This window comes from Macrosteles quadrilineatus, unplaced genomic scaffold, assembly GCF_028750875.1.
Source record: "Macrosteles quadrilineatus isolate MER2022 unplaced genomic scaffold, UCM_ALF_1.0 Scaffold_4__1_contigs__length_99947679, whole genome shotgun sequence".
NCBI classification, from domain to species: domain Eukaryota; kingdom Metazoa; phylum Arthropoda; class Insecta; order Hemiptera; family Cicadellidae; genus Macrosteles; species Macrosteles quadrilineatus.
The window spans coordinates 88,965,663-89,037,751 of NW_026542597.1; the positions used below are offsets into that span (position 1 = coordinate 88,965,663).

Genomic DNA, 72,089 nt, shown 5'->3' on the forward strand with positions numbered 1-72,089 from the left:
GATTCAATAGCAGGATTTTTATGTTATGGAGAAATATACCATGTAATCTTTCAATGTCAAATTCAATTACCTCTATACAATTCTAATTTCTATAATTTTATTAATAAGACAGTTAAGTAGTCTTCGAGCCGTTTCGCTTAGACATCGACAACGTACTGTGCTCGACGACTACACTAGCGCTACTAGCATGTGTCACTCTAACTAAGGCTCGCAACAGTTCGTCTAGTCACCACTAGGTGTCTCTGCTCCTAAATCTATAGAAGTGTGTTTATTAATCAATAATATCAAACTATCAAGGAATAAAAAACCAATTTAGCTGTAGTTAAAGGAAAGTATAATTTATGAATGATAAACGAATGGAAGGTTTCGTGATTCAAAGCCGTGGTTGTTTACTATGAGAAGTCTGTATCCGTTGACACTCGCAGGGATTTTTGAGTTGGTAGAACATGACTAGCTCCTAAAATCACAGGTAGAAGGCTTATGAAGGGGGTCTATGAAAGTAAAGCTGATGTGTAAAAACTGTTTACCATCAAATTACATTGTTTGAAAAGCTGAGAGTCGTGTCTCTTACCTGAGACCGATAATTGGCTTATTAAAACAGCATTAGAACTACACTACTGTGAGTTCAGCAGTTTTCGGTATGTGCTTAAAATCTGTGAAACATATTTTCAACTATGACTCTCCACTCAATATTCCTGTTAGGCTACTAGGCCTATACTATGTTAATTAACAGAACGATTTACAAAATTACAAAAGGTATTTTATTGAAACAAAATAAACAGTCAGGTAACGAAATTTAAAAGGCTAAGTTACCGTAAAAGGACTGACAATGGAATGTGGGCTTAAGTTAAATTAAGTATAAGATTAATTTGAAATTTAGGATTATTAGGTTCAAATGGACATTAGTATAATTTCAATGGGCTCATCTCAGGTTAGGATGTCGTGCTGACTTGAATGCAAAGAATAAATTAATTAAATAATGTCCAAATAGTTAAAGTGTTTCACTTACAACATTCCAACAATGAAAATCAAATTTTGAGGTTGTCCAAAAGGTGAAGTCCAAAATGAATTTACTATGTTTAATGAGTTTAAAATAAAAATGAAGACTTAATTTTGGAAATAATGTTGAAACTGAGTCCTCTTTAGGTTAACTGTAATAAATTCAATATCAACTGGATTTTCTTAATGAGATTAAAAGTAAAAGTTAATTCAATTTGAATTATATCTTGGCTTCTTATTACAATTTTAATAGTGGCTTTCTTCTCTCTTCAGATTCACTTTACATATACAGTATCAATGATTACATTGGTATGTAGTTAAACACATGGTCTGACCACTGCTTACTTTAATTCCTTAAAGAGTAATTTTGAAATTATGTCATAGGAAATTTTGATATATTGCCTCTTACATATTATGTGATAAATAAAAAAGTTGTGGGTTTTTTTTATAGAATGCTATGAACTGGATATTATTAATGATTAATTTCATGGTGGGGCGTCGTCCTGTAATCCAGCTACTAGGAGGTCATGAATTGTGGATATTTATAGACATCTACTGTGGATGCGATACTTCCTGGTGTGGATTAACGTCCGCAATACGACTATCAGCAGTACTATCTTGATAATTAGACCAAGCTGTATATACCAAGGCAAAAATGTGGTTCGGATTCCACTATAAACTGTAGGTCCCTAGCTGTATGGGCTATTAATTAACAGCTGTGTCTAAGAGAGTATAATGTGGAGTATAACCTGTTTTACTTTAAACATGATGTCTACTTGCAGTATTCATAGTCAATGCTAAATCTAGTTCACATAAATTAGGTATCTCCATGGTTTGATGATACACTTTATCACATATATTGGGTTTTTATTTGTGACTAGCTGTAACCCGCGGGCTTTGTCCCGTTTAACTTCTTAATTTTCAAGATGATCTCGTTTGCATGGCTCAATCACGTCCTGGTTGAAGTTAGTTCGCTACGCTCACTCACCTTTAGGTTGGAGCTCGTTCGCTGCGCTCACTTTCCTTCAGGTTAGCTCGTTCGCTACGCTCACTTGCCTTCAGGTTAGCTCGTTCGCTACGCTTACTCGCCTCCAGGTTGAAGTTTGTTCGCTACGCTCACTCACCTTTTGGTTGCACATTAGCTGTTGTCATAAATGTAAAAGAAATAATACAGTAGTGCTAGTGTTGCACCCTGTTGGTAATCCTTGTAACTTTAATGCTATTGAACATCACAGAACAGAACCAACTTGTTTAATTGAAACAGCTGTTAAGATTCAATAATTCCATTTCTCATAAGGTTAACATGGGAAACTCCAGAGCCACTGGGGCGGAGCCCGAAAGGATTTTTGAAATAAGAATATGCCTATATGTTAATCGGGAATGTGAGCTATCATCATGCCAAATTTCAGCCCAATCCGACCAGTATTTTTCGAGTTTACTTTTCCCATACATACAGCAACCACCTCTTTTTTATAATAGTATAGATATAGATAACCAAAGTCATTGGTACGTCTGGGTCAAGTAAATGGAATGGCCAATGAAGTGGTGAAGGAAGTAGTCAAGGCGAGCCGTCCGGAGTGTAGAAACCCTTTGTGACAGTTAGATTAATGTATCTTCAATAATAACATTCTATGGGAAGTAAGGGAATCAGGTCCACGACGTAGGTAGTGGTGAAGGAAGTAGTCAAGGCTAGCAGTCCGGATTGTGGGAACCCTTTGTGGCAGTTAGATTAATGTAGCTGCAATACTAAAATGCTATGGGAAGGGAGGAAAACATCTCCACGACGTAGGAAGAAGGGAAGGATTTGGTAAATGTGAGAAGTTCTGAGTGTGGGAACAGTTTGTGGTAGTTAGATTAATGTACATTTAAAGTTGTACATATCAGCCTACACAAGATAAAAACATTTAAATAGGTGGATTCCACTAATTACCAGATTAAAAACCATACACGTTTTTATAAAGGCCATAAAAATTAAATTTTGTTTCTAAAAGTGTTGGCGGATGTGTAACTATTTTATATAACAGATGTACAGATAAAAATGTGCGTATTTCGTGTCCTTTCCCCGTTGCAAAGCACGGGTACAACAGATCCATTATTTGTTTAGTTCAAAATTAATGGTAATAATACTTATAAAATAATGTTACAGTCCTTTTAACATAAATGTAATTAATAAACGATGGATTAATTGTGTTTTACTATGGTACCTGTATTTCATAACTAAATATTTAGAGCTCAACTATTCAATTGGAGGATGTTTATGTTATGGAGAAAATATACCAAGTAATCTTTAAATGTCAAATTCAATTACCAGTATAAAATTAAAATTTCTTTAATTTTATTAATAAGTCAGTTCAGTAGTCTACGAGCCGTTTCGCGTAAACATCGACAACGTACTGTGCTCGACGACTACGCTAGCGCTACTAACATGTGTCACTCTAACTAAAGCGCCCAACAGTTCGTCTAGTCACCACTAGGTGTCTCTGCTCCTAAATCTAGAGAGGTGTATTTATTAATCATTAATATAAAACTATCAAGCAATAAAAAACAAATTTAGATTTAGTTAAAGGAAAGTATCATTTATCAATGATAAACTTATGGAAGGTTTCGCGATTCAAAACCGGGTTTGTTTACTATGAGTCGTATGTATCCGTTGATACTCGCAGTGATTTTTGGGTAGCTACATGACTACACCTCTTTTTGTCACGGTGAAAGATTATATTCAAGGTGTATTTGTCAAAAATATTGTTTAAAAAGCCGAGAGTCGTGTCTCTTTACTTGAGGCCGATGATTGGCTTATAAATTATAATCAATTAACTTTTAATCCCTCGCTGACCCTGATTAAATCATACGTAACCAGTCATTCCATAAGACGAGACCTTGCCGTCAGACCGTCACCGCCCACCTTCGTCTGTCTAGAAACGGGACAGCGGAATTGAAATCCGAACTGAACATCTGATCGCGGGTTTCTGTCATCACCGAGCCTGTTTTAAATTACGCGGGAACAAAGTACAGTAGCCGTTTAATGTTAAATATAAGTCAAAATATGTTAATTGAAAATTATTTCTAGAATAATTATAAAAAATTACAAAAAACTATATAAGTCCAAATAAAGATGAATTACATAAAAATCCTGACTCTTATTAATTGTTGTTTACACTGTTTAAATAACAAAAGTATAGAAAGAAAAAATTTAATTCCATGTCGTTCTAAATTATAGCTTACAGGTAGGCCTATTTTCAGCTGTGAACATTTTAAAACTAGTAACATACCTCGTGTTAAAATTCCTGGGGCCCATATCATAATAAACTACAAGTTACAAGTTACAACTTGTAACTTGTAATTTCCATAAGATTTGCATTGAGCGATCAGCTGATTTACTAATAATATTAGTTTGTAATTTATTATGAAATGGGCCTCTGGTCTTCAAAATAAATTTTTCTTAAAATGTAACAATTTAACACATATATTGATACACACTCACACACACAAATAATATTTACATTTATTTACAACATATTTTCTTCATCTTGGAAACTGTAACAACAAAATGAACACAAAAAATTGGCTATTTTAAATGAGAAATATCTTATTGTGAATTTTCTATAGGCCTACTTGTTTATTTTGTTTGTTTGTCAGTGTCACAAGTTACTCAGCATGGGTCTACGTTTATGTTTGTAGGTACCAGTAACTCTGTGAAAATATCTGGGATGTCAGTGTGTGTGTTCAAGTTCAAAAACTTTTATTTCAGTAAAAGATTTCACTAGCATACCACTGGGCCGAGTGAATACAAGTACAGCACTTGTGAGTAAATACTTGCGAGTATTCGTCGTTCAAGTAATCTCTTGTGAATAAAAGCGACTCTTTACTTGCAAGTAAATACTTCCTAAATGAGATGGTATACTCACTGATCTATCGAAGATGAGGGTATACTTGCAAGTATGTACTCCATTTTAAATTAAACATTATACAGTACAAGTATATATATATATATATATTAAATAAATAAATATAGATAAATATATATATTGTTGAAGGTCTAAGGCCTTCATTTAAACATGTAAAATGTGAAGGTTTTGCATTATTGAGACTTGCGGATGGATTTTCATTAACAAATAGCTTGAACATAACGAAGGAATACCACAAAGATTCCATCTTCAATTACCCAAGCATTATTTTGCGGAAATTACTAGAGTCACACATAATTTAAATAAGTGTATTACACTATACTGAATGTGTTACATGCATTTATCAACAAGTAAATTTAAACAAGCATGGGTTATTGATAACTAGTTGAAAAACAAGTATTTACTCTTTAGGCAAGTATTTGCTGGTGGTTATTCACACCAAATTTATAGGTTTATGAGGGTATATACTTCCTTGGAAAGGCTTTTTAGAAGTACAAGTAAATACTCATGCTTATTCACTTCTGTTCAAGTAAATACTCAAATTATGAAAATTCAAGGCAAGTAAAAAAATGTGAAGAACAAGAACTTTAACTTAGAAAATAAGAATGTGTCAGCTGTTACAATTTCATTTAATTTATAATTGATGGTTGATAGGGTAAATGCTACAGTTATTGGCACCTTAACGGTAAGCTTCGGAGAAATCTACCACAGCTCCTTTGCAATACCGTTTTTAATATCTACGTTTTTTAATCATGTAGCAGAATGTACTGAGAATACTGGGATCTATAAAGAAAATATATATATCATTACTTAAGTTTATTAAAAAATGAAAATGTAAAAAAATACAAAAACCATAGTTATTGGCACCATCAGCCATAGCTATTGTCACATCTTGGCACAGTTATTGGCACCCATAAAAAAGTCTACAAATATTACATTTTAAGCGTCCTAAGGTGGTCTTTGTTGTCTTACGTGATGTATGCCTAATCATATTATAGTATATAGAAGTAAAAATTAAAATTATACAGTAAGTAAAATTAAAATCCTTAAAATTGTTCATGGTAGGCCTAGTTTTAGTTCTTTGGCAACACCTTTACCGAATTTAATACTGTCTTTATACATATTAATTGGTATTGGTTCGTCGTAATCAATGCCATCAAAATATTTCCTGTGAAATATTTCATTACAACGTTCACATTTTACCTTTTGTAGGCATATTTTTTTATTCTCTTTGTTACGTATTTGATCCTGATTGGGGCTTTTTGACGGAATTTTAATGGTTGTAAACATAATATGATGGATCGGTTTTTGGTTGACCCTTTTTTTAATATGGTAAAAATTAGTTATGTGAAGCTTTGTATCTTTATATATATAAATTAAGTATATTGGCCTAAATAAATTTTTTTAATAGCATATACTCGTGTAACCATGTTACGATAACTTAGAGACTTCCATGACAGTAAATGCTGTTACTGACAGTGTCACCTGTTACCAGTGACTACAGTCATTGGCATGCCAATAACCACAATAATTACCAGTGCCAATCGGCATTAGTGTACTTACCACAGTAATTGGCACGCCAGTTACCACAGTTATTGGCAGTGCCAAGGTAGTGCCAATAACTAAATCACTACATATTTTAGACACAGTTGTTGGCACCCTCATATATTAGGTAATTTTAAGTATATGGGTAAATGGGTGGCGGGAATAGACAAATCAGTCCTTCCTAATACTAATGAAATATTGAAAACGTAATTTTTAACGTTCAGTTTTAATAGGAAACAATAAACAGGTATTTAAGTCCTTGTCAGATTCTTAAGGAAATGTGAAGAATCAATACAAATTGGCTAAGCATTTGAAAAAAAATTTCTGTGCATGTTAGCATGGCCTCTGAAATAACCAAACACACACTGAAGTACAGAGAACTCATGTGGGCATCTCAGCAACTAATTACCTAATGATTACAAATTATTAAATATATTTTTTTTGCAAAGTTTTGCTTACAATCTGTTTTAAATTAAACGATAAGTAAATATGATGACATTTATATAAATTAAATTAAAATTGGGGGAAAAATTATTAAAATGTATTATCTATACTAATATATAAAAATGAGATGGTGTGTGTTTGTGTGTCTGTCTGCTACTCAATAACGCAAAAACTACTGAACCGACTGGGCTCAAATTGCACACACATGAAGCTACAGTTCCGAGGATACATATAGAACTATTCCCGCTTCGATATTGTCCTAGGGCTCTGCCCAGTGGGCTTTCAAAAATTTGAGGTGAGAGATTTAAAAGTAAATATTGATTGATGGTATCCATGGTAACAAAGAACAAACCTACAAAGTTTAAAAATACAAACAAGCAGAACTAATTAACTGTCAAATGAGTTTTGATTTCACAATTCCACTCCACACAGCTGGTTCAAACATATTAAATACTGCACGAATATTAAAACAGAGAGGGTAAGGATTACAAATTTGAAATAATGATGTCACTAGCCCGAATGTAAACATTATTTAACATTACTTAAATGGAGCTGTCAAACCATATGTTAATATAATTTCATCAGTTACACCATTTGTTTATGTTTATGATCTATTATACTGAGTCTGTTCTAATATTTGTGAAATGCTGTAATAATATTTTACAGGCAATAATTCGTTGTAAAAGAAATCATTCATGGATATAGGAAATAATTAAGATTCTATAATCATTGCCAAGCCATTATCCTGAGTTTTATGAGGTTTATTTTTATTTTTGTGTAAACAGCAATATAATCCCCCTGCCGCAGCAGATTTATAGACTTAGTGAATTTCCATTTACCTGATTATAATTTCGATAAAATATGTTAAAAAATTACCCTATTCTTCATATTTATTTCAATTTTCCTATTTGTTTCTATTTTTCGGTTTGTAACTGTTGTGATAGTTTTTTTGTTTACAGTGCAAACCATTTAACACGTTCTTTTATTCTACCTTAAAATCTAACATTGGTTTTGTATCGTAGGTAGCCAAAATAAGTACTCACAGTATGAGTACTTATTTTTTACATATACTTGTCCCCCTCAATGAATTCGTGTATTTCACGAAGGTGTCGAGACAAAACCCACCGATTAACAAAACTCTTATCACAAAACTGGGCACTGCCATACATTCATTGTTGACAAGACAAGCCAAAACGATTAAGTACACCACGCGACCACGCGACAGACAGCATTGAATTTGACGTTTAAGTTCGGCACTGCTCGGTAAGATTCGGAAGCGTTTGGCAAAGCGCAGTAGTGGGGGAAGCGTTGTTCCGATTTCAAATTCTGCTGTCCCGTTTCTAGACAGACGAAAAAAGGGCGGTGACGGTCTGACGGCAAGGTCTCCTTTCCATAAGATTCAACCTGCCTAAAATCGATTAGCGTCTGTTTATAAGGCTACGGCCACACGGGCGTTTTTTCACGCAAGAGCGCAGCGTGAAAACAAGCGAGAAATATGAGCAGCATTAAATGTAATGAGGTATGCCACACGCAGTGTTTTTTCACGCAGATGCGGCGAGTCTGCAAAATCACCCGCCGCGGGCCCGCAGAAGAATGGACTGGGGTGCATTTTTGAAGCTTGTTTTCACGCTCCGTCGCTGGCCACATAACACGGGCGGGAGCAACACGCAGCTTTGATCGAGTCGTCCTAGCAGGTTAAAATAAAGATAAATGTATCAAACTTTTTCAGGATAGCGTAAAATATTTTTATTCTAGCCAATTACACAGTAGGCCTACACGTTTTATCTTAAACATAGACCTTACTGGATTACTTAATAATTTGTTACTGAAAGGAAAGGAATTTAGTTGGACTAAAAAGTGCAAAGATGTATTTATGTAGCAGAATATTCAAAGATCTGATAAAATCTTGTAATAAAAAAAATATGTTATATTTACATTTTTTATATTAAATGTAAATAATTAAATGAAAGGTTAACAAAATAAAATAGTTTTGGTGTTGTTTTCGTACCAAAGTTAATATACCATTCGTATTTCTTGTTAAAGTCAGAAACAAGGTTACTTTTCCGGCCATGATGAAGATACCTATACAACATAATTACGTGAATTCGTCAATCAATTGTGTATAAGGCAACAATTCTTTTTCATCAATTACAATTTGGAGTCTTTGTTAAAAAAAGGTTTTTCAACAACTTTAGAAACCACGGGAAGAAGAGATATATTCCGATACGAGATCGGATGCTTGATTTAAAGGTTTACCAGGTTTTGGAATAACGACAATTTGTGAAACCTTCCACCATAGACTAACCAACACATGTAACAACATGTAGTAACATGTGTAGTAACAACTAACAACTAAACAACTAAGGGAGTATGTTTGATCTATGCTTCCACTGTATTGGGAAGTATTCAAGAAGGCGTAAAACTGCATTGAAAGGTAGGTACTGTAAGGAAAACTATTGCATTTTAAATAAACAACCAATTTTGGCGTTTTGACACTTTAACATTTGCAAAGGCAGATGACAACTACGTCCACGACACTGTCACAGACAGTGCAGATTATCTGAAGTAATCTTGGAAAGCTGGAATATAGGAAACAAACCACCACTATGACGTCACGGAGCGTCCCGTGAGCCTTGCAGGAACTCGACCCAACAACCAACCCCACATCCAAGTTTCATCAAACAAATTATACAAAACAGAACAACCCAACAAACCAGCCAGCCAGATCAAACTACTTAAATTAAAAAATCTGTTGGTTTGGTTGGGTGGAAGTGGAAACTAAAGAAACTGTCAAGTCAAGAAAAATAGGAAGGTGATGGCATAGAGAGGAGATTGAGATTGCCAATCAAATTAAATTTAACCCAAGAGTTAGAGTTTGATAGCTGGATGTCCCAAAGAACAATTGGCAAATTGAGTGTAAACATGTTTTTTAGTAGGTGCTAAGATGTACACATTTAGAAGAGGTTATCAGTGCATTTCTTTACAATTATAAATAATCTTGAGTGAGTATACCATAACTTAGATAGGTTAAAGATATGCCCAGGCAAACCCTAAATCAATATTTTAAGATAGGCCTAGACTCTTAAATTCAAAGCTAGTCCCCTCAAAGTACCCTAGGCTACTTAATGAATCTGGTTAGGCCTAGGTGGCTCGGCCTTAAAACTCCAATTCCAGTTCATTAAGCCATTAACTTAGGCTAGAGTCGGCCAAGCCCATGATCAGTTATTATAACCTCGATAGTGAATAAGTTTTACGGGTACAGTTTCTTAACTGGGCTATGCTAATATCGATTGAAACTATCGAATTGAAAATATTGATTAATAACTTAATCGATATTTTTAAATATATTTATCATCGGGCACAGTTTCTTAACTGGGCTATGCTAATATCGATTGAAACTATCGAATTGAAAATATTGATTAATAACTTAGTCGATATTTTTAAATATATTTATCATCGGGCACAGTTCCTTAACTGGGCTATGCTAATATTGATTGAAACTATCTATTCGATTAGTAAACCTTCAAGCGATTTTTTCACCATCAGCAAGTTTGGTTGGTTAGGTTAGATTATGATAGTTTAATTTTATAATAGAAATATTTAAAAATATCGTTTATTATTAAATAGACAATACGGCTACAACAACCCTAATACATCATTCAACTACACGACTTCTCGTAGAAGCAGGGGGCGACCACCGAACGCTCGATACATTAACGCCCGATCAAGACCGAGAGGTAGAAGAGGTCGAGGACGAGGGGTTACCGACACAACCACCGGACAGGATGACATACACGAAATTCGATAGTTTCATTCGATATTAGCATAGCCCAGTTAAGAAACTGTACCCTTATCATCAAATTAAACTAGGCCTATCTTAACCTAACCTAACCAACCAAACTTGCTGATGGTGAAAAAATCGCATGAAGGTTTACTAATCGTATCGATAGTTTCAATCGATATTAGCATAGCCCAGTTAAGAAACTGTACCCAGTTTTACCCTGAGGCAAAATTTTTAAATCAGACTCCAACGTAGGCCTAAGTTAATTAGGCTAAGTTATTGATTGTTACACTCAGTAGGCCTAAGTACCTAGGGTACAGTTTCCTAACTGGGCTATGCTAATATCGATTGAAACTAGGTATTGATTCAATTAGGGCTACACTTCCATATCTGTTGGCTCAAACAACCGATTGAGTAGGCTAATATTGATTATTCAATTGTTTAATTCGATATAGGTATCGTTTGGTTAAGTAGTTAGGCTAGGTTAACCTTACCTAAATTACCAAACAATAGGCCTATACCGAACAATTGATATATCGATCAATATTTTGATTCGGTTGTTTGTGCCAACAGATAGGCTATGGAAGTGTAGGCCTACCCTTCCCCCCAATAGGCCCCAATTATCAGACCCAATAGGCGAAATGTAGCGTCTTGTGAGTAACAGTATAAGTGTTAATATATGTTTTAAGTGTTATAAGACGTTTCTTTTATTTACTTTCCATTATTGTGGTTGGCAATAATAATTGCTGCAGCTGTTGTTCGGCTATTATTTTTGCACCATAGGCTAAGTTATGAATGTGTGAATATTGTGAAACTCACTTCACACCTGGTTGTTAGTGCGTCATTTACATTTTTGTTTTGAACTTTTTATGTTGGCCTATTTTTTTTTATTATTGAGCTAAAGTGGCCAATCCAAATAACTAAATCTGAAATTTGAAGGTGATGTTATTGAGATGCTTATTAAAGTATATCTGAGGGGGCAAAGTGAAGGTGCTAAGTTAAACAAGTTATCATCAGCCTACATTTTTCTTTAATTTATTCAGTGGCAAGTGGCAGCCTAACTTAAGTTTTTCAAAAATAATAAATTGCCTAAAGGCTAAGTTATAGTTATGTTCTGGATTGTTTTATAGTACCTTTATTGTTATAGAGACATTGTTTACATACGAGTGGCATGGTGAGTCGCAGCCTTGACAGCTTTAGTAGTCGTGAAAGCTTAAGATCAACTTACTTACCAGCCCCTATCACTCACAGGTACGATAATAATAATAGTTAAGTTATAGAATATAGTAGAAACTCAATAAGAAGACCCTTGATAACAATGTAATTTTAAAAAGGCCCTTGATTTCATACGACCCTTAATTAGGCTACATGTTATAAAACCTTGATGAAAAGTTTTATATGATACCCATGGGAGACTTGTTATTGAGGCTCTACTGTACTATGATGTGACATCTCCATCTTAATTGGTAATTGATAGGCCTAACTTTATTAGCAGTATGTAGAGGAGACTCGGTAAATCCAATATAAACAGGGTTGTAACGGACCCGAAAGTCAGGGAAACAACTATATAGGGTCATGTAGTATAGCCTAAAGGTAGTACCGGTCTTTTGTTAGCCTACTTTTGTTTGGGTAGTACCGGTCCGCACAACGTCATAGTCACTTTTGTTTAGGCCGGCCAAAAGTATACATTTTCAATGTTAGCCTACGTGTAAATATAAATGTTTCGTGTGTCAATGTGTGTGTATATGTGGACTTGAGCGATGACCAATGCTATTAACAGTAATTTAACAAGACAGAAGATTTGACAATGGCCCCGAAACTATAGTCATTATAAAAGGCGACTTGTATTGAAGTCGTAACTAAGGTATTTAACCTATTATTATTAGTACTCTTTATCAATCCAGGAGGCAAAACAAACTTCTTTACTTCACTCGGTGAAGTAAAGTTTAAAACACTCAATCGGTGAAGTAATGAAACCCATTCAAATAACATTGAGTGCTCAACTTAATAAAATATAGGCCTACCTCTATGGAGCCAACGACAATCAAAGCTAGAAATCAGCTGTGCGTTTGAATGCTATTGTTATGCTTTAAAGTATTTTCCTAACCTAGCTTTTGTTTGTAAAAGAACGTTACTGTTAGAAGATGAGTGAAATATTGTCAAGTCCCGTAAAATCTTGTACGTTACATGTTACGACGTTACTCAAGAGCGTGTTTACATCATCTAGGTAAATTATGCAACGAGCGAAAAAACGCTCTTACTACCGGTACCTTACACTTGTAAAGTAAATAACTATTACGTTGTTTAAAAACATTTCTTCATATCTGAAGGTTATTGTTGCGTTGAGGGATTATAAAAAAATTGAAAAACCGTATTGACTAAATAATAAACAATTCAAGAATAAGTGGAACACTTCTAGCCTATTTTGTTTTAATTACAAAACATATGTTGAAGATTATTCCAATTATTTTGTACATTTCTTAACATTTGACAGTTATTGTAGTGGTAAGTAGTTTAGTCAATGACTTGTAATGACTTTTTCCTACACAAAAGATATGGTGTTACAGAATTATCAGTAAGATCATTTGATTTGTGGTTTGTTTTAATATTACAGTATTTTTTTTAACATTTAAGATCTTTAGGGACTTGTGTCATTACAAGCCACTAGTATTATATTAATATTGTTTCAGAAAAACCTGTATGTCTGCCGCTGTAAAACGCTACAGATATCTGCGCAGACTCTTCAAGTTCGAGCAGATGGACTTTGAGTTTGCGGCTTGGCAGATGACGTATCTTTTTATAGCACCTCAGAAAGTGTACAGAAATTTTAACTATAGGAAAGGTAGGTAATGTCTCACGCTAAATTATAGGTTTACCTACAAAATTCTCCTTATTCATAAAGTAGAATCCTGTATCCAATCCAAACTAACTGGGACCAAACCCTGTTTGGATTCAAAATTTGTAATTAGTGTTTTCCCGAAATAAGTACAGTAATAGTTTTGAATGCAGATTATGTTCATGGTTGCAATCCCTGGAGATGGTCTCAGCGACTGTGGCTACGTTCACGATTTTTTTATTTGATATTTGTGACTGAAAAAGATTATTTTGAGCTCTCCATGACCCCAAATGTCTAAATTTTTTTGGAAACTCAAAAAGATATTTTCAATTTTCCTGTGACTGCGCTGAGCTTTTGTTTTCCCGATCGCAGAAAGCATCTTCCAAAATTCTCAATCCATTTACTGCGATCGCGAGAGACAATGATGTTGTCTCTGCGACCGCGGATGATGTAATGATTTTGCTGAGACCACAGAAGATATTCACGTTCCTGCCGTGACTGCGGAAGATGTCCTTAATTTGATGTCAGCTTTGTACTAGTAATGTTATTTTTTATCATAATACTTGCAAAGTTTGCAATAGGTAGATTTTCGCAAAACAATGTTTGGAATGCAGCTACATTATTTTGCAATTATTTATTACTAGCTGTACCCGCGGGCTTTGCCCCGTTTAACTTCATACGTGAGCTCGTTCGCATGGCTCAATCACGTCCTGGTTGAAGTTCGTTCGCTACGCTCACTCACCTTTAGGTTGGAGCTCGTTCGCTGCGCTCACACGTCCTAGTTGAAGTTCGTTCGCTACGCTCACTCACCTTTACGGTTGGAGCTCGTTCGCTGCGCTCACTTGCCTTCACATTAGCTCGTTCGCTATGCTACCTCGCCTCCGGGTTGGAGTTCGTTCGCTACGCTCACTCACGTTTTGGTTTCCAATTAGCTGTTGTCAAATATTTAAAAAAATAATAGTGCTGCACTCTGTTGGTAATCCTTGTAGGCCTAACTTTAATTCTATTGAACATCATAGAACAGAACCAACTTGTTTTAATGAAACAGCTGTTTTGATTCATTAATTCCATTTAAATATGAGTACTCATTAGGTTAACATGGGAAACTCCAGAGCCACTGGGGTGGAGCCCGAGAGTCCTATCAGAATAAAAACCACTTAGTTTTCCTATTTAATGCCTAAAGAATCAGTGTACCAAATTTCAGCCTCCTAGGTAAGTGGGAAGTGGGAGAATTAGTGATGAGTGAGTGAGTCAGTCAGTCAGTCAGTCAGTGAGGGCTTTGCCTTTTATATATATAGATTCATAGTCTATCTAATATTAAAAATAACTAGCCATTCTTTGTGCTTAAGTTTCAAGGTGTACCAGTTTATTTCAATTTAAAACAACTTTTTGCAATTTCGATAAATTTATCTTTGAAAAACAATGAAATAGTTCATTTCTATATAGGCTAAACCATAATTGTTTAGCTAAAGTGTGCCTATTAACTAGAAAGTGGTTACGACTCAATCAAGGTCTGAAGCTTCTAAATGTCTTTGAACTGGACTCAGCTGATATGTTTGTTTAGTCCTTCTTAGTACTTTTTATTAAAAGTTCTGTTTTAACCTGGCGATGATTCGAATATTTTGTAATAATATTTTTTGTTTCAGAAACCAAATCTCAGTTTGCAAGAGATGATCCTGCTTTTTTGGTATTATTAAGTTTTTGGCTATGTGGTATGTAATTTCATTTTTATATTTCTTTTGTATACACTTAGTGAATGCTTATTTGGTATCAACAACTTATTTTAGGTGTAGAAATATACGTACAAAATACAAACAATTTTTTATATTTTTTTTTACAAACCTTGAACAGTGGTTATCAATTATCTTTTTAACTACTGAGATAATTTTTTTATTCAACTACAATCAAAAACGTGGACTTAGGACATAGACTATATAAACAGCCAGTTGTGCAGCACAATAAGATCTGAACTATGTACAGCGTTGTGACAGCCCATGTAGGCCTACAGTAGTTACAGCCGATAGGGAGGGCACTCACACTGTTAGGGTGAAAAAAATTCTGAACAAATTAAACACTACACTTAATTTATACCCAAGCCTTGAAATCATCCTAATACTTACAATGGAGAAATTCTTGTTGTGAGTGTAAGGCGTAGAACCAACTGGTACACATTTAGTACTCACCTTCAGTCACAATCCATGTTACTCTTTTAACAGAATCTAGGATTACATTATACTTCAGATAATGCACTGGAGCTCGCCCCGTGGTTGAAAACTCACCCAAAATTATGTATTGTGCAACCTTCTCATTTTCACCCCTGCAATAAAATGTACCGGTATTGCTGTAAATAAAACAAGTGGTTGGAATTTCTTCCATTTTTTTATTTTCCTATTTATATTTTGAGGTTATTTTTTTACCAGCATGGCTACCCATAAGGACCATGTTGCTTTTTTAGCGAATTTCCCTATAGGGAAGTAGCTATTACCGTAGGTCTCATGGTAAGACTTAGGCCCGGGACTGATTTACTTTTTCATGTTGATGTCCCCAGAGGCCAAAAACACCATTCGTTTAAATTTTTATATATGTATATATATATACATATATATATATATATATATATATAGATTTATATATATATGTGTCCGTGAACACGATAACTTGAGTAATTTTTATCCGATTTTGATGAAATTTGGTTTGAAGGTGTAAGGCGGGATAAACTTGAATGAGTTCGCGATCCAGCATGATCGGACCATGGGAACAGGGTTTTATGGGGTAAAAATTGGTTTTTCTCACTTTTGACCCTCAAAACACAAAATTTCCCAATTTTTCTCTAAACCTTCTTAAAGAGCTTAAAATAACAAACAATTCAGTATATCAAAGTGTTTTTGTACTGTTATTGGTTACGGAGAAAACTAAAAAAATTGTAAATTTAAAATTCCCATGTTATTCTTATGGAGAATATTGTAAAATGTTGTAGTTTGCTTGTTTATGGATACCTTTTGATCAAACTTGGCAAATATATTCGTTTTCTACTAAGTAATAATTATTTTACTTAAAACACACACTTTATTAGTTTCCTTGTAGCAGCAAACCTAGGTACTTGTTAAACCTAATGTTATTTAAATATATCGATTAAAAATCAATTCAGCCAAATGGAAATTCGCTTAGACGGCAGGTTTGCTGCGGCGGGGGTATTTAAATTTCAAATTCATTTTTCGTGCTTATTTTTGAGCCTATTTTTATTTATAAAGGGATTCTGCACACCTACAGGAAAATATCTTTCATTTGGTACCAACCACATGTAATTTGGTCCAGTAGTATGGTGAGGCTAGCTTTGCATAAGTTTTTTAGTATACAAGATTGTAGTCATTACGTGTATAGTCAATGATATCACCAATGCTAATATGACTTTTTTGTGTTCCAGTGGCTTCAATAGCTTTCACCTTCATACTAAACTTGAGTGTTTGGGCGTTCTTCAAGTTTTTAGTCTACTTGGTATTTGTCGATTGCATAGGAGTGGGGATTGTAATTGCTACTTTAATGTGGTAAGTCAACACAAGAGCATGTATTATTTTAACAATACTTTGCTTATTAGAACTACCGGTACAGATTTTTTCATAGTTTTGACAGGTTAACACGTTGAGTGCGGCATACATTCAAACAGGCCAATGACGGCAAGGTCCAGGCGAAGCCCCGGTTTGCCACCAAATCAGCGTACGCAATTAGTATTCAAATATTTCAGTCTGAAAAATAAAAGAGCAGTGGCGATTGTGCTGCGTTACCTCAAGAGTGGACGTAGTTCACTGAAACACCCAAAGGTAGCAGCACTGCCTGGATCCGTAGCCAGTGCCTTTGTAATGTGGCTTGAAGAGAGAAAATCTCCAAAACGGGGACAAAAGCATATTCAGATGGGATTTTACGGGAAATTTTAGTACCAACCTACACCAAAATAGAGCTCACATTCTAAGTTAGAGTCTGGCAACGATTATAATGTCCCCTGGTTATAGCTGAGCTGTACTGAATATACTGAACTGATGTAGTGGGAGTGGCGCTACTACATCTGTAGATATAGGCCGCACTCAACGTGTTAAGCAATAGTTTGTTTTAGTTTAATTTTTTTTTTAAATTCTTTTGCAAGCTGAAATACAGGTTGCGGCAAAAAGATTGATGGTTTTGTAATGTTAACGACTCAAACTTAAAAATGGCAGATGCGATCAGCTTAAGATTCAAAAAATTACATCTTACAAATTATATCCGTCTTGGGCCAAGCGTTCTTCCAATCTTGCTCTGAAATTAGCAAACACTTTCGCTTACATTGCAGGAGAATGGTTTGCCATTTCTTGGCGAATGGCTTCCTTCAGATCATCCAGTGTGCGGAGTTTGTTTGTGTAAACTCTTGATTTCAGCAGTCCCCACAAGAAAAAGGCTACAAATGGTGAAAACCAGGGAGCAAGCTGCCCACGCAATGTCTTCAAAATGCGAGATGACTCGGCCACAGAATTTGCTTCTTACCTCAACGGATTTGTGGGCGTAGCTCCATCCTGCTGAATCTAAATTCTGCTCAGGTTTAAGTGATTGTGCATTGAATAATCACTGGGCTTAAACTGTTGCACGGTAGCCATTTTGTATGGGTGAATGTGCAAGTGCTCCATCAGCAATGATGTTCTTTACGCTCTTAATACACAAATAGCTAACTAAAGACCACTTCTTTGTCTCAGAAGCTTGATTATCAATAGACAGCTTATTATCAATAACAGCAGAGTGCTGATGAAATATAATTGGTTGCCTTCCTTTTCCGCCAACAGGTATGTCAGCAACCACTACTTCCTGAAGCCAGCTTATCAGGGTCAAGACGTAGAGTGGGGTTACGCCTTTGACGTCCACCTTAATGCATTTTTTCCATCTCTCATCATCGTGCACGTATTCCAAACGCTGTTTTATCATGGTGAGTAATTGGATCAAAACGTACCATCTAAAAAAAACCCTATTAGATCATGTGTCAACTCAGATATATTAAGTGATTGCTAAACAAAAGTGAGTTAAATATCTTAAATATATGTTTGTCATACACATTAAATTATTTTATAGTCCTGATTCCTTACCCTTCAAAATACACATTTTTGCTTTTTCTTGAGTAATGTTAAAAATATTAATTAGGCTACTTAAAATTGCAATATATAGATTATAAATTATCACAAAGAAGGAAGGAAAGGAAACCTGAGATTATTTTGTAAACTTAGAAACAAAATATTGTCCGATGAATCCCTAAAAATTGCAAACAAAATCCCAAACTTAAGTTTTTGAGCAGTTTTAATGTGTATGTTCACAAAATTTAGGCGGTTTGAGGGCAATTTCCCCCACTACAATTTTTGCCTAACCCTTTAGCAAACATGGGCAAAATGTTTCCGTCATGCTTCTAATGTGCTTTGGTATTCCTAGACAGACCGGTTATGTCCTTGGACATTGCTACTTAGTTGGACATTATTCCGAGCTATTGCAGTACTTCTCCAATAATTTTTTCCTGTATATTTGCAATAGTTATTGGATATTGTATGTATTTTTAGTTTCTTCTGTTGCCTTACCTGTTTTGAAAAAAAAAGAATGAGTAAACAACAAATGAGAGTTTTAAGGTTATGTTTTGTGTCAAAATCGACTTTTGTTAACGATTTGTATATTATTTCAAATTCTTTTGTTAATCTTTCTGAGGAGAAGGTAGCAGTTTAAGAAAATATGAAAATAAGAAAGTTATAGTTATTGTAACTCACTGTAGTAAAAAAAAATAGGAATTCCTGTGTGTAATCAGGTTGCATAATTACGGTATCGCAATGGCTTAATGTATGTCACAGCTGACTTGACTAAATGTTTGTATTTACTTTTTACACCACCTGTTGAGCTATTATGTTACGAAGGTAGGGTTAAGTAGAGAGGATTGATTTCTTCCCCTAAAATCACCTAAGTTTTGTGATCGGAGTCTAGTGTGTTGGGTTTACCAGCATTGTGCAATAGACCATTAGGCCTGATCAATAAAACGTGTATCTGTGGTCAGGAAACAGCACTTTGAGTAAAATTTGGAATTCAAAACTAAATTGTTTGTTACCACCGTAATCAGACATTTTGCAATTTTTTACTTATCCTAACTTATCTGTTTCTTCCACCACTGGCTTTTTTGTTTGTAGAACATGATTAAAATATGTGCAAAATCTTACCTCCCAAAGGGGTTCTGGTTATAATGATTGAACACTTACCAATTTGTTTAACTTCAGCAATATTTAAGAGTATACTTTAATTTTAAATCTTTAATATAGTAATGTTCACCTTACAGCATTAATCAGCCAAGACTGGTTTTTCTCTCGCCTGTTCGGCAACACACTCTGGGTGGTAGCGTTTGGTTACTACGTTTATATCACATTCCTCGGATATACGTGTAAGTCGTATAATTTACTTTATTTACAATAAATAATCTGATTAACTGATGATTTCTGATCAACAACACTTTTAAAATTAAAACAGATAAAATTATGCATATTTTAGTTAGTTGCTTGTGTTTGTAAAGTCACAGTTTTTATTGTGGAATAGGAAACTATGTGTTGCAGAAATGCTAAAAGAATTTATTAACCCTTAAAACTCCAATGGCCTATAATCAATCTTTCATTTGCTACTCTGTGCAAATATCTTAACATCATCTGAAGAAATCTATACAAGATGGAAATCTTCTATCTGAAGGTCAATTTAATTAACACTTAGCTCTTGGTAGTGCTGTTAGTTAACCTACAGAAGACTGATCATTATAAGACATTGCCTCTCTGGTCAGGAGACAGTGAAGATGAATAGTTCCAGTCTTCACGCCTCCAACTCAAGGTGTTCAACTCGTGTGGTTACATGTCTCTTGCAGAGCTTGGTAGAAAATGTCCTCCAACTTTAAAACTAACGGAAAATAGCTCGGGATACATCCCGATAAGAGGATTTATTTGAGTTGCACCTTGAATCAGGTCAGGTCCTATTTCACTCAGGTTCTTCACTGTATCTGAGTCCAACTAAAGCTTTGAAAATTTTTAACCCTCCGAGTGTCATGTGTCGCTGCAGCGACTCACGAACACTGTTTACGGCGAAGGCTCTATGACTGACAAAATCGGATTGAACTGGATCGAGTTAGGTATCGTTCTTTACGTTATATTCTAAGCTTTCTCCAGAGGTCTGTCTCTAAGCGCTGTATGTTCTCTGAGCCGATCGTAATTGTAGCAGACAGCTGACGTGCATATTTGTAAACAGGTTAGTTAACCTCAGACCGATGACTGATGTGTTTTATTATGTTTATCATTGTTTTAGTGTTAAAAATCAAAAGTAGTGATATATACGTGGTGTATTATAAGAAGATTTAAGTGATTTTGAAGGGCTGGTTGATGATCCTGAAGAAGTAGGTAGTGATATTGATGTAAATTATCAGCCAGATTCCTAGCTATGGTTAGGCTATGCATTCTTAACTAAACGCTATGTACTGAAATCTGTTTTTTGCCCATAACTTATTTATTTGCAAATTTACTTCATTATATTATTATATATTTGTAATCCTCATAAAATTTAGAACAAAGTGGCTATTTTCAAATATTTATAGGCCTATAATTTATACAATTTCATTGAGTGCGAACTTATTTTTTTTAAATTTTTCCAAAATAATTTTTATTTTTACCTAAAAAAAATTTCTGAAACAAATATTCCTTAGGTTTTATGTATGATATTGAAGCCCATGATTTTCCAAACAAAATGGTATATAGAACAGTAGAATTAACATTGTTTTAAGCTTTTCAGATCCGTTTTAATAAAACCTTGCAAATGCGCCAAAAATAGGCAGACATTAAAACCAAAACAAGGGACACTCGGAGGGTTAATTTTATGTTCATAAGACGAGAAAGAAATTTAACATAGGCATTTTAAATGACTGAATAATTTATCTAGATCAAAGGTTTAAACATCTTTGGCCTTCATCAATGTTTTTCCTTCATATTTGCAGGTCTGCCAATCTTACAGAGGACACACGTCCTGTTGTACCCGCTAGTCCCGGTTTTGCTGATGTTCCTGGTGTCGCTCGCAGCTGGCTGGAACATTACCGAAACAGTCATGGACTTCTATCACTACCGGGTCGTGTAGCTTGGTGTTGTGAAATCAAACACAACTCTATTGTACATAATGTATTGTTACTTTATACAAATATTTATACATGTATCATCTGTTAACTTGTAAATAACATAACAATTCGTAAGAGATGTTTTATTTCTACCCTCTGTTCTATTTTTGGTCAACAAGTATCACATTTGGATTTGCTACACTGGATAGAGTCTAAAACATATTGTTTGACAACATAGAGAAATGAATTGGCTACTCATTTACTCAGGAATATTAGCTAGGTCAGCAGTATGACAAGATTTTCACAAAATCAGCAAACTATCTTCACGTTACAGTAATGCTAGGATAAACTGACTTCACCTATGGACCAGCTGTAACCAGTTATACTGAAACCGAACATGGTTAAAATGAGTTCTTGTCGGAGCATGATAGACGATAGAGACATAAAAGATGCAATACATTAGACCTACACTCTCCATTTTACAAGCCCTGCTTATCCGAGATCATTGTATGTAATGCTAGGATAAACTGACTTCATCTATATGGACCAGCTGTAACCAGTTTTACTGAAACCGAACATGGTCAAAAAAGCCTCTACTTGAGTGTAATTCTTGTTGGAGTATGATTGAGGATGGAGACATAAAATATGGAAACAGTTCACTCTAATTTTCAGAGCCCCTGTTATCCAAGGTAATTTTATGCCTAAATATATTTTACCTACGACCGTTTTTTCAAGAAGCCGTTTCAGTACAGTTCTTAGAATTGAAAAGTATCTCATAACAGCATTGTTTACTTTCATAACAGCATAGTTTTTTCATAACAACACGGGTAACTGACCTATGAGGTTTAAGGATTGAGAGAGGAGAAGCAAAATTGTAATGATTCGAAATTCAACTAATCAGCTGTTCAGGCCAATTTAATTGTTGATTGGTGCAAATAGTATTTGATACAATGATTCGTTGCATCACTGTCAGTGGCAATTAGAGGTTATAAACAAAAAACATAACCTCTCTTAGAAGTTGTGAGTAGTGATTTTTAGTAATTAAAACACCGTCGTAGGTAAAGTAGTGTACGCAACTCGCGTAAATAGTGTAAACGACTTTTGTAGAAGTTTTTAAGGAACTTGCCAATGCTCGTACTTTAAATTTTCTACTCGTATGCAGGTTTGCTGCAAAGGGGTATTTTCAAATTCTTTCTGTATGCGATTTGGATAATCTGCAATTCAAAAATGGGCGTTCGGACAATTGGAGTTACAGGCCTACTGTATAAGCAGCTGAAATTCAACAAATATTTTCAGAATGAAATTTTAAACGGAAACCAAAAGAGGAAGAAGGAATGATTCCAAACTTATAAACAGCATAGCTTTCTTGGATGATGTTAAACTTCTGCCTCGGATGGCCGGAAGTGTGATTCTTGCAGCGTGAGACGATCGTCATTCGCAGTGAGCCATTCTGCGGCTGGGCTGGCCGACCCAACCCTACCTCACTCTGCTAGACGATACCCTGGAAAAGATTGTTTGTTTGTAACACAAATGACAACATTTGAATGATTTTTTCCACCTCAGGAATTTTTAATTAGCATTTATGAGCACTGCAAACCTGATTATAGGTCCTTTACTAGAAATTGTTTTTTTTTTAATTCAATGCCTTTTGGGAAACTTCTGATTAATAGTTTTGGCAAATCTTAAGGTTAGAGAAGTTGATAAGCTAAACATCTTTGCTTAGTCTCCATGCTACTATAATTTTTTCCAAACCATATTTTTGTTGTTTTTTTAGTAAAAAAAAAAAAAAAACAATAGTTTCTTTAATATTAATATTTAATAGATCTTTGTGTCTAGTCCAGTTTTCATAAATTCCTAAATTATGAATACAGTTGATAATATGAGGAATGTTTATCACCCCTTTGTATGTATATATATGACATGAATAAAATTGTGCAAGTTAATTTGACTCGACTTCATATACATAAATATTTGTATTATCTGTGGGACATGATTTTATTGCTTAGAAATCAATTTTATTACAGTTATCAACTATTAATAGTTCATATTTACATTTTAGTACTATGCAAAATCTAGGAAAATTAATTTACATGTGTGTTAACATGCAGTTAATGGGACTTAGCTTGTTGTTGGACTATTTTGTAACATTAGTTATTGGTAATACTTTTTAGGTTAGGTTGTATTAAGTTCACCCTCACACCACCAGTTTCCCACCTCAGGCACATCCCGAGTTGGATTATGACACTTGGGGGACTCGACTTAACATTTCACCCTGATCTTCTACAGTTCCGAGTTGCTGCGTAACCCTTCTTGTACCTAACAAGACCAGTTTTGTTTGAATTTCTTTATTTATGGGAATAATTAATATAGAAAGGGTGCAGGCTTGTATAAACCTACTGGAAATACAATTTAAAATAAAAACATCACTAATATTTCACAAATTTTTAATTTTATGAGGACTTTTGCCAGCTATCCTGGCATCATCAGACACTACTGGAAATATTTTGTGTATTTGTTTCTTAGGCCAAAGCAAGAGCAAAATTCCTGGATACAAAAAATTGTTTACAAATGTAAGAGGATTGTTTTTCAAGTAAGGCCCGTTAGTGCATATAGCTAGGCTTCATAGTTTGTGTATACACCCCAACTAGGTTTCTTGCCACTTACTGGCATTTTGTGAACAGAACGGTGCCATTTGCAAAAATAAAATGTCATGAACACTTAAATTAAGCATTTTTAATTTTCTATCAAACGGTACCAAGGTCAAAACGTTCAAATAAGAAATAGCTGAAATATTACGATTTTTAGTTGAACAATGGGGCCATTTTAGCTTTATTCCACCCCATTTTACAACTAAAAATCGTAATATTTCAGCTACTTCTTATTTGATCGTTTTGAACTTGATACCATTTGATAGGGAATTAAAAATTCTAAATAAAAGTGTCCTTGACATTTTTCATAAAATCAGCAGTTTTTGTGTAATTTAAGTTTAAAAAATTTCAATGGGCGCCCATTTTGAAATTTTAAGTTGAATCAAGATGATTTTCTTTCTAACATGGGTCTCTTCTACCTTAACATACATAGCAAGTTTCATGAAGATTGGTCAAAAAAATTCAAAGATAAACATTTTTATGTAAAAAATACAAAATGGCGGATATCTGGCAATCAAAGCGATTTTGGAAAAAATGTTATACTTGATTTTCTCTTTATTTTGACTCAAGGAATCACTACGTAAATTATGTCCCCACTTTTTTTAACAACCTGTATACCTTGCATGTGAGGGAAAATAAGAAAAAGGTAAAAATAATCAAGTGGCTTTAAGACAATTGAGAAACACAAGCACCATTTCTAAATACACATAAAGAATCAAAATCACACACTTAATTGTACTTCTCTATTTCTGTGTTCTGTTCTATATAAGGGAATTCTTTATTTAACTGAGACTACAGTTAATAAATTACAGTAATTACTACACTCACCAAACCTATTAATATTTTTCAAGTGAAAAACAACTAAGGTGTAGTGCTTGAAAACCAAACAAAATTCATAAAATATATAAAAATTATACCTCTATCTGCTTTATTGTACCATCTTGATCTAACATCGGGAAATTACAATGAAATAAATATAATACAAACAACATATCAACCTGGTCAACTGCTATTTTACTGTGAGGTAAATTTTCAGCCTACATATGTGCTCAATAGATGATAAACGCAAAATTATATAATACCTTTAGATTTTTTATTTGTGTTTTCCTTCCTACTTTGAAAAAAAAAAAACACATTGTATTAATAATACAGTATCGTGAACAACATAAACTTAAAATTACACTCACAATTGTTTGGATAAAATATTGTTCTGAATTGATCATGTTAGACACATTTAAGACATTAAGTTAATTAATATAATGTGATGGTTAGTGTTTTCAAAATTGCAGCTAGTGAATCGAAAGAGTACAGATAAATTGTTTTTTATAATAATTACAATCCTGATTATTGAGTAATATTATTATATCAAGTTGGCAACAGTTTTCAGTTTTAAAGTTCATATATTCTATTACAATTATTGAAAAGCTGATAATTTATTCTTTTGGAATAGCATGAAATTTTAGGAATTGGTTTTTTACTGAACACATACTTTTCACCTTCTGTAAAAAAATTGTGAAAAATCAATAAATGCTTTATCATTTTTTGTTAACTGAAATGTTCTTATATACAATTCAACTGTTTTAAAGCTTAAAACCAGTTAACCTCCAATAAGAGCTCATATTCCTGTATTTCACACCACTCTATGTTCTGAACTTACCTCTAATGAACGGAAGCCCGGTTGAAACTTTCTTCTGATAGTCGAGGTATTGTTCTCCGAAGAAGTTTATCAACGTGATTTCCTCAACCATTATTCGGTCGTGGAAAAACTTCCAGCTGGCCAGAATGTAAGCCACGAAACACAACGGGTTAACCAGGATCATCTAGAAAAAGCGTAAAGAAAATTACATGTGGCTTGAGTTCAGCATAGCTTATTGAAATTGGGGTTCGTTGAAAGTTATTTTGGTTTTCAAGAACATGATTTAAAATTGTCGGTTTGAATTTATTAGTTGGTGCCTTCCTTATTTTTATTAATGATGTTTAAACTTTTGTAGTTTTCAATAATCTGTTTTTAAGCACTGTCCAATTAGAGTATTGATCCTGTCATGTTCCAGAATTTCTTCCTTTCTACAGACAAGATCAAATTCATTTGCATTTACTTAAAAATTATTTTAAAATTTTTTGCAGGGTTGTGTTTGCAGAGCTGTTAATATTAGTTTGTCTCAAATTTGTCTAACATTATAGACAAAAAACTTTGCATGGCAAAAACTTCTGAATGGAAAAATCTTGATTTGCCAATGAGGTCCTTCTGTAAAATAATTTTTACTCTACGATGCTAATAGCTAGTCTGATGATTTCTGACCTGTAGTCATTGTAACGTCAAGTAAATAATCACAGATGATGTGAATTTATGGTTTAGAGATGGTTTTTAGTTGATGAAGAATAGATTTTCATCTCAAACAATGCCCTTACCTGAGTGCCCATCGACCAGTAGAACCAGCCGACGTAGCTAGGGTGACGGCAGACGCTGTAAATACCGTGAGTCACCAACTGATGGTCGTTATGGCGTACACTCTGGACCACATGATTGAAGTTGGTACGGGCCGTCCACATCGCACACTTACGTAGACACTCGCCTCCTATGCATAGACTGAGACCGACATACGACACGAGCCTCAGCGTTTTCAACTCTAAAAATTACAAAATGTTACCCTCAATCCCACTATGTAAAAAAATGGTAAGATTATAAACACAATGTTTCAACCAAAAAAGATTACATAACAGCAATATATTTCAACGCCTCAGAATAAAACAAACAACTGCTGATAATATGTCTTGACTTTGCTAAAAGAGATTAAAACAGCATACAAAAATTTGTTTATACTAGAACACTAGAAGACAAATACTGAGTTATTGAAAGTTCCGGCCCACCATATGCTGGATTAACGGGCTTTTACTGTAACGAGATTTAAAACAAACTTGAAAACCAACATAATATTTTGAGCAAGATTGTAAACCAGCTATGAACCAGAAAGGGTGTTGAGCTAAAACAACTTTTTACTTATAATTTTTTCCTCTATGCAAATGGTCTTCAAAATACAAACAGTGTAGTAGCCTACGTTATGCCTACCGTAGTCTACCTACTTTATTATTCTACGCCAATAGGTTTTGGAGAAAAGTGCAAAAAGGGGTACCTTGACTAATAATTTTATCCGAACAGAGAAACATTTACTGTATTGCTATTGATTCGTTGTAAAATAGTTACTAAGCCACTGACTTACCAGGGAAGAAGTATGCTTCAGTGAAAAATTCAACCCAGCTAGACACAGCGGCAATCATATACTCATTGCTGTGATTCAAAATGAAAGAATCGATAGTCAATGTCCTTGGATTAGTGAGAGCGATTGTTAGGAATTCTGAGTAATGGAAGAATGCCATGACACACATGTACCTGGAACCAATAATATTTATGTAATTTTTTACAAACAAATGGAATTATAAACTGATAACATAGTGACCCAAACTTTACTACACTTCGTACCTAGAACCTATGCAACTAGCTGGTCAGATAATAAGTAAACGGATAGTATTTTGGCTAACAGAAAAGTTATGATTTTCCATACCTATATTGAATGTAAACATATGGCGACTTTGGAAGTTTTCCAGCATTGATATGAAAAAAACAACCAATTATTTTCATCTTAAAACAGTAAAAACTCACCATCCATAAGGGATCCAAGGGTTTGGTAGCAGGAATGCCACTAGCAGCCCTCCAGTAAAGACTGAGCCTAGAAAAGTAGCTCTCACTGCAACCTGGACAAATGAGTAAATAGCGTTAATTTGGTTCAATAAATATACAAAAATTTGCTGATTTGGCTGATTTTTTAATCGGCCAACCACAAAATCAACTGTGTGCGCTTAGCGCTTGTTTTGTGTACATTAATTGTTTTCATTATTTTCTATGTAATATTAGTTTTCAGTTATTTAGACCTGTTAAACTCATTATACAGTATGGTAATTGGTCATAGGCTATTTATTTTAGTCTCTTAATTTACCGTACCAATGTTAAGGCAAAGAACATTTTCATTTTTTTATTTCTTTTTAATTTTAATTATTGCTGATTGTGTTCTTCTGTCTGTGAAGTGGTGAGCGACAAAGAAGACTCTCCCCACACACAGATGAACAGTCTTCGTGGGGATTATTGTTCTTAACACAAGATTGTACCTAATATCTGAATTTTGGTACTTAACTTAAATATATTTTTATCTTCTTAAAATCGGTTATGGAAATAACTTAACCCTTAGGGAGACCAACTTCCGGGATTTCAGAAGCTGGTACTTTTTGCTATAAGTTTTAGATACAAAAAAAGATGAAAGAGGGCTGTGTTTTTCAAAAGTTAGGCTAGGCCCTACAGCATTTTTTCTATAACATTGCAGAAACTGTCAAAAGTACCAAGGTCCTAGGCAGTGTGTCATATACTATAGGGTCAGTCTCCAAAGGATTAAAAAGTTGATAGCTTTTTAAAACATAAACACAGGAGCCTAACTTATAAGGATAAGCATCAATAGCACAGAAAGCATACTACTAACTTATAACCCAGAATGCCAACCGCATGGTAAAAAGCATTAAGTGTTTTGAGAGAGCTTTGCCTGTCAATCGTAGGCAGCGCCACCAGCGTTGCTATGCTGAGTGCATGGCAACGCTGGTGGCGCTGCCTACGATTGACAGGCAAAGCACGCTCAAAACACTTTTAACCCTTTGAGTGCCAACGTCCGGGGAACCGGACGTTTTTAAAACGAGCCAAAAGTGCCGACGTCCGGCTGACCGGACGTTTCGTAATGATCGAACAGTTTTCATAACAACCGAATGGATACTCGGATTCTTTTAACCCATATATTAACATTGAGTCAAAAGTTACTAGAGATGCGATACTTCGATTTTCGTTGGTCGAAATATCGAAAATTCGATTTTTACGAAATTTTTACCTAAAAATCGCCAGATCACGCTCGGCATTTTTAGCGCGACCTTCGGGAAAAATCATCGGCATTTTTTGAGCGTTACTTTTATTTCTCGCCTGGCACTCTAAGGGTTAATGCTTTTTACCATGCGGTTGGCATTCTGGGTTATAGTAGTATGTTTTCTGTGTCGATAGGTTCACCATCGATATGTTTTCGGGGCTAAAACACATCGATGTAAATCAAAGTTTTTTCCAGTTTTTTGTCTGCTCTCTGTACTGTAAAAGCTTACTAACCAAAAACTATGTAGTACAATTTGATATTGGAAAACATTGATAGGCTATTTCAATTACTTGGCCTAAAACATTGATGTAATAAAAACATCAGTTAATAATCTACCATCGATGTAAAATACATTTAACATCAATAAAACCCATATTGATGTTTCAAAAACATTGACTATTGATACTCATCCCTAGTAACTTAGGGCATTTAGGTATCTAATAAGAGGATGTTTTTCTTACCTGGTACAGATATCCACTGAACAGAACAAAAACTATGAGATTCATAAATACAATGTTGGTTAAATAGATCAACCATATGATGCTGTAAACATCGATATGCAATAAGTCTAGTCTAAAGTGTGGAGTTATTAATGACAATACCGGCAATATTGTAGGAGATATAAAACAAAAGAGACTTAGCTTCGCTTCCTTTACAATCATTTTTAATTTACAAGTCTATTAAGTTCAAGTTTGAATGATTTAAACCTGATAAAGTTGAGGCCTAGGCTAAGTCAATGTTTAATTACATTGGGTCTTAAATCCAACTTTATAACTGAAACTAATCGGTTATTTGATGAAAAATAGGCTTAGGTATTATGAAAGGTTTGACATTTTATTCGAGAAAATTCGCAGCTAAATTAAGTTAATTCCCTAAAAGTAGATTTTGCTGAGCTCTCTACACACTACACTACACACTTGTAAAAATGTAAACGTAAACATAACCTCAACTCTAATCCGTAAGGGGATAGTAACTCAAACTCAACTCAACTCTATCTCCTACATGAACCCTTTTTTACCCAACTCACTCTTGTTTTTGCTGCAGGCTGATTATTTTTCATAAAGCTTAAATTAACAACATCACTTTGCTCCCCACTTTAATGCTCCCGAGTCTTATCAATAAAATAATGCCACATGAGCATAACTAATAAAATTATTTAACTTATGACAGTAATTTACTCGATTCCTTAGACTATTATTATACAGTTACTTTGGCAGTTTGTTAACCCCAGGGGCCCATTTCATAATAAAGTACAAACTAATATTATTAGTAAATCAGCTGATCGCCCAATGCAAATCGAATGGAAATTACAAGTTACAAGTTGTAACTTGTAACTTGTAGTTTATTATGAAATGGGCCCCTGATATAAAAAAAGTAAAAATATGCCTTCTCCGTGGATTTTTTACCAATGTCTCTCTCAGGTCAGCTGTTCAAGATAGTATTGTCAGTTTGGTATGGAGTTGTCAACTGTTTACACCTGATTTATGAACGTAGCATCTATGTCCTTGAATGAATTGTTTTCGTTTAGTTTTGGTTGTCAAATTTTGTATTACTGTACTGCATCTGCATACTTGTAAATTAATAGTAACTGGAGACATCAATATTTTGGCAAGTATTGTAATTGCTAACAGTATACGTGACTTAATCTTCAACATTATGCTGCTTGTCAAGAATTACCGTATTAATAAGTACTCTCTAGATTACTGGAATGACCGTGTTGTATAATTTCATCAAATTATTTTCCTAATAGCTTAGGTTTGAGAATCACTTAGTCTGATAAGTTGTGATTAGCTTGTAAAGTACCTAATATAATATAGTTGTAATATAATAGGTACCTAACCTAATAGTTTTAAAATTGAGCTTTAACTTAGGCCTTCTTGAAGCTGATGGAAGCTAGCTCTTTAAGACTCTTGCCCCATCAATGACTTTGTAAAAACATTTCAAATTGATTCCTAATAGCCTACTGAGTGATTCATATTGAAATATAACTCTTTAATTTATTTATTAATGTCCCAAGTGATATTTACTTTAACATAGGCCTATTGTTTTATAGGGTGCTCAGTGCTTTATCATTAAGTTTAATCTTTCAGTTTTATTAGGGTACTTTGTGTCTTAAGTGATACATTTTTTAATGTAAAGTATTAGCCTAAGGCTACGGCCACAGGGGCGTTTTTTCACTCAAGAACGCAATGTGAAAAAACGCGAGAAATATGAGCAGCATTAAAACTAGGTATGTAACACGCAGTGTGTTTTCCCCCAGTAGCGGGCGCCTATTTGTTTCAATGCTACTCTAATTTTTCGCATGTTTTCACGCTGCGTTTGTGCGTGAAAAAAAACGCCCGTGTGGCCGCAGCCTAAGGGTGTGTTGCTAGCCTAGTGGTTGGCACCTCACACTTCGGGAGGGATGGGTTCAATTCTCGACAAATAAATCATACGGTGTTGGACCGCTTCCCCAAAAACCTTTTAAGTAACTTACATCTTTGAAAAGGCCACAGGCATAGACAATGAACAGAGGAACAACTCTAGAACTGGTTAGTAAGATTATGATAACATATTTATTTTCTAATGTTAATGAGTTGGTAGCGTGGTAATGACAGTAGTTTGTTTCTTGCAGGTTGTCTCTTCTAGTTAGAAGTGATGTTCAAAATTTACAGCTGTGTCTGAATACTTTGTAAAATTCCACAAATATGCCCAACCGCAATGTTGCTGATTATGTCAAAAGGAGGGAAATCAATGTAAGTGTTTACAACCCATTTTATTGCTTATTCAACCTATTTCATTTGCTGTCGTTTTAAAATCAGAACACACAATTCTAAATAGCTCTGGTGAATGATCAAAACTGAATCTAGCCCAGAAAAACTCTTCAAAATTAAATTTGGGCACGTCCATAAAACAACATTGCCTATAAATTAAGTTAACTTAGGCATAGCCTACCTACATTGTATTTTATTAGTTTCATTTTGTTTTTGCACTAATCACTGGAAGACTAATCTGTAAAGTATGAGTGCTGTGGCAATAGGCAAGGTCAGATCACTTAGGCCTAACCTAAGCTCACCAATCAACGTTTAAGTTAATAAATAATTAGGTCTAAGACCCATTTTTAAAATTTTTTTAAACAGTTAATATAGGTAATTGAACTACAAAAAGTTAGGAAAATGTTTGTCAAAACTGTGTATGGTTCTTTTGACTAAGGAGGGAGTGAGAGAACAACTTCAGCATAAGCTTCATGTGACCGACAGCTTCGTTCACCGTCTCGGCTTGGAGAAGGAGCTTGAAGGACACCAAGGATGTGTCAACTGCCTAGAGTGGAACTCAGAAGGCCGGTGAGCTAGAGACAATCATTTGCATTTCATTTAGTCAAACGATTTAATAAGCTAAATCAAATTTTGACACCCTGTTGTAGACTAGTTTAACTTCAGAAGATTACATTACATAGAAATGTACAGTATGAGGATTTAACTTTAAGCCTATAATGATTTTGAACAGCTTAATGATTGGCTTTTTGTTCCGGCAGATGTCAATTACAGTTATATCATATTTGCTTACCGAAACAGCTGTAGCACTAATTTATGATGGAGTGTCCTCACAATGCTTATGTTACACTTTTGTTAGGACTTGTTACTGTTACTATACAGGCAGCCTGCACTTTCTTCAGTTTAAGTAATTTTTCTTTAATCTTTTATTGTTATACTTTTACTTACTCATGTCCATTTTTAATAATTTCTTTGTACAGTTCATTTATTATTTATCAGAATAATAGGCTAGACAAAGGGTTAACTTAACAGATTGTGTAATTTAGATCACTATCCTGCAATCGTTTAGTGGCTGTACCTCATATAACGGTTTATATTAGACACTCTTCCATTACAATTGCGTAATTTCAGTGTAACTGCATACCCATGACAATAATTGGGCGAGTGTAAAGTTGTCACATTGTTCGCTGTGGCTTTTTTATTAGAGAAGTCAATGGGAGGAGGCTGTCACTATCCTACGATAGTTTGTATATAATGAGACTAGTTACTGTAGCTGCAAGATTAATGCATTGGGAAGTTTCCAAGTACAAGTGAATTGATAAATTGGGATTGTTTCGTTGACGAGGAGAAATCACTTAAGTTGGATATCTATTCAGTACATACCCAAAGCATTTATTAGTTGTAGGTTCCCTACACTTAGAGTAAAAACAATCACTGTGCCCAAGCCAACCAGTCAAAAGATATGTGGTTAGAATGTCTACTTCAATAGATCAATAGATAATTTTGCATTAATTTAAATTAGTTTTTATCACAAAAACTATTTTATTTTCTTGCCTGAGGTTTTTCTTAAATTATTCTCGATTCAACTGTTCATTTTCAGAATTTTGGCATCGGCCTCAGATGATTTTCAAGTCATTCTCTGGGATCCTTTCAGGCATCGGAAAATCCAAACCATTCAAACTATACATCATGGAAATATATTTTCTGTTAAGGTGAGTTTAGTGTTGCAAATTTTGAAGTGTAACATACTAAACTAAATTTTTACAACAGGGTAATTTATTACTAGCCTACTACATCAATGTAGATATTGTTGTACAGCAACACCCGAAATCCACTAGGCCTATGTCAAAGAGTAACATATGAAAACTCTATGCAAGAATAACACTGCGGTTGACAACTTTGGCTGTTTTGTGCTGTAACTGGGAAATCACGCTTTGAAATACTATTGTGGCGTCGGAGTAATCAGTAGCCTGCCCATTCCCATTGTTAATATAGTAGACTGTCAGGTCCGAACACCTGATAACACATTTGCTGGGGTTGTGTGATACTTGGTCGTGGTCAGTTGTGGTAACAGCTACCGGTAATGCGCTTAATGGATGGTAAGGTGAAAACGTTTGAATTTAGTTTCATCCAAATGAGAGGCATATTATAGCATGTACTGCATCCCAGTCGTTTTGGACGTAGTTTTCCAAGAACCCAACAGATAGCAGCACTTAACAAAACTGTCAATATTTTTCTGCCATTCTCATGAATATTGTAGTTTTTATAAAACAGCAGTAATTGATTTGGGTCATCCAAGACTTTTGAAATCCAAACTTCCCAAATTACAAAATGTCTCCTGAATTTGGATTTCTAGGTGCTTTCAATAAAAAAAATACATGGTGAAGATAAACATAACATTCCCTGGCTTTTAAAAGGTTTTCAGATATTTCAGATAATTTTTTTTAGACCAATTTTGTTTTTCCGCAGTTCTTACCAGGCACCAATGACAATACGCTGGTCACAGGAGCGGGTGACTTTCAGGTGCACACGATAGACGTTACGCTGAAGGAAACGACTCAGGTGTGTGCATGCGCAACAGGCCGAGTCAAGCGGTTGGCGACTGCGCCTCAAGTGCCCTTCCTGTTCTGGAGCGCTTCTGAAGATGGAGCCGTCAGGTAATCGATTTCTGAAATTTCTGCATGCTTATGACTAGAGTTAGAGTGAAGTAATTGATAGACAATCTTTAAATTGAACATAATGTCTTAGTTCTAAAATATTTCAATGAGAAGTTAGAATTTTGCTGGACACTGGACACAAACAATGTAGGCTAACTATAGATTTAGCACAGTTTAAACAGGAACATTTTCACACTGAAAACATACTTTGAAAGCTTAAAAAAGTGGTTTGTACTATAGAAAAATAACTTTTTTACATTGGCATGTTTGAGTATTTTTTGTATGAGCTTTGAAATAATCAAATAATCAATGTTTTTACAAGAAAAAAATACACTTTTTAGAGGGGGAATTGAAATTTTAGAGCGAGGCCTTAGAAACCCAGTATAATTACACGGTTCATACTTTTTAACGATTTCAGAAAACATTTTTTTCTTCACTAATTGGCATTTTTCCGTATTTTACATTTTCTTTGAATAACGTACAATATTTCTTACAGGCAGTATGACATGCGCAGTCCACACTCGTGTTCTGGAGACGTGACTAACGTTTTGGTATACCTGAGGACACATCTCGGACACTTTGCGGAGGCGAAATGTCTCGCTGTTAATCCGCTGCGGCCAGAAATTCTGGCCGTGGGTGCCAACGACCCCTATGTCAGGCTGTACGACCGCAGAATGATCCGGCTTACCAAGGTACACTAGCCATCCAAAATTATTTATGACAGTATTATTGTAATCAACAATGTTTTTCTTTCTGTTTTTGAGCTAGTTACAACTGTTCAAGTGAATACATTTTGTGTTTGCTGGATTTACATTAGACTTAAAGTTTTGTATTGTTTGAAAATTGTATTTAAGTTGTTTTTATTACTAGAAAAATGTACAGTAGAACGTCGATTATCCGAAGCCCGGTCATGCGAACCGTCGGTTAACCGAAACAAGGAAGAAAGAAGCAAAAATCAATAAAATTGCGCGCAAATCACGACTGGCCGTAGTGCTACGCCACCGCACGGCTGCTAAGTGGTTAAAGTCTAGTCTAAATATAGCTCAAAGGTCTGACCCTCCCCCTTCCCCCCAAACCCCTACTTCATTCTCTGTTATTATGCCCGCTCACTTCAAGGTCATTGCACAACCCCTCCCTCCCTTCTATTGTTTTCCATTGCCAGTCAGTCGGCGACTGCTTTGAGTTGACCTATTCTGTTGTAATAGCTAAATAAATGGGTTAGGACAACTACCTCTTGCTTATTTCTACACTGTAAAAATATTTGTATTACTGTAGAATCTACAGTAGTAAAAATTATCCAGTATTTTATGTAAACACAAGTTACATTTTAACAAATATTAATTTTTTACCAATTTAAACCAAACTCGACTTGAAACTGCCGAGTTAAAAAATAAGCTCCAGTTTCAAAGCCGTAGTCGACTCGAACTCGAAATCTCGAGTACTCGCACATCGGCACGACGCGAAATCGGCAAATCGCCGCCCGCCGCTATCCCTTCCCGTCATTTCCCGTTCCCCGTATTTTTCCCGTCAATGACCGATTATCCGAAAAATCAGTTATTCGAACACCCCCAATCCCCAATTAATTCGGATAATCGACGTTCTACTGTATTCCTATTTATAAAAAAAACAACTTAAAAGTGCAATGGCAGGAAAAACATTTTAAATAATCACGAGTGATATGAAGACAAAATAGTATACCTGTCGTTTGACCACTAAAGGATGTGCAAAGCAGAAAAAATATTGATTAAGTAAGAACGCCTTCGCAAAGGAAACGCAACAACGCACTCCTGTATTGCGAGTATTGCATTGATTTTCTGCAGGCGTTTTTCGTATATGGATACTGATTCCCTCATGAATCAAATTGTTTTTTGACCACCAATGAATCGAATCGCAATTAATTGCATCAAATCAAATCAGAATTTTGATGCATTTTTTATGCATCGCACACCCCTACCACAAATAATGTACGAATCAGGAACAATCTATTACCCGATCAGCTGATTGACACAATCCATCATTTCCCACTACTTCAGAGATCAACAATTCTTTACTGGGCTGGTACAGCATAGTTGTGTAACAGATACTACCAAAATGCTAATTAAATGTAAACATTTCAAGTCCTTCATGTTATTTCTTTTTTTGTGTGTCATTTTAACGTACATTTAAAACATTCTTACTGTACTGTACAGAGTCTATATCAGTTGTTAATATTTATTGACTTTTGCTCCGCAGATATACTTGTCCGAGAGTCTCCACAGTCAGAGAGCTCGACTGAACGTTCCTCCGTCCCAACCATTGGAGCTAGAGGACAACTTGCCCCGGGAGTGTGTGCAGTACTTCGTGGCAGGTCGGATTACAACTATTACTATGGAAAACTATAAATATAATGCTATTAATGTTTTTGGTTCGTTCATGGACCACAGTTTTTATTCGTAGAGAAAATTTATTTAAGTGGCGTTTTTGTAGCGGCACGATTAACCATTAGTGTGCTTCGTACTTTGCGGTTGCCGAATCCACCTTTGAAACCAAAAAATTCCTTTGAAACCAATAAGAATGCTTTAGCAACTCGGAGCATGATTAACTTCCAACTGAGCAGCAGTTGAAAACAGTCAGTTGTGAACAACGCTGAAAAACTAGGCTACTGTTTACATATAACTAGTTTGAGTAGTTCACTGTTGATGAAAACTGTTTATTTATTGACTGTGTGTCTGAGTTTGAAGTTATGTTTCATTCTGTTTTTTGGACAAAGTACAGAAAAACTTATTTTTAACCAAAAGTGTTCATTTAATTGTCCTTCATCGTCTATCGGGTGTTAATTGGTTAGAATACTAAAAATATCCTCATGGCTCCTAGATTCAAACTGTTCCCTGCAGGGTTTTCAAACTTTGGACTGTAAATCTAGGGGTATGTCCATACCTTCATCCATCGCTTCCTCCTTTGAAAATCGACAAAAATAGTCAGTTACTTTTCAGATACACAGCAGAACACTACAGTACTGAAGAACTGCAAATTTGCGGATTTTAAAACACTTTTCGTGCTTCATCCTATTTTAACCACTATTGTTTTTAACCCTTCTGCATTCTTAACTTTATGTAATCTTTTAGCTCGTGAAGATGGAGGAAAACACACCTTTAACATAATTTATTTACCCATTGAGCTCCAAATCATAATTTTATCATTATTATTTTCAGGTCACATACCAGTGAAACAAAAAGACTTACAGAAGAAGTTCCGAAATTTAGCCGCAACTTACGTCACCTTTGGCTCCAAAGGGACGGATCTCCTTCTCAACCTTGGTGGTGAACAGATCTACTTGTTTGACATCACTCGTAAACAAAAGCCAAAGGCTTTCGACCTGCCCAAACAATCTTTCTCTAAAGGTGAAAAAGGTTTGATAAATTTTAGTTAAAATGTCTGTTTATTTTCTTAAGTTTGAAATTAAGTTAGGAAAACAACTGTAGATAATGCTATTATTTGAGTAGCCCACACAAAAGTTTTTAATTGATCTGTTATTTGGCGATTAATGATTGCTATTTAAAGGCAGTTTTGTAACTCTCTTTTGAAGGCAACATTCCAAACTAGATCTTCTTACATTGAAGCATGAACTAGAAAGTACACTCAACCAAAATTTAGGAACTAATCAAAACTTTCTTTTTAACCTAAGTGTTAATACTTCCATAATGCAATTTAATATTTTTGTGATAAAAGTTTTAAGTAAATCTGTCCATTATGATTGCATTTTGTATCCTATTCTGTATGTATTTCTGTATGTATGTTAACTGGCTGGGTAGCTGAGAGGTTATAGGGCTAGCCTAGTAATCAAAAGATTGCCGGTTCGATCCTGAGAAAAGTCAGTAGCTTTTTGATGGTTCGAAACTGGACCCAGCTGTTCCTGATCATTGGGCTTTAAATAAATGATCCTGACTAATGAAACCGCTGATCTTAGTAACAAAGCTTCACAATCACAAGTCATCACACACCAACACCATTCTACACTCATCCTTCACACATATTTGGGTTCAAATACGCACCTAAGTGGTGTCCCCATCTCAATGATTGATAATTGATAATAAGAACTTAATGCTTACGCGTTTTTTTTTAGATCATGGCAGCACGTCAAACGGATACAGCAACGGATACCATCCTGGCACAAACGGTTATTCTACATCAAGTTCTAAAAAGGACGACAGCAAACTTAAACTCCCAGACCACGTGGAAGCTATGAAACTTACGGTGAGCGTTTGGCTGTGTGTTTTGAAGTGTTGGTTTGGTTATAGTAAACTATGGTATATGGATCTCTTCAATAATTCTTTGTAATTTTTTGGATTGATTTGAGCTCAATTTCAACTGCTCCAGCCTTCTGTCCAAATATTTGACACAGTGTATTGACTGCTATTTTATTATTATATAATTTTACGTTATTCTATCATATGTCTAAACATTCACTTTTCAGTGTTCACTAGATGCAGGTAACCTTCCCTGCAACCTACCTGCCTACTGACCTTAAAACGCTGCTTTAGAGTTGAAATTCACCAACGCCTATTATTTTGTTTTTGTTTTTTTGTTTGCAGGCAAACATGCTGTTTGAGAAGGAAGAGTATGGGCCGGCCATCAGAGTTTACAATGAAGCTATTCAGCACTACGCTAGCAGTCCAGTGTTGTACGGGAACAGAGCAGCTGCATACATGAAGAGGGATTGGTGTGTACATAGGCTGTATTGCTTGGTTAAGTTAAGGGCTTTGGGGTTAGGGGTGAAAGACTTGATTGGCCAATTGCTAGGAATGCCACATGCTATATATATATTTGTTATTGCGACTCTTAGCATTAATGTCAGTGATGAAGAGAATTAAGCTTGATATTCAACTAGATGATGAACCTGTGCGTTGAAAACCAATCATCGCCTGATAAAAGACTGAATCATTCAGATAACAAGTATTTAACCAATATTTTTATCTGAACCAGACGCTAACAATGTATATTTGTTACAAAGTATACTATCAGACATTCCTTACATTGCCTAAAATGAACACTGGAAAAGAAAATAAGAGTTCATTATAGACTTTGCCTATTCATTCTATAGAATGCCCATTGACACAGCAGGCAAATTATTAAATACCCACTTATAGGACATTTTTAGACTTTTGTGCACCGTTTGGCATATAATTATCTAATCTAAAAAAAATTAACCTGACCATACACTCACTCACACTCACTCCCATGGCCATTTATGCCCAAGGCGGGATTTGGCCGCACCAACAACTGCTTTCCATCTCTCTCGATCTTCTGCCTCTTCCACTTCTGCCCCCACTTCTCTGACGTCCTTGGAAACACTATCCCACCATCTCTTCTTGGGCCTTCCTAATGGTCGTTTCATTACTGACCATACACAATATATTTAATTTTTCTAAAGGACTTTTTAGACTTTTAATGCCTTTTTGGCACTAGCCCATGTAATGTAAAATTAACTCAAATCACCAACCTAACCTAACCTAACCATCAAGCTTCAGGCAATGCATAGAATCGCTACAGTCATTCTATAGAATGCCTCCGTTATACACTTTGCCGCTAACATTACACCAGTAAAAGATTACCAACACATTACAAGTCTGTTACAATAATAGGCCTAATATTGTGCTCTACTCATTGGGTTGTGCTTGTTATGGTGTTACTATTGTACTTGTTATACATGAGTTTTATCAGTTATATTTTGCGTTGTAGGGATGGAGATATGTACGCGGCACTAAGGGATTGCCACACAACTCTACATCTCGACTGTAACCACGTCAAGGCCTTCTTTAGGTTGGTACTAGTTTACTGGTGATTTCCAATTTCCAAATTGTAAACAAAAACAAAGACACTATTTTGGTTTTAATTCACATCCTGTACATCCTTTTGCTGAAGTAACCTAGGTTCATTTTATAAAGTTATAAATTAGCTATAAATATTAAAGTGTCTACAGGTCCTAATTTTTAAGTATCCCTTCCAGATAAGTCCGTAAATTTTCAGTTAGATTTTATGTCCCTAAAAAGTGAAAAGTCGCAGAATTGTATACATAGGGGAAATTAACATCACATTTTTATATAGAGGGAATTGATTGTCATCTTGTGTTATTTGTAGAATGATTTTTGGAGCAACTTATTTTGTCTATGTTTACAGTAGTAAAACATGTCTCACACTGCTTACTCTAACAAAACTTATCATAATTTGCAATGTAAAAAAAAAATTATAAAACAATTAAAGTAGGTAATTAATATGAATATTTCCATGTAAAGAATTAATTAAATAAGAAAGCCTTCACAAAGGAAACACAACCTCAACGCACTCCTGTATTGCGGTATTGCATTGACTTTCTGCAGGCGTTTTTAACTTTTTTTTCTTTTATATCATCTTGAAAAATCTCTATCAAAATAAAATCTTGTCTCGGAGAACAAGATTTAAAATTCCCAAAAATTTTGATACTTGTCCATCCCTAGTCTTTTTTTCTAAAAGTTTAAATTTCATAATTGACAAGTTGAGGGTTCACTGTTATCAACATTATTGTTACAATATTAATTGATAATCTCAATCGATAATGGTAATCATCATTAAAGACACCCGTACAGTCTTATGTGTGTCAGCCACTATGTTTTTCACACTAGGTACCCAAAAAATGAAGAATCATTCAGGATTGTATAAATCTTGTTTTGACTACTCTACAGTTCTCTGTGTTTCTTTTGTGATTTTCCAACTTAGGCTGGGTTTGTAAACACGCAATGTATCTAACAAACTCATACAACACTGTATAAAAGTGGTTTCAACATCAAATTTTATCGACAGATTAGCGAGATGTCTGAATGAGCTTCATTGGACGGACGAAGCGAAGCAGTGTCTCGAGATGTTCAAACAGAGGTTTCCCAACCACGTCAACAGTCACGCCTGCAGAGCGCTGGAGAAGGACATCTTCATGGCGACCATGTCCTCGTCTCCAGAGGGCTCGGAGGAAGGTGAGACAGCTTAGCAAAGTTACGTACAAAGTTAAGTCAGATAACGCAGTAAATAAACATCCTACATCCAATTATTCTAAAATCCTTAATTTTTCCCCCTATAGTAAGTGGAGATCGTACTGCTTTTGTCAGCAATTTTCCAGTTTCAGTTTTGGGAGGATATATCCGTTTTGGTTGCTCCAGAACCCAAAAAGGTGGTCGTAGAAGTGATGTCTGTGTGTGTGTGTGTGGATGTTTATAGAGTTACAGACCACGTCCGTGGTCTGGATTTTATGAAATTTTGTATGTCGGTAGTAATCCATAATATCTCCAGGTTTTTCCATGTTTCAGAAATTTTATTTCAGCAGTTATTTCCCATTAAAATATTGGAAAAACTGAATTGTTTAAAAATGCCCGTAACAATTTGTATAAATAAAAATTTTGATATTTTACAGTCTGTTTACCTCCAACAAAATGGTACGCCCCTCCATTGCTATAAAAATTACGGTTCAAAATGTATTGTAACTGTTGTGATTTTCCCCATAAAATATAGTTACTCCCACCCCCCTTACCTATGATAACGGTTGTGGCAAGATAATGGGAGAAAATATGTGTCAGATTGCTGATACCGTTAAATTAAATTTCCAGATTCAGACGACTTGGAGATGGCGAAGGACGGAGATCTTGGTTTGGACGGTATTCTCAGTCGCATCTCGTCACAAGAGCGACATTGGCGAGAAGGTTCGTACGATTATGACAAACGATTCTACGGCCACTGCAACACCACCACCGACATCAAGGAGGCTAATTTCTTTGGCAGGTCAGTCTATTCATTTCAATTAGTTTATTTACGGTGTAAACAAGTTTACAATATGATGACTTAATTTATTTAGTACAATCATTTTTGCAATTGACAAGATTATATACATTTAAGCAAAGTGCAGTTACATTATGGCAAACAAGAATTTATTGTTGTATTTTTTAATCAAGACATTTTAGGATAGTGGGCCTACCTGGATGAAAAAGTGTCTACTCCAGCCAAAGAAATACAAAAATTCCCCATTGAAATAAGTTTTAGCCATAGAAAATTCAAGTTAGGAACAACAGTAAGAGGATAGTTGTTTGAAATAGCCTAGTTGAGGTTTTTCCAACTTAAGCCAATCTTCGTTTCAGAAATTCTGTCAGTGACAGTGAACTATTCTGATTTATGTGTGTGTGTAAAAAATGTTTTCTGTCATATTGTGTTGGAGTGGAGTCTTTTCCTTTCCGGTAAACCTGTGTTACATAGTTAATCATTTCTTTTAGCCGATTTATGAATATTTTAATGTTCAAAAATTCTCCAGATCATTCAAAATAAATCTTACGATAATTTTGAAAAAAAATCTTAATCCATGTATAAGGTTTTTGGAGGGAAAAGCTTCTTTCTTCTGCAGAAGTCCCTTGAGGCCGTAATATAAAGTTTGTTGTGTTGTGGACTTTCTTTGTGCTTTCATCTACCTGGAACTCTTTTCTTAGGTACTTTGTCTGTGTACCCTCACTTCTTCCTTAATTTTAACCTTAATATTTGCCTTTCCAGTGAAGGACAATACATCATAGCTGGGTCAGACGATGGTTCAGTGTATTTCTGGGACCGGCGGACGACCAACAACGTGAGGATACTGCGAGGCGATAGCTCCATAGTGAACTGTCTACAACCGCACCCTACGTACTGTCTGTTGGCCAGTAGTGGTATTGATCCGCTCGTAAGGCTGTGGTCCCCACTACCTGAGGTATGGTCATTCACTAATCTTTGCCGTAAAATATACATTCTGGTATATCACTGACCACACAACCCTTACAAAGAGATAAATCAATATTCTTTACCAGATCCATCCCCATAATTCCTACACACTGCTTAGCTAAAAACCCAATTAGGTTTAGGCACAGAAAAGTAAGATACAGAGGAAACACTCAATGACACACTTAAGTGGTGTCTAGCAAGCCTAACACCATTGTTGGATATAGTATACAAACATTTGATTTAAATAATCTATGGTTTATATTTTTTATTGTCTTTTCCAGCTGCTATGAAAATATGAACTTTAATAATTTTAACACATATGATTTTTGGGATGAATTGTTATGTTGTAATAACAGAAATAATAGTTTGGTAGCATTTTACTATGATTGAGTAACTTTTCTTTTGTGAATAATTAAATTATTTTCTGCCCAGTATCGAGTCCCTTTTTCTCTCCATTTTTGACTTTTAACATTTGGCGACCGTGACAGGACTGTATGAGTTCTTAACCAGATAGTCACTATTGAGATAATGGAAAGAAATAGGAAACTAAGAAAAACCTTCAGAACAGCATTTACCAGAATTTATAATGGGATAAATGAGGAGCTATGCAAATATGAGCAAGACCTACACAATATACAGGGTAAATCGAGCTCTCTGGAAGGTAAGATAGAAGAACTAAAAACTTTGGACAGGGAAATTTTAGATTTCTTACTTGATTCTGAAGCAGATGAAGAAGAGTTAAATGAAGAAGTTAGGCTAGCAGATGAATATGTAGAGAAGTTTAATCGAATTAGTTTAGCTGTACAGAGTAGATTGATTAGGCCTGGGTCTACTTCACCTAATTCCAATGGGTCTGTAATGAGTAAATCTGCTGCTGTTAGGACTAAGCTGAGGCTACCTACTATTGAATTCACAAAGTTTAGCGGGGATTTGAAGGATTGGCTACCTTTTTGGGCACAATTCAAAAGAATAGATGATGACGAGAATATTGATGATATTGATAAATATCATTATCTTGTGCAGGCTACTTTAGCTAATTCTAGGGCTCGTCAGCTGGTCGAAAGATATCCTGCTACCACTGAGAACTATTCAAAAGCTTTGCAAAGTCTTAAAAGTCGTTTTGGTAGAGATGACCTTCTCATAGAAGTGTATATTAGAGAGCTTTTGAAGTTAGTGCTGAATAATTTAAACAGTAAGGTAGAAGTTTCTTGCATTTACGATAAACTGGAAACCCAACTAAGAGCATTGGAGACATTAGGAGTAACAACTGACAAATGTTCTGCTATGTTATATCCTCTTATAGAGTCTTGTTTGCCTGAGGAACTGTTGAGAGCTTGGCAGCGTCACTCCGGCTATGAAGTTGATGCTGAACTTAAGGATAGACTTGATGGTTTGATGAAGTTTCTGCAAAAGGAGGTTGCTAACGAGGAAAGGATTACTCTAGCCGCATCTGGTTTTGAAAATAGTAAGCAACCTAACCTACAGCCTAAAGTAAGTAAATCTACTGTATTTCGACCTAAGACTAGTTACGCCAGACATACTGAAATGATGCCGACAGCTGCTGGTTTAGTTAACCCAACGAAGTCTGATAAGTTAAATACTAAATACGTTAAATGTATGTTTTGTGGTTCCAACCATTTAGCTGAAAACTGTAAAGACAGTAAATTGACAGCAGACGAGAAGGTGAAAATCGTTGTAAAAAATGGTTGTTGTTTTACTTGCTTGAAGTATGGTCATAGGAGTGCGCAATGTAAAATTAGAGTAAAATGTCCCATCTGTGGAAAGAGGCACACCGCTGTTATGTGTAGGGCGTCTGCTGCAGAAGGAAGTTCATTGAGTGAACAACCAGGCAAAGAAAGTTCTCTAGCAAACAATGTTCACACAGAAGTGTTTTTACAAACCTTTTTAGTAAAAATTAGAAACCAAAATCGAGAGCGAACAGCACGTGCTTTAATAGATACGGGATCACAACGATCTTATATTTTGAAAAATACAGCAAAGGAATTTGGCTACGACATAGTCAGAAAGGAGAAGCTAGTTCATGCTTTATTTGGTGGTACTAGTACTGAAAAAATTGAACATGAGTGTTATAAGGTTAGACTAAGTGACTTAAATAACAGTTATGCCTGTAATTTTGACGTTCTTGATCAAGATATAATTTGTAACGATGTTACAACAGTTAAGCCTGGTCCTTGGTCCATTGAGCTTGGAACACTGGGAATTAATGTAAAAGATGGAGACGGGCCTATTGAAGTTCTAATAGGTGCAGACGTTGCCGGGAAACTTTACACTGAGAAACGATATCTGCTTTCCAACGGGTTAGTTGCAATGCACACTTTGTTGGGCTGGACTTTAATGGGAAGAACTACAGTTGAAGGGAATGACAAGTCCAGTTCTATGGCAGTAACTTCTTTACTGTCCCCTGTTGATAATAAATCCATTTCAGATTTGTGGAGTTTGGATGTTTTAGGAATCAAGGATCCAGTGGAGGTAAAGAGTGAATCTTCAGTTAAAAGTAGAACAATGGAACATTTTGTAGAATCTGTTTCAGTGGAAAATGATGGCAGATATCAGGTCAAATTGCCATGGGTTGATGATCACCCGCCGTTACCTACTAATTTAAAAGTAGCACAGAAGAGACTCGGTAATCTTACAAATAAATTTATTTCTAGTGGATATCTTAGTTCATATCAACAGGTGTTGTCTGACTGGGAGGAATTAGGTATCATAGAGAAGGTTAACGATGCTGATTTGGAAATTGGTCACTACCTACCGCATCGACATGTGATAAAAGAAAACAGTCTTACCACAAAATTGAGACCTGTTTTTGATGCATCCGTCAAAGAAAAGAATCAGCCCTCGTTGAACGATTGTCTAGAAAAAGGTGACAACCTAATTGAATTGATTCCGTCCATATTGAATCGTTTTAGACTACACAGATATGGAGTTGTTGCTGACATCGAGAAGGCTTTTCTACAGATTGGTGTACATAGAGACGATAGAGATTTTCTTCGTTTTTTGTGGATTAATAAAGATGGTCAATTGGTTGTTTACAGACACGCTAGAGTGGTCTTTGGAGTTACCTGTAGCCCATTTATGCTAAGTGCAGTAATAAAACTTCATTTAGAAAAAACTTTAGACTTGATAGATTCTGGATCGTTAAACTACTCAAGAAAAGTAGTAGAGACACTGTCGAGAAGTTTCTATGTAGATAATTGTATGGCAAGTTTTGATGACTTTTCAGATTTGAATCAATTTGTAGATCAAGCGACTTCTGTAATGAAAGATGCTAGATTCTGTCTTCGGAGTTGGGAGTACACAGAAATTCAGAGTTTCAAAAATGATTCTACTTTGACACCTATCTTAGGTTTAAATTGGAACAAAAATACTGACATGATTGAGTTGAATTTTGAAAACTTTGAGTTTAAAGAGCCTGAAATTGTCACAAAGAGATCTATTTTGTCTTTTGCTCACAAGTTGTTTGACCCCATAGGTATAACTTGTCCTGCTACACTCTTGCCTAAGATATTGCTGCAGAAAACGTGGGAAAGTAAAATTGGATGGGATGACAAGGTTTCAGAAGAGTTGAAACTTTTGTTTTTAGATTGGGCAAAGCAACTTGAGGTTTTTTCAAATTTTAAAATTCCAAGATATTTTGGGAATGAAATCGGAGGGAATATTTCTTGGACAGTTCACTGTTTTGGTGATGCAAGCCAGGACGCTTATGCGGCTGCGGTTTTCCTGAGGGGTGAATCTAATGGACTTGTCACAGTTCAATTAGTTCAAGCGAAGAGTAGAGTTGCACCTGTCAAGAAGATGACAATTCCTCGACTGGAGTTACTGGCGGCTAACATTGGCGCTCATCTAACTGACAACGTTTTAAAGAGTTTGGGATTTGAAAATGTCAAAACATTTTATTGGACCGACTCAACCACAGTTTTGTCATGGATTCGTCGAGAAGATTACTGGGGAGTGTTTGTTTGGAACCGAGTAAAGGAAATAAGATCCCTTAGTAGCATCGAATCATGGAATCATGTTCCACGCCATATGAATCCAGCTGATTTGCCGTCACGTGGATGTTCTCCTAAGCAGCTAGTGGAGTCGAAATGGTGGGAAAGACTTATAAGACTATTGAAACAGCTTCTTCGCAGAGTCTTAGGAAGAGCTAGTTTGACTTATGAAGAATTTTTTACCGTTTTGTGCAGTTGTGAATCTGTCATAAATAATAGACCCTTGACTTACATTTCAGAAGACAGCCATGACATGGAAGTTTTGACGCCAGCTATGTTTTCGAATGGTACAAAGGAGTATGGAGTTATTGATTTGGACCAGATCAACTACACAAATTTGTCTCGACGTTGGAACTTTAAATTAAAATTAAAAGAAGATCTTGAAAAAAGATTTAGAAGTGAATACTTAAGTCAATTGGTGTTGCATTCGAAGAAGAAGAGATCTCGTCAAGTACAAATTGGAGAAATTGTTTTTCTTGGAAGAGACAATACCAAACGGATGGACTGGCCTTTGGCGAAGATTGAGAAGATACTTCCTGGAAAAGATGGCAACATACGTCTTGTGGAAATGAAAACATCAAAAGGAACAGTGCTGAGACCCATACAACATGTGTTTCCACTTGAATTGGTCCAGCAGAAAGACAGTCAAGATGGTAATGAAACATTCGAAATGGAAGATGAACAAGTAGCTGAAGGTGTTGATCGTGAACATGATCAACCTGTTTACACACAAAGAGGAAGACAAATTAGACCACCACGAAGATACCTGAAGCGATAATTAATATTTTGACTTTACAAGTTAAAAGGTGGGAGAATGTTGGATATAGTATACAAACATTTGATTTAAATAATCTATGGTTTATATTTTTTATTGTCTTTTCCAGCTGCTATGAAAATATGAACTTTAATAATTTTAACACATATGATTTTTGGGATGAATTGTTATGTTGTAATAACAGAAATAATAGTTTGGTAGCATTTTACTATGATTGAGTAACTTTTCTTTTGTGAATAATTAAATTATTTTCTGCCCAGTATCGAGTCCTTTTTCTCTCCATTTTTGACTTTTAACACCATGCTCGCCGTAATCTACGCTCACGATGGAGGAGGACCTATTAGATTCTGTTAAGTGCTCACCGCTAAGGCTCTTCCTTGCTTCTCATAAGTATATTTCCGGCACAACATACTAGAGTTGAAAGCACACGGTTGTCCCATAAGCGAGTTTCCTTATTTCACTATAGAGCGACGCACAAGTCCAATCTAATCTTATTCAAAGTGTTTTTGTTGCGGTCACATTTATCTTCAAACACTACAATATATGTCATTTCGTTGTTGAATTTGTAGCTGATTTGACGATTTTAATTATATTTAGCTGTGAACATATTGTGCTAGTATTGAGATAGTCATAGCTGTGGTGTTTACCTAAGGGAGTTTCTAGGGCTACAAACACAAAGTAATAAAATTTGAACCATCCAAAATTGAGGGATCGTTGACTCCTGGAAATTTAATTGGAAACAGACCCACCTAATGTGATTGCAACTGAAATCAGATATTGTGTCTAATAGTGAACAATTGATTTTAATGAGCATTATTAGACGGATTGCTCGACTCCACTTCTGATTTTAACCCCCAATAATGCATTTGTTAACAGTTGTTGATTAATTTAGTTAGACAGTAAACAAATGGGGGCCTATGGGTCTTTCATCTGAGAAGTATTATTCAAATATCTCCCTATAAAAAAATTGAAAATCTAACTCAACTAAGTTTTTTCTTTCGCCAGAATCAAGAGAACACCCACGAGGTACGTGACAAAGACGCAGCCGCCTCATCAAACCAGCGTCGTATGAAAGCGGATCCCTTTGACGTGGTGCTTATGGGCATGGGGTATCAGAGAGTGGGCAGCGGGGAAGAGAGCGGGGACGAAGCCAGCGGCCCCACTTACAACTGCCATACCAGTTAGTCCCGGCGCAGTCAGTAGCGCCAGCGTAGGTCATAAGCGTATGTGAACCACCACTGTATTTTTCACTACTTGGACTAATAGTCAAGTCTTGGTTCACTGCCATAAGTTACCATGGTATATTTTTTTCCTTGATTGTGTAAGATTGAAAGACTGGATATATTGTGGTAGTATTAGGCTACAAAAATATTGTGTAATTTTTTGTGAGATAGATTTAAAATAATTGCTATTGAGGTTTCTTTGATTGAACATTTCAGTTTTCACAAAAGATTTCTGTATTAGTAACTTAAGAGAATGTTCCTGGCAAGTGTAATTTTTAAATCGCAAGACTGGATATGTTTTGGTGAAGTTCAGCTACTAAATAGTGTGTATATTTCCTGAGGTAAAAGAGGAAATTTATTATTGAGGTTATTTTTCTTAGGTGATTGAACCTTTGATTTCAGAAAATATTTATTCATTGTTGTAATTGATTTAGCACAAAGAAAATTGTAAATCAAAAGGTAATTAATTATTTAGTTTTTGTGTTGCAAAATGAATTCTTAGTTATTTAGGCCTTTTAAAATGGATGCAAATAAATATAACAGCTTGGATTTACTGTTGTTCATTATGCTTGTTAAAAATTAATCAAATAAAAAAATAAGTCTTAAAACAAGTACACTATTCCCAGTTTAATTTGATTGATTTGAATTAATTTTTTAAATTTTATTCATGAAATTTTCTCCAGCTTGGATTATGTACTGTTTCCATTTTTCAAATCATTCTTAGGATAAACACCACAATATGGTTGGGAATGTATAGCCTATATAATATTTTATATCGTAAAATAAATCTGAGTTAGTATATCCTATCAAAGAACTTCTTCATTTAAAATTTTCTAAAAGGGTTTTTCGGATATTAAGTCTTTCAGATTCTACCCTTTGTATAGCCTAACTCAGAACTATAAAAATTAAAGCAGTAGGGTTAGAATTATAGGGTTAAAATATAGAAAAGTATTTTAGTTAAAGCAAGAGGGTAAATTATCAGATGTTTCTAACCTTTCCATAGTTCTGGGCAATTGTCTATTCTAGAAAAGTGTGAAATCAGTACTAGACTATCGGCGTCAGGCGGAAATCTTCTTTACTTTCTGAACAGCCTAGGTATTTTGTGTTAATGATGATACAATAGCTGTTTTTTGAGAACTGAGTATTTTAGTGTCAGCTGTGATTTTGGTAAATCAGAAAAAATACTTCTAGGCACCTATCTATTTGTTCACTCTATAGTTCTAGTTGTCAAAAAGGGGTTTATTAGTTTCGAATTGCACTGAAATCCATGTGCAAATATCACTGTCTGTAGCAACCATTGAAAGTTAATCATTCTTCATGGTTTTGTTTTGTTGGTGTGGGTTTCTTACCATTATTTTGTAAATGTCTAAAAACTGTTACTTAAATACCGATTTAGAATCCAAGCAATTGTAAATAGCTTGTACCGAATTAGGTTAAAGAAACATATAATTTTATTGTATATTTTTGAGCCATGTCAGTAAAGAATCTAAATGTTTTATTATTGTAAATATGTTAAATCAGTAAAAGATTTGTTATTTGTAAGTTTACTGTGTATTTTTCTTTTCATAACTTTTGCTCACAAATTGTATTGATCAGTACTAAATTTTTCTTTGATTTATGACAATAATATCTAAATCCTTGAGAAAAATCGGATTTTGACACTGTCCTAGGCCTATAAGAAATAATAAGCCACCCTTCTTCAGCTCAAGAAAATGCATAAACTATATCTAGGACAAAATCGTCATGACAAAAAAACCACTTGTTGGTATATCAAAAAAAGACCTCAGTATGGAGTAATATCTAACAGTTTTGTTGTTCTGTCCCCCTTTTTGGGGAATTGAATACTTCAAAAATATGATTTTGGTACATTTCAAAATCTTTCAATCATGATAACGAGGAAAATTTTTAAGTAATTAGTTTTCCCAAAATGCAATGTATACATGTTACAGATTTTTAAAACCTATCTAGGCCTAAGTAAAACATATGTTAGTGCCTAGCTGAGTAATTAAATGTTTATTTTCAGTAAGGTGTTCAAAATCAAAACATCTAGTAAATCCATGTGCCACTTAAAATTAAACAATAGTTGCCATAACTTGAAACTAATGATTAGTTGTGAATTGACCATATATTGACTCTTCGTCGTAATAATCAAAGTCCTTCTAAATTGTGTTTTAGCTTAACTGTTCACTTATCTTGTCTTAGGCCTACTGCATCAGTAAAGGCTATACTTTTACGTTGCTTGGGAAATCTGCACATTATGCACATAAGCTGGAAACGTCTTTTACACTCCTCAGTGTATTATTAATTCTATTCTTCAGCTATCGTCAATGCTACACTACTAACTTTGAGCACTACTTTCCTTCTTTTGAAAATGACTTAAGTTAACTGACAATAAATCTCGTTGAACGCTACTTTGAACTACCATTCAGGACGGAACCTGTAAACTAAAGTAAATACAAAGAAGAATAATTAGAAGTACAAAGGATTAACTTAATGGATACATTTCAAAACCGCTAAACCTCACATACAAGATAAGTTAACTACTGCTGTATAAACAAAACATGAATACAATAATATCTATTTCTACAAATCAAAGCTAGAAAACATGTATGTGGTTATTTACGTTGCATAGGGCGAATCACATGCAGTACTTGTGTGAGCGCAAACGTCATTCGTAAGTTTGCCTTCCGAAATTTTCAAAGTTGAATCCAAATAATTGGGACTCTATTAAGTCTTACTGTAAAATCATTTGAAATATTTACTTAAGATATATTGTCTAGGTTTGACCTTTGAAATTCTACCCATCCCTCCCAAAGGTTGTAGAGATAAGAAGAATGTACTAATTTCAATATAGGTACCTTGATAATATTATTTTGTGTATATGTACAATTTATTGTTAGTTGTAGCAACGGTATTTCTCACTTTTGTGTTGATAATGTTGAATATTGTGTATAGAAATGTAGCTATATAATTTTATAGTAAAATTTCATAATTTTCCATTTGTTTATTTTATTCCTGGTTCTTTGAAGGAAAAGTGTAAATATACGAGGGCCATTTTTACGTATAAATCCTTCAGTCATCTAGCGATGAATGTCGTCATCGGATATGTTTCTTGTAGTAAAAAACGTATCACTGACCTTATTCCGCAGGAGATTCGATAATTTAAAAACTTGTAAAATACACAGCGATGCATACACATCTGCTACAGAGCTGCCAATTGTGTCGTTCTGTTCTCAAATGATGTCAGTAAGCTGCAAAGAACCTTGTGGCATACAAGTGAACTATGGATTTATACACAAAAACAGCTCTTACTTAAAACCCCACCTTTTAGTTGGGAAGGAAAAGACTCAACGTTTACATGTTGTGGAATGCATTCCTATAATTATCCACAATTCGGAATTGTGGATAATTATAGGAATGCACTGTGGATGCGATGCTTCCTGGTGTGGATTAACGTCCGCACTAGTGAGTACTACGACTATCCGTAGTACTATCCTAATAATTAAACCAATTTGTTAATTACAAGGAAAAAATGTGGTTCGGATTCCACAATAAACTGTAGGTCCCTTAGTTGCCATTAGCTTTATGGGCTATTAATTAACAGCTGTGTCTAAGGCCCGTATTACACTATCATAGTTCTATGACATATATCTATTATCATATGTCTTTGATGAAAATTATTACAGTGTAATGTACCAACTATTATAATAGTTTTGAACTATGATAATATGTTCTCCTTGAGGGAACATATTATCATATATTTGATAATATAATATGTCATAGAACTATGATAGTGTAATACCGGCCTAAGGAACATGTCTCCGTCTGCCTTAGTCACTAACAAGACTACAAGATCGCGCCACTCATCCTTCACTCATATTTGGGTTAAAATACGCACATAGTGGCGTCCCCATCTTAAATAATTGATAATTGATATAAGGACTAATTATTGAGTTATCCGTGATAGGTTCAAACCATTGCATACCCACAAAAAATTAAGTTTGAACTGCTAGCCATTGAAAATGGTTTGTGTTTCTTTTATTCAAACTGGTATTTTTGTAGACACTAAATAAATATGTAAGCTATACGGCTATACTCAAATTGACAGGAATATATTGTAATAGGGCCTATACACATCTGTTTAGTTTTGTGCTAGGTTTCAAAGTTCATACTGCACTTTGATGCTTAATTTTTTTTATTGTTACCTTTGGAATTAACAGCTAAATAAGTTTCATAAGGCAAAAGAAAAAAGAAAAAACATTTCATGAATTTATCCGTTTTGTGACATTATAGTAAATAAACTGTGTTTAAAATACTTGAATTTTAGTACATGTACATAATGTGTGGTAAATCAGGATCATAAAGATACCTTTTTGCTTTTGAAGCTGCTACAGCTTTCATTTACACTCAGTAACATTTTTGTGTTTTGAGCAAAGAACTTTCCTTTCCCAGTGCTAGCCCGTCGCCCCAAACACCACCAAAACTTATTTTTTAACATTAAAATAGTTTCATTTAGATGTTGGTCATAAATTCAGCAATTGTAGGAGGAATACAATTTATTAAAAGATATGTTCCATTGATTTAAGGTCCAGTTATAAACTCGTGTAAAAAGGAAAAGTTCGAGTAAAAACAAAAAAGAATGTTTTCTAATTAAAATGGAAAGAAAAATCCCAGCCATAGGAAAAAAGAAGGTTCAACAAAGCAATAATATTTTATTTGTTTTCCTAGTGGCAAGAACTAGAAAATTTAATTATTTGATACCTTTAGAAGCCTTTGTTTTTGCGATGTTTTCTCCGTTTAAAATATGTTGGAGAGAACATCTAATCATAAGAACAAAAGCTTCTAAAATTAACAAATAGTAGAAGGAAATCTTGTGAAGGATTGTTGCCAGTTCACACCAATTGCTATTTTGCACATTGCTACAATTAATAAGAAGTTTCAACCATTACAGATCAGATCAGCTGATGAAATTATGATACCTTAACAATGTTTGGACAGGTGGGTTGCCAATGTTTAGCCTAATTGTTGTCAATATAAGCACAGATTGTTGTCAATATTTGCACAGATTGTTGTCAATGCATTCACAGACTGGCTAGGAAGTGTCCAGCAAGGTCATTTTAGCCCTCCTGTCTCTGATCTGGTTTAGATTAGCCACTCAATCATACCAACCTTTACTGCCAGATTAGTTGGTTAGTTGCAGTCATTACAACTGGACCCAAGTTGTATTTTCTTATTTTGTGTTGGCAACAATGTTTCTTATGTATTTGGTAAGTAATTTTTGATTTCATTTCTGAATGACCTATGTTTTGCTATCCCAATATAATGTTATTAACAGGAGCTATTTATAACGAATAACAGTCATATAATTTCATATGAGTTTAAAAGAGTAAGGAGTCAACTCAAAGATTATTCAACTAATGGTAATAAAATTTATTACCATTATTTATTTATATTGTTATTATTTAATAATAACAATGTACATACCAGTTCGATATGATATCAACGTTTCTTGTGAATATTGTATCATTTTTCAAAAGCTGATCTTGTTTTTTTGAGTTTTCTACAAATTAATGTTTCCCACTCATAGCCTCGATATTATAGGTTGTCCATGTGTACCGTTAATGTAGCCTTCATGGTACTACCATAGATAACAAAAACCTTACTTTGATGTATGGTCTATACTATGGTGTATATTATCATTGATTTCTTAAAATTTGTTTCATTAAACTCATTAATAACGTCTGAAAAGTCTAGTGAGTTTCGCCAATTCATTACTGAACCTAAAATCTTAAATTAATATTTTTTATCTTTTATTTTCTTATAAACGTGATATATGTAGGCTATTTGAATTGTTGAAATTAAAAAATGGGGACATGCATCTATCTATGTAGACTACTGCTTGCTTCTACGATATTGTCAGAATATCAAATCGTTGTAAATTAATGTTGTTCCGAAAACTATATTTGATCTTGGTGGTGTTAATGAACAGTTCATTAATTGATATTTTTGTGAGCCCTGTCTGTTCAGTAAATCGAACGTGATTGATTACACATACAGACATGCAATATTATGCATGATGGGTAATAGCAGTAGAGTATGGGTTAAAACCTGTGATCAGTTCATATCGGTGAGTGGGCGGATACTAGTAATGTCTAGTCTAAGTAGTGTCAAATCTATCATAACTTACAAGCCAATCATCGGTCTCAGGTAAGAGACACGACTCTCGGCTTTACAAACAATGTAATGCTATTTGCCTCTATTTTCAACGTTTCAGTGTTGTTAGAAGCTAGTGATGTTCTAGCTACTCAAAACTCCCTGCGAGTGTCAACGGATACAGAGGACTCATAGTAAACTACCACGGCTTTAAATCGTACTATTGTCCTATAGAAATAATTTATGAATGGTGGTTATTCTTTTGACTAAAGGTTAATTTGTTTTTGTTCTTAAATGCTACTAAATTATTAATAAACTTTTGAATACTGGTAAGGATTTTGATTTATCTGCCTCACTGACATCTAGTGGTGACAGGGCGAACTTGGTCACTGGCGCACCTAGCGGTGAATAGGCGAACTTTTGCGCGCCTTGGTATTTATAGCGATTTTTTAAATACATCTCATAGAAATTGGAAAGACATAGAGACCACGATTATTAACATTTTCGTTTTGATGTGTGCAGAGTCTAAAAACACCTCATCTGAATTAAAATTCATATACATTATGAATATTAAGATGTGCCATTAATAATGCTATTTAAGGTCGTAATTCCCTTCTATATGGAACTTCCCATTACCTAATGTAAAAAATACCTCATCTGTACTTATTTGTATGTTATTTTTTTCAATTTTCAGGTGCGATTATTTTTCTGTACTACTTTATTATCTTTTGTTTATTTCAGCTTAACTTGACCAATCAATAGTATTAATACTTATCAAGTCAAATGGGGTGAAGCCCCAGGGTAACAGCTAGTTTATATAAATACATATTATAAAAATATTGTTTTTTCTTTTCCGAGTTATTTGGCTTTTCTGCCCGACTTATTTTTATAATTTTTTATCTTAAGGTACCAACACAGATTTGCCATCAAGCATCTGCATTCTTATCCGTCATACTTCGAGTTACGCTCTAAAGCCTCCTCCGAGTACAATTTCTTATGGGAGTGTAAATTTGGTTTTGAAACTATTAATTTTATCATATTCCTCAAACATTCAGACAGACACGTAACGGATTGAAATTACAATTACGTTGGTCCTATGATGATTTACGTTTCTTATGACCCAAGGACCAAATTCCCAACGGCTTGGTTTGATAAGAGTTTCTGAACATCTATGTAAACTACTGCTCGCTTCTGATAATCTTGACAAAACTTCAAATGTTGTAAACGTTGTCCCAAAAACCATTTGGTCTAAATCAGCGTACAGGAACACCACAAAAACCAAAAGGTTGTTCAACGGACAGTTCGGTAATCGATCATTTTGTGTATATTCAAGCTCTGACTGATTTACTGATTAACACACACCTATACAGACAGACACTATATTATATATTTAAAAAAAATTGGTTTTTATTTTCCGAGTTCTTTTGGCTCTTCTACCCGACCGATTTTCATGATTGAATTCTCAAATAATTGAAGGTATTCACGCACAGATTTGCCATAAAGCGTCGGCATATAATTATCTACGGTATATAATTATCTATAGTATTACTCGGCTTATACATGAACGAAATTTGCTCCCCATGTATTTCTTATGGGAGTTAAATTTGGGTTTTCTTTGCCGATTTCGTTTGGCTCTTCTACCCGACCGATTTTAATGATTGAGATCTCGAATTGAAAGTGTGCACGCACAGATTTGCAATCAAGCATCGGCATATATTTATCAATAATCCCAATCGGCTTCTACGTAAACGAAATTTGCTCTCCATGTATTTCTTATGGGAGTTAAATTTGGTTTTTATTTGCCGATTTCGTTTGGCTCTTCTACCCAACCGATTTTAATGATTGAGATCTGGAATTGAAAGTGTGCACGCACATATTTGCCATAAATCATCTACAAATATTTACCTACAGTATTACACGACCAGAACACATAATTTGATTTATTTTATAATTCTTACTTCAATTTAAGATGTACCTTTACCAGTTATAAATTTATAATCCTATATATTTTAGTCTAAGAACCTTCAGTTAAATACTGGTTTTCATTAAAGCTATTAGTTATTCAAATTGGACGAGTTTCAAGCAAACGCAAGGTAAATAACCAATATAAAAATTAGTTTTAATATGGGTAAAAATCAATTGCTCCAGTATTGTTCATGTATTTCTACAGTATATGTTTTAGACACAAAATAATCAGTAAATTATAGGATTTAATTTGAGATATTGATCGTTTGAATTAGTTAAGCTCAAGATACTGTATTACTCAATCAAAAATTATAAATTTGATTATTTCTCGGATATAATAACTATTTTAACGCTGCGGGGCAGCATGGGTCGTCTAGTTAGATATTAATGTATGATAGGGAACGGTGAGTGGTCTTATATAAGTGATGTCTCGTCGGCTAGTCTAGTCTAAGTAGTGTCAAGGTCAAGTCATCAAATCAATCATAACTCACAAGCCAATCATCGGTCTCAGGTAAGAGACACGACTCTCGGCTTTACAAACAATGTAAACTATTTACTCAATAAATTCGCATTATTACGACAATATACGTTAGTGCAGGTAAGTGGGTGATGTTAGAAGCTAGTCATATTCCAACTACTCAAAACTCCCTGCGAGTGTCAACGGATACTAATGACAAATAGTAAACAACCATATCTTTAAATCACAATATTGTCCTATGGTTTATAATTTATAAATGGTAGTTATTCTTTTAGCTAAAGGTTAATTTGTTTTTGTTCTTAAACGCTATTAAATCATTAATAAGCTTTGAATACTGGTAAGGATTTAGATTTATCTGTTTTGCTGGCATCTAGTGGTGACAGGGCGAACTAGGCCGCTCTCCGACTTTGGGTGGCGCACCTAGCGGTGATTAGGTGAACTGTTGCGCGTTTCAGTTATTTTAGAGAATTACCCATATTTAAATTTATAATATTCAAAGTGTGTGTGCGTCAGCATGATAGATTGAAAAAAATCATACGATTTTGATGAAATTCTGTATTAGATGGTGTAACTGTTACAGTATTTCTATCATTCATACATGTTACAAGAAATAACATTTTGGTTATATTTGGAGTGAAAACTGAAGGTGCAATTACAAAAAACAAATTTCAATAGATAGTTACAGCTTGTGTTACATAGTCTGTTAAAACTAACATAAAAATAAAACACTCAACCCCAAAAATCGTAACAACTTTAAATTGGAAAATTACATTTGGAATTTACCATACTTTCGCAACACACTTTTTTTAAATATATTTTCGCAAATGCAAATAATTTAATCCGACAATTGCGTTAGCAATGGCAGTATTTTAAATATTTCTTGACCCTGTCAATCACTTTTTATAAATGTATACTTTAACACACATGGGGTTAGAAAGCAATATTAAGTTGTCTGGTATGGCTGAAAAATAGTTACATAAATTAGCCCCTAAGAAACGCAATGAATAACATTTCAATAGTTAATGGTAAAATATTAAATTAAACCAACCTCAAGGTCCTTTGTAAGGCGTGGTTGTAATTTTGTTTTGCTTATATCCGTGTTTTTTTACTTTGCCACTTAATAATTTGATCCTATGCAAGAACCTCATACTTTTATTTGTAATTGATTTTTTACTGTTCCAAGATGGTTGGGTACAGTGCGTAGTAATAATTGATTCTAGAGAAAAAACATATGTATGACCGGTTCAAATATTATGTCAGAAACTCGGGTACAGTGTTTGTTTAAATATGGAATTACTTTTAGCCTTTTATCCGAACATAAAATTAGCAAGACACAACAATGAAAAAACAGCTGATTCTATGACACAATACTTTTAGAATTAGAACTAATAAAACCCTAAACCGAAATGCCTAGGCTTCTTTCTTAAACATCAAATTATGAATGTAAAAACACCGAGCTTATATCCACAGTTTATCAAACTTCAATGCAAAATATCCTATTAAATTTTTTTTTTAATTCTGAGAATACATCAATAGCAACTTCTAAAGCACTTTTTAATATCTTATTCTTATCCACAGATATCAATTGTCCTGGCTACAATTCTCATCTCGTCATCTCAAGCAGCGCAGGCTCAGAAGGATATATGTGGATTGAGGACCAAGAAGTTCAATATAAGGATAGACAGAATCAGGATATTGAGGAGATCAACGATGTTTGGGCCCCAGGACCTTCAAGTGAAACATTCAAGCGCTTCTCATTCAAATCGCTCCTTAAAGAGCTCATAAGGTAACGATTAGTCAAAATATTTAATTTCTGCAATTTATTTACTTATCTAGCAAAATGACCTGAAATGCAATGTAGAGTTTTGGGAATAATATTTGTATGTAATTAACAAGTTTTTATGTAGGTTTTATGTGATATATACGTGTTTATATGTAATATCATAGACAAAAAGAATTAAATATAGACTGTAAGGCGTGCTGTGGTTACTATGGTCACCATAGGTTTTGGCGTACACCGCTGGGAGCACCATTTAGTTACCATGACTACATGGCGCTCCCAGCGGTGTGCCCCAGAACCTATGGTAACCTCAGCATGGCTGACAGTCTATATTTAATTCTTTTTGTCTATGGTAATATGCACCTTATTAATACTTAACAATATTGTAACTCCAGGGTACACAGCGACAAGCTAAAAACTACAGTTGCTCCGCAAGTCTTCCCACAGGAACATCCGAATCCTGCGGGATCTCCTGATACAGCAACCTCCCATGAACACCCAATTCCCACCGAAGAACCTCTGGAGACTCTCCTAAACCTTGGACCTGTTGTCAAACCTGATAAGAGCTACAGGTTCACACACAACTTTAGGTTCGGCTACGGAGCGTTGCCCGGCCTACCTTGAAGAGAAAATTGATGCAAACAGAGCTCAAATAATAATTGAAAGCCTTAAAACGTTCTAGAAATTTATAATTGTATTCAAACTCAAAACTTTAGGATGTTAAAAAACGATTACTTGGCTTAAGAAAGATTTTGCTTGAACTTCCTTGACGGCAAAAGTATTTAACATCTAAAATCAAAGGGCCAATAACATATTGGGTTCTAGGGTAATAAACGTTGTACTATGTTTAAAATATAACATAGCCTGAGGAGTTTTCCAGAACTATACATTGATGAAAAAGTTATTTAACTACACACCAAATTATTAGGTGATTAATATGACTTAGTCTGACGTTTCGTTTGAAACCCAATTATACAGTAGAAACCAACTGAATTAATAAAAAAGATTCCTACAGATATTATGTCCTAAAGAAGTTGTTTTAACATTTCGATTTGAAATTGTTTTCTACTGTTATTATTTTTTGGGCTTAAGTTTGAGTACAAGAAACATTCGTAACTAATAAAAGAATCCATAACTAATAAAATTTTAGTTTTTTTACTATTTCGATTTATTTCTTGTTGGTCCATGCTTTATTATGAAAATGTTGATGAAAACTATGTATTCCACTCTTAAAATTATAAGTTTAATTATCTAAAGACATTAAACTGAAATAAATCATAAAACCTAAACAGTGGCTGATTCGTATTTATCTAAATAATTAAATCAATTCTTTGAAATTTTTTTAAGGTAGATTTTTTGTAAAGAATAATAAAAGGATCATGTTACCAACATGTTTTATTATTTACCCTTTATGAAACCTAAATTGAACTGTTGATTAAAGAATACAGGTAGACTTTTATTACGAAATAATCCAAAGCATGTTTTACATTTTTACGTTTGTTCTATTTTAATGATAGTTTTAAGACTAAAATTCCAGAACAAAGGTTGTAATAAACCCCAGTAGTCAAATCTACAATTTAAAATTTTTTCCATACCAGAATTAGCAAGTTTACAAACAATTCCCACGCAATTCAGTGAGTCTGCAGGTGTGCTGCGGCCGGGGTCTGACAGGACAGTACATGTCATGGGGTAGAGAGAAGTAGTTTTACCATATACAGGCTCTGTCAGGAATGTTGTATAGGACATCGACTCTGCCTAGGCCGGCCTTGGAGTCTATAGCAACTATGGTATAGCCCAGTGGGGAGAATTGTATGGTATATGGTACATACAACCAGCCTTTGGTACCATTTAGGCTGGTTTTATGCACCGCGACAGTCGCTACATGTGTTGCGGCTGACCGATCAGTCACGCGACAGCGACACTTTTGTCGCGTAAACTCACTTTTTCACACTACGGTGGTGGTGAAATTAAAGAACTCAGTTCTCTAGGTCAGCGTTGTCTGTTGTGGTTGTGATGTAGGAGTGATTATTAAATAGTTTTAAATATGGACCCTATAGTGTTGTACACGTTGATGAAAACCCCGTTTACGTATTTGAACAGGACAAGATATTTATAAGCCAATTATCGGTCTCAGGTATAGCTTCCAATGGAAAACATAATAGCTCATACTCATATTGGAAGTGTGCTTAAAGTGGACTGAATTAATTTCTTATTATTATGAATATATACTGTGCGGTACAATAGGAAATAAAGACCCATTATTACGCTGGTTTACGAATTCATCCACATAATAATAGGTTACAGGCGAAGTACCCCCTTGAACAGTCTGGGGCCAAGTGTCTTCCTTTCGGTCAACTCCAACCTCAGTCTCTCCAAAGTACAAATGCTAAGTCCACGGTTTTTGTGGGTCGGTCGATTGAGCAAGGTACGTGTCATCAAGAATTCTGTATACTAAATGTCAATGTTCTGACACTGGTATATGCATTGTGAAATCCATTTACCAGGTCTTTTACTTTTGAAATATAATCCCAAGATTTAGAAAATAATTTTTGGTGACTGCCCGTCACAGAACTCATCTAAATAATAATAGGTTTACACGTTTGTAATACATTTTCATATAAAACTGTTGGTTTTTACTCGAGTTCTACTATAATTAACGGAAAGTTCAGTAGCCAATTTTGTTGTGTAATATTTATGTTCGTTGAATTCAGTAAATTTAACGGCAATTATTACTGTAAAATAGTTAACGGTCAGGCACCATTACATATTTCATGTGTAACGTATAGAATCTACGAACAATAGATCCACTCGGTTAATGACAATATACTAACAGAGCTAGATGATTATAAGCCAATCATCGGTCTCGGTCTCAGGTATGAGACACGACTCTCGGCTTTACAAATAAATGTTTTAGTAAATTAATAGGTAATTGTGAAGTAGTGTAACGCAGTGAGGTTAGTAGCAAGTCATGTTCTAGCAACTCAAAACTCCCTGCGAGTGTCAACGGATACAGAGGACTCATAGTAAACTACCACGGCTTTAAATCACAATGTTGTCCTTTAGTTTATAGTTTATAAATAATAGTTTATCTTTTAGCTAAACGTTAATTTGTTTTTGTACCTTAATATTATGAAATAATTAATAAACTTGGACTACTGGAAAGGATTTAGATTTATCTGTTTTGCTGACATCTAGCGGCGACAGGCCGAACTCCTGAACCTGTCGGTGAATATGTGAACTGTTGCGCGCTTGACAACTTAAACGAATCATACTAATGTGAGAGTTTGTGTATTTGTTTGTTTTTTAAAGTTCAATCACGCAATAACTAACGGTCGAATTGCGTTGAAATTTGGCATTATGATAGCTCTGATTCCAAATTAACATATAAGCCTATTATTATATTAAAAGTCCTTTAATGCTACGCCCCAGTGGCTCTGAAATTTCCCATGTTAACCTTAGGAGTATTATCATGATGGTGTTTTTGGTCTCTGGGGACGTCGAAATGAAAAGGTAAATCGGTCCCGGGTCTATGTCTTATCATAATACACACGGTAATGCTTTTATTATTGCTTAGCATAACTGGCAAAAACGATTAATCCCCCAAAGTGATTGTTTACCTGCATTCCTTACTGTGAGACCACGCCTCTCCTCTACTCTTCTCATACGTATAACATTTTTCCTCCTCCTGTTTTCAATATTTCTCCTTTAAACTCAAAACGTTTTCTGTTCTTCTAACAAAACTGTTTGACTGTTTAGATGTGTCTATAACCTTCTAAAGTACAAACATAAATATTTACTCCCAAAAAGCTTATTTACCAAATAGTGAACAAAGCGTGCGTTCACTAATTTATGTACCAGAATTTTTATTATTATCTTTGGGACAGTAAAATTAAACTATTAATGGTTTAACCGTATTTGTTTGTTGTATTATTTGTTTAGGTTTCATGTTAAAATCATGATTTTTTTACATTCGGTGTGCTAGTTTATTAATATGTTCTTGAAGTTAATATTTAAATCTATAATTCTGGCAATAATTTGATTTTACATTGATTTTAACTATTATGAATTAGTTTTGTTTAACTGTCGAACAAGACCTACAAATTTTAAATAACGGTATCATTTACAAATAATTTAGTTTTCGACAGAAAACATAATAGCTTAAACCCAAAACGGGAAATGTGCTTAAAGAAGCCTGAATTAATTTCATATTGATTATTATGAATATATAATGTATGGTACAAAAGGAAATAAAGATCCATTAATATATTACGCTGGTTTACGAACTCATCCCCCTAATAAAAGGTTTACACTTGTAATACATTTTCATAAAAAAAATTGTTAGTTTTTACTCGAGTTACCGTAACGGAAAGTTCAGAAGCCGATTTTGTCATGTAAAATTTTTGCCCAGTGAATTCAGTAAATTTAACGGCATTTATTACTGGTTATAAAATAGTTAACGGTCAGGCACCATTAGGTGTAACGTATATAACCTACGAACGAACAATCAGTTCTCTCGGTGAATGACAATAAACAGAGCTAGTTGATTATAAGCCAATCATCGGTCTCAGGTAAGAGACACGACTCTCGGCTTTACAAACAAAGTGTTAAAAATAACTCAACAAAACGTGTCGTATAATTAACTCATTTTGTTTACGGAGTAAGCTGTAATGCTTTGATGTAAGTAGCTAGTCATGTTACAGCTACTTATAACTCCCTGCGAGTGTCAACTGATACAGAGGACTCATAGTAAACTACCACGTCTATAAGTCACAATATTGTCCTATAGTTTATAATTTATAAATGTAAGTTATTCTTTTAGCTAAAGGTTAGTTGGTTTGCGTACCTTAATATCATTAAATAATTAATAAACGTGGAATACTGTGAAGGATTTAGATTTATCTGCTTTGCTGACATCTAGTGGTGACAGGGCGAACTCATGAACCTGGCGGTGAATATGTGAACTGTTGCGCGCCTGACAACACGAATTTCCCGTACAGGGAACAAGCTCTTACGGTTTTATGAAAATACCAATGAAGAAATATAAAGGGGAAAGCCTAATAAGAAGTTATCCTTTCTATTCAATTTCATTTCTTGCTAATCTTTTATCCTATTTTAATTTATTAAGGGATTCCACGGATTAAATTTGACCACTGCGCGGAGTTGGGCAATCCCTTTCTGAACATCTACAGGTAAATATATTTCTAACAGTATGCGTAGATTTACCCTGCGATACACACGAGCTGAGAATAAAAATCTTAAAGAAACATACTTGCCTATTAATATGTAGATGATAATGATGATGACGAATTCAGTCGGATGGTTTTTACTCGAGTTTTCCGTTATAAGCAGTCGACATTATTCTGTAACATTTTAATCCTGGCCAGTTCAGTAAATTTCACGTAATTGATAAACACACAGACACCGATAGATTTAAATTCATGGCGACTCCCATGTGTGGGGGGGGGGTTTAATCAACACACGATCAGTACAAATCTATGTGTTGACAGAACGAGATATAATAAGCCAATCATCGGTCTCAGGTAAGAGACACGACTATCGGATCGGCTTATTTAATAATATTAATTTGTCACAGGTTATAGGACCAGGTAAGCGTCTATGCTTCTAATGATATTAGAAACTACTCATGCACTAACTACTTAAAACTCTCTACGAGTGTCTATGGATATGTATTAAGTAGATATTGACCACGGTCATCTTAATTTAACTCAACTACAATCCATTTGGGGTTCACGTAAACATCGACAACGTACTGTGTTTGACGACTACGCTAGCGCTACTAGCATGTATCACACTAACTAAAGCGCCAAACAGTTCTTCTAGTCACCACTAGGTGTTTCTGCTCCTAAATCTATAGAAGTGTATTTATTTATCAATAATTTAAAATGATCAAAGTACAAAAAACAAAATTTAGCTTTAGTTGAATTAAAGTACCATTTATAAATGATAAACTTATGGAAAGGTTTGCTCTTCAAAGCCGGATGTTTACTTTTAATACTCTGTATCCGTTGATACTCGCAGTGATTTTTGAGTGGCTACATGACTACACCTCTTTTAGACAACCCACTTTCTAATTTACTTCTGACGCCATGTTTTAGCGCTAATTATAAATTGTTTTAAAAGCCGAGAGTTGTGTCTCTTACCTAAGACCGAAGATTGGCTTATATTAAATCAACCAACATCGAATCACTACACTATTTAAGTACTCTCCTTTCTTCGGCACTGATTGGACCAACCGTTTACCCCAAATATAATTTAATATGGTCTGCCTCGTCAAGTTTGTGTTTGTGATAATCTATCACGTACACATTACCATTCACAAAAAGAATTAAATATATACAGTCAGCTGTGCTGTGGTTACCAGTATACCATATTATACTGCATACTCACTACGTAACTACACGGCGCTCCCAGCGGTGTGCGCCAGAACCTATGGTAACCACAGCACGGCTAACAGTCTATATTTAATTCTTTTTGTCTATGACATTACTGAACCGACTGGATCTATAAAGATAAAAAAAATATCAGATACTATACTGTCCATTATTACGAGAGTTCAAGTAAAATATATCCGTTGGTAATGACATTTGGTGTGTACTGTAAGCCCACTGTACTAAAATTGAGACGAGTTCGTGAACCGAATAAATGAAGGTATTGTACTAGTATTACCCATAGTACATAACACAGTGTGCATTCATAAAAATCATTGGGTAATCACTTCTGGCTACTTATTCAAGTGAATTTGCAGAGTTAAGCTATTACCACATAGAAAAACTGTATTATTGTAAAATATAATATAGTCGTGTGCATATCGTCAACCGTTTTCGTAATCTTGAATAGTTTTGAACTCATAGAAATTTATCATAAATTTAAGGGCCCCCGTCCTCCGTTTCCAAGGTCATCGCCCCCGAATTATTTCGATACCAATTTACCAACTATTTATCCTGAATCCTGAAGATCTATTGTTTGACCTTCCCTGATTCCTGATTGCTCCTTTTGTCCGTCACATGATTTCTGTGTTATTTACCAAATAGTGAACGAAGCTAGGGCTCTGTTTTCACTAATTACTTTACCAGAATATTTTAGTATTATCTTTGGGACGGTAAAATGAAACTATTTATGGTTTTACCGTATTCTTGGTTTATTTGCTTAATTTTCATGTTAAAATAATGATATTGTACATTCGGTGTGCTAGTTTATCAATATGTCCTTGTTAATATTTAAATCCATAATACCAACTATAGTTTTATTTTACAATGATTTTAACTATTGTAAATTAGTATTGTTTAATTAACGAACAATCTATAAATTTTAAATTACGGTACGGTACTTTAATTTACAAATAATTTAGTTTCCGAAAGAAAACATAATAGCTTATACCCAAATTGGAACTGTGCTTAAAGTGGGTAGAATAAATTTCTTATTGACTATTATGAATGTATATTGTGTTGAGGCAAAGTAAAAGTATTAAATAGAGAGTCTTGATTATGCTGGTTTAAGAACTCATCTAAATAATAATAGGTTTACATGTTTGTAATAAATTTTCATATAAAACTGTTAGTTTTTACTCGAGTTCTAGTATTAACGGAAAGTTCAGTAGCCAATTTTGTTGTGTAATATTTATACCCGATATATTCAGTAAATTTAACGGCAATTATTACTGTAAAATAGTTAACGGTCAGGTACCATTAGGTGTAACGTATAGAACCTACGAAGAATCAGTCCTCTCGGTGAATGAGAATGAACAGAGCTAGTTGATTATAAGCCAATCATCGGTCTCAGGTAAGAGACACGACTCTCGGCTTTTCAAACAAAAGTTTTAATCAACACAGTCAAGTGTTTTGATTAACTTATTTCATTTAATCGCCTTTATTAAATCCAGAAGCGGTGAGGTTAGCTAGTCGTATTCTAAGAACTCAAAACTCCCTGCGAGTGTCAACGGATACAGAGTACTTACAGTAAACTATTACGGCTTTAAATCAAACAATTCCTTTACTTGATAGTTTATGAATGTTAGCTTATCTTTTAGCTTAGACCTAAATAGTTTTTGTACCTTAATATTTCTAAAAAGTTAACAATCTTGCATGGATTTAGAATTCTCCGTTTCACTGACATCTAGCGGAGATTAGGTGAACTGTTGCGCGCCAGGGAGGTTTAACCAGAGAACACAGAATATATATCTCGGTTTAACGTATTCCATACAGTTGTGTTAGCGTCTCTGACTTCGGTATAGAAGGTAAGTTACAATAAGTTAGTAGTCTTTTTAATAAGGTCAGCCTCCGGTATTGTAATAATATTATAGTTATAAAATAAAGAAATGATACCCCAAACGCAGGTCACCTGCAGACAAAGCTACTTTTCAATGGTCTGGCTGGATTCTTACTGATAGATTCATTTTCTATTTACATTAGATTCATTTGAATGAGTTTTTGGGTTTGCTGCAACAGAGTATAATTAAGTGTGTTTTTTTCATTAAAATATTAATAGGTTAGAATGAAATAAACAATTTTGCCTAACTTCATTACAATATACACATAAGCAGCATACAACAGTTTATTACTTTCCACTGGATTAACACAGGAATTACTATTAATTTTTTAGTTTTCTCTTTTGTAAAGAAGACATAAACGACACTTCAATATAGAAAATTATTGTTTAAGCTCGTTAAAACGGCTTGGAAAGAAATACCAAATGTTTATAACCCTAAAGTCAATAATAGGAAAACCTCATTTTCACCCTATACCCGTTCAAGTAAACTCGGCTGAGTAAATTTAAATTGATAGAATAACACTCAATAATACAAACAGACACAATTAGAATTTAATACAAGGTCGTATTAGTTAACTAACGATCGGATCAGCTGATCAGCCCTCATCGGAGAGTGGGCATAGCTTACTATCCAGTACTTAAACTTTTATAAGCCAATCATCGGTCTCAGGTAAGAGACACGACTCTCGGCTTTGCAAACAATGGGTTTATATAGGTTTTACGTTCACCTATCCATTTAAATCACGTAGGTAATAAAATTCTGGTCAATCTGGTCAGCTGTTTAGTAGCTATTCATGTTCTTGCTACACACAACTCACTGCGAGTGTCAACATATACAGAGTGCTCATAGTCAACTATTGCGACTTTAAATCGCATAATTGATGTTTAGTTTATAGTTTATGCATAGTAGTTTATCATTTAGCAAAAGGTTAATTTGTTTTTGTACCTTAATATTGTTAAATAAGTAATAATTTTGAAATACTGACATGTATTTGGATTTTTCCGTTTCACTGACATCTAGTGGTGACAGTGCGAACTCGGTCGCCTAGCGGTGAATAGGTTAACTATTTCGCGCCTCAGATGTTATAGTGAAATTCCCATTATTCAAATTCATACAATGTGTGGGAGCGTTAGCTTGATAACTTAAATAAAAACATCCGATTGTGATAAGATTCTGCACAATCGTGTAAACCTACATTTTCGAACGAGTTCGCGAACCTGCATGATCGGACTATGGTCACGGAATTGCATGGGGGTTTTATAGTATGAAAATAATTTTGGTCCCAAAACCTTTTGCGGTGTCTTATAAAATTTGTTTGGAGCTTAAAAACAAATGATATACTACGCTTAAGCGTTGTTGTACGCCTAACGGTTATTGATAAAACATCTAAATTTAAAATCCCATGTGATCTTAAGGAGCACAGTTAAAATGTAGTAGCTTGTTTATGGATACATTTTGACCAAATTCGTTTGAAACCCCCATTAAACTTCGTTTTCATAGTTCTATTATGCTGGTTTGCGGATTCGTTCTAATTTATTTATCCTACTTTTTATACCAAATTTAATCAAAATCCGATCAGTGTAGCTCAAGCTATGAATTTGAACGGATGGTGTTTTTTGCTCTCTGGGTACTTCAAAACGGAAACAGAAATCGTTCCCGGTTCCAGGTCTTACCATGAGTACTACGGTAATAGCTTATTCCCTATATGGGAAATTCGCTAAAATCAAAACACTAATTGTAATATCTACCTAACAGGGTAACTTTTAGTTGACATCAGCACTCAAAGTCACCACAATGAACACCCATCAACACACTGAGAAGTCTGATTACACTATTTAAAGTAAACTCGTCGAAATTGTCTTGTTTTTAGTTTATAAACGACTAAACGAGCAAAATCGCATTTGTGCACAAACTCTATTACAATAAGTGATTTGATTACAAAACGCAGTTTGAATAAGTAAGAACACACCAAGCAGGGAAATTATTGACAGAACAATTAATTTAAAAGAGTTCATTAGGAAAGCGTAAACACGTACAAACTTGGTGGGTCTTCTAAGAAGGGGCAGTGTGCAAAAACTCAGAACTCATCCTTATAATAGATAGAGGAGTAATAGTTTGGAAAACTGTAGTGTTAAAACCACTGAAATATAAGGAAATAAAACCTATTGACATTTCAAGTCCAATTAAATACTTTACTTTATTCTGAAATGGCGACCGTACGAAGATAGATATTTCAAGCCAAGTACGAATGGAGGTCAAAATATGATGAGTGGCGCGATCTTGTAGTCTTGTTGGTGACTAAGGCCGACATGTTCCTTAGATACATAATAGTTAATTAACAGGCCCATACAGTTTAATAAAATAACGGCAAGTAAAATAGCATTGTTTCTGAATAAAGCATGGTATTAATTAAAAAATAAGCGCATACAGAATTTATGTAAGTACTAGCAGAGTACAGTACGGTGAGTGTGTGTGTGTGTTTGTGAGTATGTGTGTAGTGGTGAGGGTTGCAGATCCTTCAAAGTCCACCGGGCCCCTGTCAAAATATACGTACAAGCAAACATTACTCACAAAAGTATAGGATTGAAGGAAATCGTCGAAGCCGTCCGTTTTTGAGATCTTTGTGCAAGCAAGCATACAAGCAAACATTGCTCAAATAAGAGTATAGGATAAAATTCAAAAATACTCATCTGTTCAAATGTGAACAAATCATTTCTCCGTAAGAATAACATAAGAACTTTAGAGGCCACTGGGATAGAGCCGTGATGGAATTTCTTGACAACGCTACTTATTGCACACCTAGAACCTACCTAGAATCTCTATGCCAAATATCGAGTTCTTATGTTTAGTAGTTTTTGAGATACTGTGACCAGTGAGTCAGTGAATAGTATTTGACTTTTATAAGTACAAGAAGATAGATACTGTGGAAATAGATATTCATTTATTCATTAAGCTGGTGTGAAAAGTAATTCGAATAATAGTAGGTTAAGTCCACGTTTGTACCAAATGTCATCAAATCGGTTAGTCTTTACTCGCGTTATCGTGTTAATGGATTTTTGAGTGTATTTAAGCTCTGTCGGTTCAGCAAATTGAACGGGATTGATCAACACACACTCATACAGACAGACACTACTAGTTATTAATGCATGATGGGGAGTAGCAGTGGAGTATGGGATGGGTTAACCTATGCTTAGTCCACATCGGTGAGTGATCGGAGATAAGTACTGTAATGTCTAGTCGTCTAGTCGAAGTAATGTCAAATCTGTAACAAATCACAAGCCAATCATCGGTCTCAGGTAAGACACACGTCTCTCGGCTTTACAAACATTGTAATAGTATTTTCAAAGGCCGGTGTTAACATACAATAAAAAAAATATCGTGATATTTAGTCGATAAAACCCAAACTCCCCGGACCGGCTGCTATAGGACCAGGTCCTCTTCAACTTTTGAAAAATCTTCTCTTTAATGTGCCGGGGAAAGAACCCGTCCCTCCGCGCCGCAGTCCGGAATGCTAACCATTGGGCTAGCAACACACCTAACCTTACAATGAGTCCTCAATCATTATAGGTGGGTTGTTGGAGATAGTTGAATAATAAGCCAATCATCGGCCTCAGGATAGAGACACGACTCTCGGCTTTACAAACAATTAACGAAATGTTAAGAAAGAGAACTGAATATTTCGGTGATGTTATTAGCTAGTAATGTTCTAGTAACTAAAATCTCCCTGCGAGTGCCAACAGATACAAAGGACTCATAGTACACTACCACGGCGTTAAATCGCGATATGGTCCAATAGTTTATAATTTATAAATGGTAGGGTTTCTTTCAGATAAAGGTTAATTTGTTTTTGTTCTTTAATGTCATCAAATAATTAATAAACTTTGAATACTGGTAAGGATTTAGATATATCGGTTTTGCTGGCATCTAGTGGTGACAGGGCGAACTTGGCCGCTCTCCAGTTTTGGGTGGCGCACCTAGCGGTGAATTGGTGAACGTTTGCGCGCCTTCGTACTTGTAGTGATTTTCAAATA

At 34.7% G+C, this 72,089-nt stretch overlaps 4 protein-coding genes across 6 annotated transcripts; 3 read left to right on the forward strand and 1 right to left on the reverse strand.

The window, feature by feature from the left end:
* Positions 1-9,667: 9,667 nt before the first annotated feature.
* Positions 9,668-21,761, forward strand: LOC128992443 (protein unc-50 homolog). The gene is made up of 8 exons (XM_054416020.1): positions 9,668-9,895; positions 11,822-11,925; positions 13,365-13,516; positions 15,157-15,222; positions 16,935-17,055; positions 18,316-18,455; positions 19,833-19,934; positions 21,519-21,761. The coding sequence occupies exons 2-8, from the start codon at positions 11,846-11,848 to the stop codon at positions 21,653-21,655; spliced, it is 798 nt and encodes a 265-aa protein (XP_054271995.1). The 5' UTR covers positions 9,668-9,895; positions 11,822-11,845; the 3' UTR covers positions 21,656-21,761.
* LOC128992440 (protein-S-isoprenylcysteine O-methyltransferase-like) lies at positions 21,696-30,140 on the reverse strand. 2 transcript variants are annotated; one of them, XM_054416014.1, is made up of 7 exons: positions 29,697-30,140; positions 27,939-28,030; positions 27,499-27,668; positions 26,690-26,907; positions 25,938-26,100; positions 23,847-23,948; positions 21,696-23,133 (listed from the first exon to the last, which is right to left on the reverse strand). In XM_054416014.1, exons 1-6 carry the CDS (start codon positions 29,895-29,897, stop codon positions 23,869-23,871), a joined length of 924 nt encoding a protein of 307 aa, XP_054271989.1. In that variant the 5' UTR covers positions 29,898-30,140; the 3' UTR covers positions 21,696-23,133; positions 23,847-23,868. The 2 variants fall into 2 exon arrangements, with proteins under 2 accessions (XP_054271989.1, XP_054271990.1); XM_054416015.1 differs by lacking the exon at positions 23,847-23,948.
* Positions 30,141-30,756: 616 nt separating this feature from the next.
* LOC128992437 (WD and tetratricopeptide repeats protein 1-like) lies at positions 30,757-52,377 on the forward strand. 2 transcript variants are annotated; one of them, XM_054416010.1, is made up of 15 exons: positions 30,757-30,843; positions 31,850-31,970; positions 32,428-32,558; positions 33,589-33,700; positions 34,458-34,645; positions 35,142-35,337; positions 36,878-36,992; positions 37,837-38,034; positions 38,748-38,878; positions 39,217-39,344; positions 40,364-40,444; positions 41,462-41,628; positions 42,256-42,427; positions 43,184-43,376; positions 49,178-52,377. In XM_054416010.1, exons 2-15 carry the CDS (start codon positions 31,923-31,925, stop codon positions 49,355-49,357), a joined length of 2,040 nt encoding a protein of 679 aa, XP_054271985.1. In that variant the 5' UTR covers positions 30,757-30,843; positions 31,850-31,922; the 3' UTR covers positions 49,358-52,377. The 2 variants fall into 2 exon arrangements, with proteins under 2 accessions (XP_054271985.1, XP_054271986.1); XM_054416011.1 differs by having other exon boundaries at positions 37,837-38,025.
* A 2,179-nt stretch (positions 52,378-54,556) lies between these two features.
* On the forward strand, positions 54,557-61,106 carry LOC128992445 (uncharacterized). Its single transcript, XM_054416022.1, has 3 exons — positions 54,557-54,662; positions 59,570-59,777; positions 60,167-61,106. The coding sequence occupies exons 2-3, from the start codon at positions 59,635-59,637 to the stop codon at positions 60,393-60,395; spliced, it is 372 nt and encodes a 123-aa protein (XP_054271997.1). The 5' UTR covers positions 54,557-54,662; positions 59,570-59,634; the 3' UTR covers positions 60,396-61,106.
* The last annotated feature ends 10,983 nt before the right edge of the window (positions 61,107-72,089 follow it).

Bases quoted from the DNA above. Each gene is read 5' to 3' on its own strand.
- LOC128992443 (XM_054416020.1), top strand. From the start codon at position 11,846: ATGGTGAGTCGCAGCCTTGACAGCTTTAGTAGTCGTGAAAGCTTAAGA. The intron at 11,926-13,364 runs GTACGATAATAA...ATATTGTTTCAG, and splicing joins CCAGCCCCTATCACTCACAG to AAAAACCTGTATGTCTGCCG. The intron at 15,223-16,934 runs GTATGTAATTTC...TTTGTGTTCCAG, and splicing joins ATTAAGTTTTTGGCTATGTG to TGGCTTCAATAGCTTTCACC.
- LOC128992445 (XM_054416022.1), top strand. From the start codon at position 59,635: ATGTGGATTGAGGACCAAGAAGTTCAATATAAGGATAGACAGAATCAG. The intron at 59,778-60,166 runs GTAACGATTAGT...TTGTAACTCCAG, and splicing joins CTCCTTAAAGAGCTCATAAG to GGTACACAGCGACAAGCTAA.
- LOC128992437 (XM_054416010.1), top strand. From the start codon at position 31,923: ATGCCCAACCGCAATGTTGCTGATTATGTCAAAAGGAGGGAAATCAAT. The intron at 33,701-34,457 runs GTGAGTTTAGTG...GTTTTTCCGCAG, and splicing joins GAAATATATTTTCTGTTAAG to TTCTTACCAGGCACCAATGA. The intron at 39,345-40,363 runs GTGTGTACATAG...TTTGCGTTGTAG, and splicing joins GCATACATGAAGAGGGATTG to GGATGGAGATATGTACGCGG.
- LOC128992440 (XM_054416014.1), bottom strand. From the start codon at position 29,897: ATGATTGTAAAGGAAGCGAAGCTAAGTCTCTTTTGTTTTATATCTCCT. The intron at 28,031-29,696 runs GTAAGAAAAACA...TCATTTGTCCAG, and splicing joins TCAGTGGATATCTGTACCAG to GTTGCAGTGAGAGCTACTTT. The intron at 23,949-25,937 runs GTAAGTTCAGAA...TGGTCTTGTTAG, and splicing joins CGGGCTTCCGTTCATTAGAG to GTACAAGAAGGGTTACGCAG.